Raw genomic sequence first — 57873 nt, 5'->3', positions numbered from 1 at the left:
TCCGAGGTCTGGCTTTATAGCAGGAGGACCACGTCGTACGGCCCCCGGAGGGCGAGGTTTATGGGGATAGAGTTTTCTGCGGTCAGCATTTCCTTCGGGGGTCCGTCGCGTGCCCCCCTTCCCCCCGGGGCAGATCTTATTTTTAGTGGTAATTGACCCCGTGGGAGGGCGCTTCACGCTCGCCTCTCAAGGCCTTCCTCGGAGCTCTCGAGTCGTCACCTGAAGCCACGTCTGGCTCAGCAACCGAAACCCGACCCCTGGCCCGATATAACGACACGGATCCGACCCCACGGCTCACAGACCCCCCGGGGCCACGAGGAGCCCCCCCCGTCCAATCGCCCTCACCAAGCCCATGTTTGGACTTCAGCTAAATATTCCTCGGGGAGCGACGTCCCACCGGAGCTCTGCAGAGACACGGCTCGGACCGTGCAACGACGCCACGTCTGCGTGTATCCGCGGGCAGCCCAGTCCCACGCCCCCCGGCTCTGCTTATTGCCCCCCGGCTATGCTTATTGCCCCCAGCGGCACCACGTTTCACCGTGGCCCTCCCCAGAGACGCACGCCGTCCAGAGGGGGAATCCATCAGCCCGTAGTTTGAGCCATGGCAGCGTCCTCCGAGGGAACGTGGCATCCCGGGAACGTGGCTCAAGCGCCGGGAGTAACGGCCGGAATCCCCGACGCCATCAAACACGAAGAAAGCGTCTGCCGGGCGTCTGATCCCCACGGAAGACGCCACGAAGCATCGCCCACAAACGCCGGGTTTTAGGGCAATTTGTGTGTATCCGAACACAGAGACACATCCTCCACCACACGCCGTCTACCCCCGACCTCCACGCCACGTCCTCCACCACACGCCCTCTACCCCCGACCTCCACACCACGTCCTCCACCACACGCCGTCTACCCCCCGACCTCCACGCCACGTCCTCCACCACACGCCGTCTACCCCCCGACCTCCACGCCACGTCCTCCACCACACGCCGTCTACCCCCCGACCTCCACGCCACGTCCTCCACCACACGCCGTCTACCCCCGACCTCCACGTCCCTTTCCTCTGCTCCTCGACCTCTGAACCCCGACCTCCGTGACAGTCCCACTCAGCCTCTTGGCAGGTAGTGGATACATGGAAGTGCCTCGAGGCCGTGCGGACGTTGTGATGGGGATGGAAGAGCGTTATGTGGCTCTTGACTGGCGACGTATCGGAGGAGCGCAGAGGGGCTTCGATTCCGCCAGCGCCTCGGCGGTGGAATTACCACTGCGGCTGGTCGCAGGATCAGGGAAAGCGACGCGATTCCGGGGGGGGGCGATCTTAACCCTATCCGGAAATATTTATATCGATTCGAAAAAGGTTACCGGGGGCAACCAGGAGAAAAGCATCACACGGTCTCACAAAACAGTTACTGCCCTGACCCATACGTGGACAGGTCGCGCACACGCGTGTACAGATGGGGGGAGGGGCGCTCTTCCTCTGTGCTCGCTTGGTGGGCAATAACCCACGGAGCGCTGGTCCGGGCTACGGGGTGGTGCGGTTAACATGGCGGAGGGGGTTAACGCGGCGGAGGGGGTTAACGCGAGGCGGTTTATAGCGCAGTACAGTGACCGTATAAGTGCCGTGGCTGGAGACCTCGGAAGGCTCCCGGTTATATTTAGCCCCCGGAGCAGTTGTTTGGATTAAATTCCCGATCTTGGCCGGACTCTTAAGAAACGACCCGGAATGGAGGTTTTATTCAGCGTCTTAGATTTCCTCCCCGTGAGTCACGGAATTCTCCGGCCGCCACCGCTTCTAAATGCAGCTTCGTGGCTATATATGTCGGTGCCGAGGGCCGGGGGGCGTTTAATCTCCGGCAAAGGGGGTCGATCTGAAGGCAAACCAGCCTCGTCGGCCTCAGGGGCGGCTGAGAGTGCTGGGAAGTGCAGCGCGATACGATGTGGGGGGGGTGCGTTGGCTGCCGCCCACAAACGGCGCTTTAATCAATTAAGCGAGTCGCCCCCCTTTAAGCCTCGGGGGTGGGGGGGTAACATTGTGTTCGGAGGGGCAGGACCCCTGTATAACATCACGGCAAAAGATAAACGAGGCCGGGGGTCTTCAGGACGCCCTCCGGATATCAGTAACCTCGATCCAAGACAGTTACCCAGGGTAGATTGGATAAGAGATGGTAGATAAATGGAGCGGCCTCCCAGCAGGAGTGGCAGAGGGTAATACAGCGAGGGGATTATACATGCACGGCGCGTGGGATCGGCGTATGGTGGCAGATTCTATGTTTCTTTATACATTAACCGTTCGTTACACGCAGCCAACATACAAAACACACGGCCAAACGTGCAAGAAACACGTCAGTGACACGTCCGCGGCGTCAATAAATAACATTTAGGAGGATTTCTGGGACGCAAATAAACTCAGAATCATAGACCCTGCCGGCAGATCGGCCCCCGGCGGCCCCTGTCTAGTCGCCCGTTTCTCCTGCTGTAAAGACTGAAACCTTAATCAGTCGTTGGTCTCGTCTTAGATTCAGGAGCCGTATGCCTGTCCCATGCATGTTTAATCCCCTCACTGTATTACCCTCTACCACCTCTGCTGGGAAGCAGTTTCATAATCATTGTGGGCAAATCTACCGTGTGTAACTCTGCCTATCTTGGATCTAAGTTACTGATATCTGGAGGGTGTCCTGAAGACCCCCGGCCTCGTAGATCCTGTGATGTTACACAGGGGTCCGAGACCATATGAAACCTACAAGTTACTTTGTTCTGAGGCAGGAAGGGGGGTAAGACACCTCTGCTGGGAGGCTGTTCCATTTATGTAGCACCCTCTCAGTGAAATGGAACTTCCTTACCATCTGCATTTAGATGAACGCAGTTGTTGTTGAAGGTCCCGGGTTTCGGGTTACCCCGCACGGCACGCGGGCGCAGCTTAGGGACCCGCAGCCAGGGACGGCTCAACAGGTGAGTGGAACCCGGCCAGGGACGGCTCCGGGGCTCCCTCCTGTGGCTGAATGTGGGTACAGCAGGTTGCCGGTGATCCGACCGGCCGGCACAATCTAATCTCTGGAACAGAAACGGTTAATTGCCCCGGAATGATGAAGCTCATGGCGTTTGTATCAAATGTAAAAGGGCCCCTAGGAGCTCGGTGCGCGCACGTTCCGGGGCCCAAGGAAAAGAAACACAAAGACTGATCAGAGTCGCGCAGAACGTTTATTTCCTGAGCGCAGAGATCGGCAAAAACAGCTGGAAGGCAGAGTCCCCGAGGGCCCAGGGGTAGTAGTGACAGGGATTGGCTCCGGGAGGTTTCTTTTGGGGATTTCTGAACCTGATCGGCCGCCGGGAATCTAATGTTCCCTCTTTACTGGCACCTACATGGTTAAACATTTGCATCTGGATTCGGACACCGTGCAGCCAATGGGAGATGAGAAGAGATCCTATTTCTCATTGGCTGCATGGAGATCTCCCAGTCAACCTACCCTGACCCTCGTAATAAGCAGACGTCTACCGAACGGCCTCCAAGACGATGCGGAATTCGGCCCGGCCCCTCCATCGCCCCGCCATTAAGTGAATCTGGGCCTAAAGTGGGACCGTGTCTTCCAGCGGATACGCATTCTGGGTACTCCGTTTTACCGCACGCTGCTCGCCCGAAGAGCTACTCCTGAGTGGACATCACCACCTGCAAGACAGAATCACATGGGGGAAACGTTACGATCCGAACAGAAAGAGAGCTCAGAAAGAGCAGTTCTCGTAAAAAAAAAGTAGTGCAATCACCATGGCAACCAATGGAAATTAGCTGCTGAAAGCATTAAGCGCTGCACAAACTCGCTCTCTGGCTCTAGAAACATAAAATGCCGGAGATCCAGATTGCGTCCGTCGCTCCGGGGCAGTCTCCAGGTTGCACGTCTGTCTCTTTTCACTACGTGTATTACATGCACAGGAGCGCCCCCTCTGGTTGGGATAAACGGACCCTCGCGGTTGTCGGACGCCCATTGACCCACCTTGGAGGTGATGGTTTCGCGAGTCCTTATCCTGAGCTTGTTGACCTGACTCTCGGCGATGTCGGCCCGCTCCTCGGCCTCTTCCAGCTCGTGCTGGACCTTGCGGCACTTGGACATCTGGACGTTGGATTGTTCCTCCTGCGAGCAGCGAGAGGTGGAGAGGAGACGTTAGATGATGGCGGCGGCGGAGATCTCGATCCCGCTTTATATCGCACGGCGTTCAGAGGTTAATGATAGAGAAGACACTCACGGCTTCCTCCGTCATCCTCTTGTAGGACTTCACTTTGAGTTGTAGTTTATCGACCAGGTCTTGTAAGCGTAGGATGTTCTTTCTGTCCTCCTCGGACTGCGGAAGATCAGTAATTAAAGGTTACTCTTCCTTCCCCGGGTTTGGCCAATTCCCACCATTCTCCCAACCCACCTGGAACGTCAGCTCCTTGACGCGTCGCTCGTATTTGCGGATTCCTTTGATAACGTCCGCGCTCTTCTTCTGCTCCATATCCACTTCGCCCTCGAGTTCCCGGACCTGCGATGAATGGAGAGCATTAACGAGCGACCCTCAAACACGTCCCGGCGTCCAGCTCAGTACCAGGCCTCTGCAAAGTATATCCGAGCTACGTATGGAGTATATACTGCCAACGTGTCGCTACTCCGCACCCCCCGGCAGAGAACAGCTCATGGGAGTGGGAGTCCAGCGATGGTTGGAAGGCATCATGTAGCCCAGCAGGCGTAGGGGTTTCGCATGATACGGTTTATAACAATAATAATACTTTCTACATCAAAAGAGGTGATTCTGCCAGTTGTATTTTACCCAATATCAGGAAAACCCGATACTCGAGCCCGCTGGCCATGCCCCAGACCATGTCCCCCCAAAGTGTAAAGCGATTTAGAGGATCTCACCCTGGCCTCCAGTTTCTGGATGTGTTTCTTGCCTCCTTTCAGCGCCAGCTGCTCGGCTTCTTCCAGCCGGTTCTGGAGATCCTTCACGGTCTGATCCAGGTTCTTCTTCATCCTCTCGAGGTGAGCGCTGGTGTCCTGCTCCTTCTTCAGCTCCTCGGCCATCATGGCAGCCTAGAAAGACACAAATCGGCCCAGAGAGAACTTATTTTCTTTTATTTAGGGATTATTTCCTTTTTTTTAGTCCCGGCGTTTCAGCAGCAAGACCATCGCTAAAGCTATAATTAATTGTGGGGCTCACATCGGTGATGGCTTTCTTTGCTTTGTCTTCTGCGTTTCTCGCTTCCTTGATGGTATCTTCAATCTCTCCCTGGAGCTGAGAGACGTCGCTCTCCAGCTTCTTTTTGGTGTTAATCAGACTCGTGTTCTGCGGAAAGAAAAGGGCAGCCGGTCACAAAACAAAGTCCCAAAACTACTTCAACTTGGAGACCTTTAAACATGGGCCTGGTCTCCTGGTGAAGGTCTAAAACCTCGTCGATCTTGCTACATCCGGTAACATTTTAAGGAAGGACATGAAGATGGGAGCGAGGGATACTCTATGGATCTAGATGAAGAGCATTGCGTGTTAACGTTGCGGGTACCTGTGTGTGCAGAAGCTGGACACGCTCTGTTGCGTCTAGAAGCTCCTGTTCTGCGATCTTTCTAGATCTTTCTGTCTGTTCCAGAGCAGCCCTCATCTCTTCTATTTCGGAAGCCATCAGGTTGTTCCTACGCTCCACCAGTGCCAGCTGTTCCTTCAAATCCTCTTGTCCCCTGAGGGCATCGTCGAGGTGGATTTGGGTGTCCTGCGGATGAAGGAGATGAAACAAAATGAAGCCGAATGGAACATTTTAATTGGAGGACAAAGGATAATTTCCCTCAGGAAGCGACCCATATCGCATCATAAAACTTCCTACATAAAAACAGCTCGGCCCGCCGGGCGTATACAGCGCTCCCCTGCTACCAAACCGTCCTCGCCCCCTATGCACGTAAGTCAGGAGCGGCCGCTGCATGGATGGAGATCATACCTTCAGCTGGCCTTGGATGTTCCGTAAGTATTTCTGCGCCTCGGCCGCTATACGGTTGGCGTGGCTGAGCTGGATCTCCATCTCGTTCAGGTCACCTTCCATCTTCTTCTTAAGCCTCACCGCTTCGTTCCTGCTCCGCACCTCAGAATCCAAGGCCGTCTGCATGGTTTCCACCGTCCTCAGGTAGTTCCTCTTCATCTGGTCAATTTCCTCATCTTTCTCCGCAATTTTCCGATCGATGTCGGCTTTTACCTGCGTTAACTCCAGCTGAATTCGGAGGATTTTGGCTTCTTCATGTTCCAAAGCTGCCTATAAAATAACGAGAGACAAAAATACTTAATTTCCGATATATTTTTAACATTCCTTCAAAGTATATATTGTTAAACGAATATATATATAGCCTTTCTACGTATTGGAGAGAATGACCTCTGCCTCCTCGAGTGACGCTTGCATCTCGCTCTTCTCCAGCTCCACTTGCTTCTTGGCTTTCTCCAGCTCATGGATGGTTTTAGTGCCTGTAACTATTTGCTCGGTAAGGTCGGCTATTTCTTCTGCGAAAGTAAATACAGAGCATGTTGTTATCCCCGCTGCGGTAATTCCGCGGAGCCTTTTCTATCAGGGACGATACGATGGAACGCTGGCCACGCTTTTGTGACCCATTCGCTGTGGACAATCTTGAGCGTCACTTTGTATCTAACAAGGCACAGGAATCTCAAGAGCTTTCCGGAGAAGATCCTGCGCGACTCGGTTCTTTGTAGCAAACGTTTAGATTCTCCTAATTAGTCCCCGACTCCCAAAGCACTCACGTTGCAGATTCTTGTTCTCTCGTTTAACCGTCTCAAGCTGGTCCAAGGACTCCTCGTAAGCGTTCTTCATTTTGAAGAGCTCCGTGCTTAAAGACCGTGCCTCCTTCAATGAAGATTCCAGTTCAGCCTGAGTTTCTTCGTACTTCTGTCTCCACTCGGCCAGCACCTGTTTTTAAAGAGACATTCATTGTGCGATAAATAATAAGAATTTCATGTTTGCAGCAGAATATTTCAGAAATATTAGTTATTTTTAATATTAATTATTGGAACTTTGAAGTCAGCTCAGGTCCCCGTGAAGGTGCTTGTTGAACGGGGTCCCCATCTGTGGGTCTTCGCTCTTGTTGAACGCCATTACCTTGTCAAAGTTCCTTTGCTTTTTGTCAAGCGCAGCCGCGAAAGAGTTCGCCCGTTCCACTTCTACCATCAGATCTTCCACTTCGCTCTGAAGTCTCTGCTTGGTCTTCTCCAGGGAGGAACACTTGGAGTTTACAGCCTCGATATTCTCCTCGGCCTCTTGAAGACGCTGGGCTAACTTCTTCCTAAAGTACACAGGACCCACGTTAGCCACCAAACAGCACGGGCGCTCTAAATACCTCCATGAAAGCACGAGATCCAACCATGGACATCCCACCACCCCAATGCACTGCACGGTCTACCTGGATAGGTGAGTTTCTGGAGACACAAACCATAGTCACCCCCTCAAGAAAGAAGCACGAGGTAGGGGGCCATAGCGGTGGCAAGAGGCCAGGAGAAGTCATTTAAACGCTTCCCCTTTGACCCCAGCCTCCAGTGCCAACGCCGCACTGAGCATCTTGCCAAACATGTATTTTTTACTTTTTTTAAACTAAAACATTACTTGGCTTCCTCCAGTTCCTCTGTGCGCTGAATAGCGTCCGTCTCGTATTTCGTCCTCCATTGGGCGACTTCTCCGTTGGCTTTGGACAGGGCTCTCTGGAGCTCAGACTTGGCCTCCTGTTCTTCTTCGTACTGTTCCCGGAGCAGATCGCAGTCGTGGCGGGAAGCCTGCAAGCCGTGTGCCAACGCGTTCTTCGCCTGGTAAAGGTGAAGCGTAAGGATATATAACGATTCGTATTGCCTGAAAACCCGTAAAGCTCAGACACGTCAAACCGGTTACCTTGACTTCTTCTTCCATCATCCTCTTGAGCTCCTCAATTTGTTGAGTAAACGCTTGCTTGGACCGCGACAGTTGTGACACCAAAGACTCTCTTTCCTCCAGCTGTCTGGCCAACTCCCCTGCGTTGCAAATGACAAATATGATGTCATAAGTCGTGGCAGTACTTAGATAAAAAGGTGCATTGTCCCGATAAAGACATTTCCCCGTCGGCTGCTACACATAATCGAGCCGGTTTTGGGCTCTTCCATCGCCAGGACGTGTTTGGACCCGTATCTGTGTTCCAGTCATACCTGATTCTGTCTGCAGACGGGCCTTTTGGAGCGTTAGCTCCGCGACGTTTCTCTGGTTCTCTTCGGTTTTCGCCTTGAACTCACTCAGCTGGTCTTCCAGCATCCTGCAGAGCTTTTCGAGTCCAGCCTGAGTATAAAGACATAGCGAGATTTATCACAACGTTCCAATAACGTGATTTATCAACCCTCGCCATATGTCTGGGATAAACGCAGAATATGATCCCGAGAAGCCGTTTTATCGCAGAACCGTCTGTTCCCAGCGACATCTAGTAACGCAGCCTCGTAAATGATTATAATAAGTTAAGATCGTGGAAATCTGGGTTCGTGGGACTGTTAAACCCCGGCGTGGCGGAGCTGCTTTCCCGACAGATTAGCGCCCATGACATGACCGTTTAAATTAGCGGCAGACCTTAGATTTAGTGACAGATTCCAGGTTGCTGTTGATGTCGTCGATCTCCATCCTCATCTCGCTCTTCTCCTTTTCCAGCTTCTGCTTCACGCGCTGGAGGTTGTCTATCTGCTCGGAGTACTCGGCAGCGCTGTCGGCGTGCTTCTTGCGCAGAGTGGCGACCGTGGCCTCGTGCTGCAGAGACGCTTCCTCCAGGTCCCGACGCATTTTCTGGAACTCGGCTTCCCTTTTCTTATTGAGTTCTATCTGAGTCGACGTGACCCCTCCGGCCTCCTCCAGCCTCTCGCTGATCTCCTCCAGCTCCCTGGCCAGATCAGACCTTTGCTTCTCCGCCTTGGCCCGCGTTGCTCTCTCCGACTCAATTTCCTCTTCCAGCTCTTCTACACGAGCCTAGAAAACAAAGCCAGACGTAGCGTATCAACGTACACCGGGCTCAAGAGCAACGCGTAGAGTTATCAAAGACCGGCATTGGCGGCGTGGGGTATCAAGGATATAAGAGCGATGGGATAAGTGATGAAAAGAAAAAAGGAGGGCAGACTAGATGTTACAGGGAATGATGAAGAGGATAGATTGGGAGAAAATGTTTCTGCTGCTTCCGTCTGAATTGTTCTACGCCTGAAACCGACCCTTTTACCTGAAGCTCTTTAATTTTCTTCTGATGCTGGTTGCCGGCTGCTTGTTCATCCTCGATCCTGCCGAGCAGTTGGCTTATCTCAAAGTCCTTCCTGCGACCGGCGCAGAAATCAAATAAGATTAAACAGCTTAACGAGAGTCACGACGAACACAGCCTGGTTACTGTACAGAAAACGCGTGCAAACATTAACAGCACACAGCGCTTTTCCCGCTAAAACCTCCTTTACGTGCCCCTAAATCGAGCGAGGAATAGTTATGCCCCCCCCCCATATCGAGGTATGGTGGAGGTTCACAGATGATACTTTAGTCCTCTTAATTATTCTTCCGCCTCTCTCTAAATGTTACAAACACCAAAAGCTGGTTGCATTTCACGCTTCGTTTTAACATAAGCCTCGTACTTTTTAAGTCTTTCGTCCAGCTGCTGTCTGTCGTTTTCCAAATCCATGATGGAGTCCTGAGCCAACTTCAGGTCCCCCTCAAGTTTCCTCTTGGATCGCTCGAAGTCCAAACGCAGTTTTTTCTCCTGTTCCAGGGATCCTTGCAGCTGCCGGAGGGATCGGAGACGTCGTTGGTCAGTTAGTGTTAACATTTTGTGCTTCTAGTATTGTTTTTTAATTGTGAAGAATAAACCGAGGGCTCTGAGCTGACACGCGGTGCAATTATTTCTCGGTCTTGTGTTTACCAATCCCCAGGTCTGCGTGACATCATCGATGTCCCACGCATTATAAGCTCCATCACCCACCAGTGTATTCTGGCCTCCCGTGGGGTGCAGCTGAACCAGCTGTTTAGGGATAATGGTAATTGACCCATTTACACGACAGACCCCTGTCCTTGGCCGGCAAAGACCTCCGCAGCATCTCCTTCCCAGCTCTGCGTGACCTTCGAGGTGTGACGATATATCTCAACACTACACACAAAGAGGACCGACAGCGCGAGGAAGGGTAGGTCTGGGGGGGTGATTGGTGGGTCAGAGCCCCCATAAACACATCACCGGGTGCGTGACGCGGTCTACAGGTCCTCCTAGGTCCTAATGCAGGGAGAGCTCTGCCCTTAGCGATATCGTACTCACGTCATCAATTTGCTGCTCCAGTTTGATTTTAAGTTTGGTCAGAGAGTTTACTTTGTCTTCTTCTGCCTGGAGATCATCCAAGGTCTGCTGGTGAGCCTCCTGGAGAGCTTTCTTTTCTTTGGTCAGCTTAACGATGGTTTCATCCAGACCGGACATTTCCTCCGTGAGGTTTTTAACCTGTTGAAATCAAACCTGATGAAATCTCTTCAAGTTTTAAAAGCTCTAAAATATATCAAATATCATTTACAATATTAACAAAAAAAACCCACTAAGAGGCATCTCTCTACTTTCATCGTCCCTCTACCGGGGCGAAACTTACAAATCTCTACCACAATAATTATCAAAATCTTAATCACCCGGGAGACGTACTTTGTTCTCTGTGGCGTGTTTCTCTTTCTCAACCTTGGCCAAAGTCAGCTCGAGGTCGTCGATGTCTTTCTTCAGCTCGGAGCATTCGTCCTCCAGCTTTCTCTTCTTGGCCGTCAGCTCGGCGTTCGACTCTTCCTCGTCCTCCAGCCTCTCGTTCTGCTCCTTGATTTTGGCCTCCAGTTGGATTTTGGTTTTAATTAATTGATCGCATCTTTCCTCCGCGTCCGTCAGGTTTTCAGATTCCTTCAGAGAGAATACGGACGTTTGTGACTTTGTAACGAGGAGTATTATAACGGCGCGGGGTCAGGAGGGGACCAGCGAAGGTGCCGTAGATATCTGGAGTTTACAGTTGCCCTTACAGTTAAATACCAGGAACATGGCGGGCGACCCGATATCCCTTTCTCATAATTCAATCCTTTTACCTATCTTTAGAGGTAAGCGGCAGACCACGATGGACACCGGGTCATCACAATGCTTACGGATTGGACTTGCAGCTGGAGGTCGTTCTTCTCTTGGAGAAGTTTCACCATCTTTTCCTCCATTTCTTTTCTTTTGGCTTCGGACTTTGCCAGATCCTCCTTGGTTTTGGCGAATTCCTCTTTCATGGCAGCCATCTCCTTCTCTGTCTCTGCGCTTCTGAGAAGAGGCTTGATCTTGAAGTAGAGCTTCATCCACGGCCAGTGCTTGACGTTCATGAAGGCGCGGATATTGTACTGGATGGAGAAGATGGCTTCCCTAAAAGTAAACGGTAACCGGGAGATTAGATTCCAAGCAATTTACTAAGAAGCCGTGTATAACACTGACTTTTATCTACGGCGAGGGAATTGGAAGGTGTACTAAAATGTGGATTTTTATCACGTGGGCAGGGATATTTTACGTACTTCTCACAGAATCAAACTTTGAAACTGAAAAGGCCTTTCTGAAATTAAGAAACAGACCGAGCTATTCTGACGCGGATATAAAGTACCTTCTCGCCATCATTCTTTGGAATTCAACTCTCATGAGGAACCCTCTGCATACGGCCTGCGTGCGGGTGATGAGAAGGGCGAGGCGGTCGTCTCGCATCTCCTCCAACGTACCCAGCAACCCAGCTTTGAAGAACACCTTAAATATGAAGAAGAGACAGCATGGTAGATAACACGGCGCCGGACAGCCCTCCCTGCTTGCCTCTATCTCCAGTAGTTCCTCGCTTGGCACCGTCCAGGTTCTAAGGGGTCAAACTGCCGGCCCTAAAGTCCACAAATTAAACTGGTTTTCAGGACGATACTCATCGCATTTCTTCCAGGGCTGAATGTTAATAAGCGAATCATTAAAATTCCCCCGCATGGGGGTCCTCTAAGATTAAACCCCCTGACGCCTAAGGATGAATTTCTAAAAACAAATGTAAACTTTAGGTACCTCAATTTAATTCACAGAACTCTGAAATGCCACGGATCCCGTTAAATATAGAAATAAGTATTCAAGGCCACGGATTTGGGGATGAGGAGGGCTCATTATATGCTGCATTTAGAAGAATTGGCCCCTTTACCTTAGTGTGCCCGAACTTATACTGAGTGTGATCGATGTCAATGGATCCCAACAGCTTCTCGCAGGCTTTCTTGCTGTCCATAAACTGTCCCTCTGGGATCGCGCTTGCGTTCAGGATCCGGTACCTGTTAAAAAAGCGAGAGCACAAATCAGGTGCAATCGGGTCACTTTCCTTCATTTTAAAAGTCTCTAATGTTCAGAGCAAAGAATGAACGTATAAAACACAAAGCCCTCACTTCACGCTCTCCCCATCCTCCTGCCGACATTTTTACAATTCGCCCGGTTGTCCGGCGATAGTAACTTTACCTCTGTTTAAAGTCTGCATACGCGATCCTGTTGGGGAAGCCCTTGCGGCAAATTCTGATGCCCTCGAGTACCCCGTTACATCTCAGCTGGTGGAGAACGAGGTGATGGTCCATATCCCCTGGAATATAAAACAATTGCCGGTTTCCGGAGCAAACTCCAGGGCTCGTTACCCGGAAGCTGACGCTCAGCCCATTGCTTACCTGGTGTTTTGGTTTCGTTGGGGATGATGCACCTCACAAAGTGGGGGTGGGTCGTCCTTAAATTGGACATCAGTTTGTTCAAGTTTTCCTGCATTTTTGAAAACGGTGATTATTTAAATAAATAAATAAATAAATAGGGTTTACAGGCACAATCTATCCAACTGCGCTTCCAGAAACTTTAGAAAAATACGGCAGAAGTCTGGAGACCAATCAGACATCTCACAGCTGGGCGGCCAACCGCGCCGCTACTTACTCGTTAGCCCAGAGAGGTTTGTGATCGTTTTTAGATTCATTAAAGTTTGCAAGACCTCAGTGGTCTCTTTTTCTCGGAGTTTTTGGTCCTCTAGAAGTATCGCTATGTACAGATTACTGGTCTTCACGTTAATTGTACCTGTTTGTTGGTAAAGCACTGCCTGTAGGGTGCCGCCGGCGGCTGTGTGCTTACGGCGTTTGGAATAACGTATCATTGTCTCATGGACAATATGCCATTTCTGTTTTTATTAAAAGTTAATTTATTTGCACTAGAAATTGCTTACCCTGAAAAGAGCAGACACGGTCTGAAACGAAGAGCCCTTCTTCTTGGCTCCCTTTTTGCCAGCGGCTTCAGCTAAATCCAAAGGGCAAGATTTAGAAGAACAACACGATTAACATTCATCCGGATCATGATACGATGTAACATTACGCCGAGCTTCCCACCAATCAGGTCCCCTTCACTCCCCTTAGACTAGAAGCTCTTTAATGCCGGACCTACACTACCTTTATCGACTTTAACGAGAACGCCAGGCGCTTACCGTCTGTAGCAGCGTAGGAGGCGTAAAGGTTGGCCAAGATCTTCATGGAAGACTTCTGGTAGAGCCCCACCACGGTTTCATTCAGCGGGTCCTTGTTCTTCTCCAGCCAGCCTTTAATGTTGTAATCCACCGTCCCGGCGTAGTGGATGAGGGAGAAGTGAGCCTCTGCCTTGCCTTTGGCCGGTTTCGGCTTCTGGAAGTTGTTGGATTTGCCGAGATGTTGGTCGTAAAGCTTGTTCTTGAATGAAGTGTCTGTTGCCTTGGGGAACATGCACTCCTCTTCAAGGATGGAGAAGATGCCCATCGGCTGGAGGTAATCACAGGGATGAAAGCAGGTCAGCATCTCTACATTTCAAGGGATCCTATGAATGTTTTAGTGTGAAGAACCCACGTAGATCTTCACCGTATCCAATGAAATAGATACCTTCTCGATAAGCTCGATGCAGGCGGCCAAGTCCATGCCGAAGTCGATGAACGTCCACTCGATCCCTTCCTTCTTATATTCCTCTTGTTCCAAGACGAACATGTGGTGGTTGAAGAACTGCTGCAGCTTCTCGTTGGTGAAGTTGATGCAGAGCTGTTCCAGGCTGTTGAACTACAAAGTTAAATAGAAAAAGGTTATCGCTACCGGGCCGCTGGTTAGTAGAAGGGACCCAAAGGATTTGGGGGAAATAACCCCCATCAAATATCAGCAGCCGTGATTCGAAACGCCACGTAATTATGCAGCGTGGTGCAGAGGCAGCTCCGGCCCCAAGAAATCTTTCAATCGGCGAAGACAAAGGGAGAGCGGACCTCAACCCACCTCAAAGATTTCAAATCCAGCGATATCCAGCACGCCGATAAAATGCTGTCGGGGTAACTTAGTATCCAGCTGATGGTTAATGCGGGTCACCATCCACAGGAACAACTTCTCGTACACTGACTTGGCCAGGGCGTTGACGTTGTGGTGAACCTAAGCGGGACAATAACGCCACATTCAGGGTTTTCTATAAAAATGTTCAGGTGATGAGGGCTTGCAGTGCCGAGTTTCCCCACCTGCTCCACGGTTTGGCCTTTGGTCACGTACTCGTTTCCGACTTTCACCCGGGGGAAGCAGAGACCTTTTAGCAAATCTGCCGAGTTTAGCCCGGTGAGATAAGCCGTTTTATCGGCCACTGTAAGACAAGGCGAAGCGCGTGGGTTAGAATGGAGACTTTGTGACGGCGGGCAAGAATACGTATGGGGGTGCAGACTAAGATTTACTTGAATCAATAACTTTGCCCAAAGGAACCCCTTTAGCACCCGTTCTAAAACTGATGGTAATGCCCCCTGGCGTATACTCCGTGGACTCCTTACCCTCCGTCCCGTCGGGCTCTGCCTGCTCCTCACGGGGTCTCTGCTTGAACTTCATGACGCCGTAGTGCATGACGGCCCCCGTTAGCTTGTAAATACCAATTTTCTCTTCGGGGGTGAAGCCCAGAATATCAATAGCGCTCTGTGCGTAACAAAGAAACAGCATGAAGCGACCCGTCCTGCACGTCGCTCAATGAAGTGCCAGATTTAAGGAACTTACATCTGTGGCTATCAGTTCTTCTGTGTCGTCGATGCTGGCCACCGAGATCTCCCCTTGGCTGATGTACGGGAAGTCATATGGGTTCGTCGTAATTAACAATGTATCTGGGAAGAAAGAGGATTTTATATTAGCTGGAATCCTCGTGTTCCAAGGGCTTGATACAATCTCCCATAATGTTACTTATGTGTCAATGAGGGACCTTTGGACAATGGGGACAATTGTGTTGCATGCATGCGCGGATACAATCATTATGTCCATGCTTGAGTTTATACGGTGATGTAGCGTGCATTGGGGTGTAGTAATGACGTCCGCATCGCGGCGCACAGCTTGGTAGACCCGCCAGCGTAAAGAATACTGACCGATCAGCTCCGGCTTCTTGTTGGAGAGGATTTGGTAGAAGATGTGGTAGCTCCTCTCGGCCTGCAGCTGGAACGTGACTCTGGACTTCTCCAGCAGATCTAAAAAATACATCGCATCGCATCTTAGACAATTCCAGGACCATAAGCACTCAGATGTACGCAACGTGTACAAGCTGTCCAAAACTAAATAATAAGAGAATTGTTCACCTAATAATGCCATTTATGGACCGCAACCTCCAAAAAGAGTGGGTGGTAGACTAGTGGAACAGCCTCCCAGCAGAGGTGGTAGAGGGTAATACAGTGAGGGTATTAAACATGCATGGGATAGACAAACGGCTCCTGAATCTAAGACGAGACCAACGACTGGTTAAGGTTTGACTTTTTACAGCAGGAGAAACGGGCGGCTAGACGGGGGCCGGATGGGGCCAATCTGCCGACAGGGTCGGGGTTTCTATGTAAAAAAAGCCCTGAGATTTTATATGGAGCGGATTTCTCTGTATGTAATGGTGAAGCATGCGTGTTTTTGGTATGTATTATGTACTCACATGTTTCGATATCTGCAGAGGCCAGCTTCCCGGTGGTCCCAAAATGGATGCGGATGAATTTACCCTGCGGATAAGCGAAAGACCCCGTGACTTGGATGCACCGCAGAGCAGATACAGCTGCCTTTCCCTCTCTGAACAGTAGGGGGGTATTTCTGCCACCCGAGCTGGCGTTTAACGAGGGGGTCAGAAGATTTCCAGGCAGGAAATACTAAGCGGTGCTACAAGTCCTCAACAAAGCCGGTAAACGTCTAATGCTTCAAAGCCGAAGCCCGCAGCGCTCCCTGCTTTACCTATCAGAACCGCCGGCTCCTTTATCTCATATAAAACGTTGTATACTCACGAAGCGGGACGAGTTGTCGTTCCTCACGGTCTTGGCGTTACCGAAGGCCTCCAGCAGAGGGTTGGCCTGGATGATTTGATCCTCCAGGGTGCCCTGCGGTGAGAAACGAACCGGTTAACGTCTGGGCTCCACGTAGCGGCCGTACGCTCGCGGCAGACAACGGAACGGCTGCAGGACGGCTGAACCATCTTATCGCAGAAGACGAGTCCCCAGACCCCGGTCTCGTACCTTATTTTTTGAAGCCTCTTCCTTCTTCTTTGTGTCCCCGACGGCTGCGATTGTCGCAAAGTACTGGATGACACGCTTGGTGTTCACGGTCTTCCCGGCCCCGGATTCTCCGCTGCGATAAAACACACGGCCCAATAAATAAGATTATCAGAGGACTCCGAGTGCAGTCCGTAGAACGCGTGAACATAGACGGGCTTCCAAGACATGGTATTAAGGCACTTTACAGGGTTGGTTTAGAACTTTCTTGTCCTTCTCCAGCCTCACTCTGGACCCGTTTCCCATCCTTTCTACTCTTTTTTGGAGAACCCAAACATCTCAATTTTGGGTATTTCTGTAAGTAGTGGATTTTTCATGAATTGTGTCTGAAAATCCACCCTCTCCTCGGGTTCGTCACCAAAGCCGTTTAACTCCACCTGGTGACCTCATTTCTAACCTTCTCAGCTCTTTAGGTGTAAAACCCACACTTTTTGGTTTAAAGACTCATCTATTTGACTGAATAATTCCCCCCGGGGGGTCATAAAGCTCCCCAGCATCATCGGTCTCCCTCCAAGAGAAGTGTCTATTCTTAATTAATCAGGTAAATAATGTACATTTTCGGGGGGGGGGGTGAATCGGTATTTACCGCGACGCGGTTACCTGATCTAGAAAGTACCAATTAGTTAAAGTTTCTACTTACGTGATCAGGATCGACTGATTTTCCCGATCTGCGGAAATAAAAGCGTTTAATATCGTTAAGTGATATCTTTTGATGGATTTGTATTTATTCTTTAGGTGTATTTGCTAGATGTTTGCTGAAGCTCACCCGTTAACATGGCCTGATAGGCGTTATCAGAGATGGAGAAGATGTGTGGTGGAGCCTCCTGGCGCTTCTTGCCCCGGTAAGCGTTCACCACCTCCGGGTTGTAGACGGGAAGCCACTTGTAGGGGTTCACGGTGACGCAGAACAACCCGGAATAGGTCTAAAACAGGGCAGTTACAATTTTTTTTCATCTTGTTTTTTGTGTATATACAGGGTGAGACGATCTATAAAGTGGAATCTTTACCAGGGATCTACTAGGTGGGATCTAAAAAGTGGGATCTGCTCTATGGAATGGATCAGAATACTCTACTGGAGATCTTCCAGGGATCTATAAAGTGGGATCGCTGGCTCTCTGCGTCCTCCGGGGATAGAATTTTCTCCTTCTAACGTTAATCTTTTTGTAAATTGCTATATTAGAATTGCTATATTTTGTGAATGTTGGAGTTGCTTTTTCGCTCCCTGATTGTAACAGCGCCACGGTCTCTGCTGGCGCTCTATAGATAAACGTAACGGCGGGTGGGCCGCGGGACTCACGTAGATCATCCACGCCTTGTAGCGATCCTTGAGGTTGTACAGCACCGCCGGCTCGTGCAGGTGGGTCAGCATCGCCATGTCCTCGATTTTATCAAACTTGGGTGGATTCATCGGGTAGACGTTCTCCGGCTTCACGGTGACCGTCTGAGATTCAACAGACACGGCGGGTGTTAGAGAAGGCGCTCTGCCGAGCGGTACAGCACAGGGCACATCACCGCCAGCGCCTCCAAACACTAAGCGTATGTTGAACCTGTTGAATGTTAACGTCGAGCGCAGGACTGAGTCATCGTAGGGGCGGACGCGGCTCTCTTACCCTCTTGTCCTCCGTCTCCACGGTGGTCTTTCCGCCCTCCGTGCTCTTGACTCTTGCCTTTATGTACTCGGTGGTCGCGTCCGTCACGTAGCAATAGGTTTTGGCATCGAACGGTTGGTTCTGAGCCTCGATCCGCTCCTTCTCGGATTTACGAAGGAACAGCGCGGCCACCCCGAACACCTCCATTTCAGCGTCGCTACTCATGGTGGCTGCAAGATCGCATTGGTGAGTTAGTGGCACTGGAAGCCTTTTCAGGGTATCTACTACTCCTTTTATTAATCTAATTCTCTAGCGTCACTCCTCACGATTCAACCCTCTAACCTTAAATCATTCCTTTTTACTCCCCTACTTTATCCCACCCCTCAACAGATTGCATAGCTTCCACCATGTCTGCCCCTCTCTCTCGTTGCTCTTCTAGGGGCCAGTACAGCACCAGGTACACAGAGCTCAGAGCGTGCGTCTGTACAGCACCAGGTACACAGAGCTCAGAGCGTGCGCCCGTACAGCACCAGGTACACAGAGCTCAGAGAGTGCGCCTGTACAGCACCAGGTACACAAAGCTCAGAGCGTGCGCCTGTACAGCACCAGGTACACAGAGCTCAGAGCGTGCGCCTGTACAGCACCAGGTACACAGAGCTCAGAGCGTGCGCCCGTACAGCAGCAGGTACACAGAGCTCAGAGCGTGCGTCTGTACAGCACCAGGTACACAAAGCTCAGAGCATGCGCCTGTACAGCAGCAGGTACACAAAGCACAGAGCGTGCGCCTGTACAGCACCAGGTACACAGAGCTCAGAGCGCACACCGGGTACCAGTTGTTGCCAATGCTGCTGCCCCACTCACATGTTCAGGATTTAAAATCTACCCCAATTACCTGCCCTTCTTGTACCCCTTTAATCCAGAAACAAAGGACGTCGTGCGAAGCTCCAACCTGTGAATTAGAAACACGTGCGGAGTCACCCGTCTGGGAGAAGAGCGCGTTATAAACATTCGTTATTATATATTAGTAATCAGGAGGGGTACTTACAGTTCCTACACCTGCGAAACCCCCTGGCCAACGCGCGCGGGGCTTTTATAGCGGGGCACAATAATCCCTTCAGTCCGACCCCCTCTATAATTGGAAATAAGATCCAGCCCTCGCCCGTTTTTTTATTAGAATTAAATATAGAAATGATCTCCCATCTTGGGCTTTTTTTTTCATCTTCAGAACTTTGCCAAGGTGGACAATTGCGAGCCATGACCTCTCGGTCTTCAGAATGGGATTATCGCCCCCAGACGGGGCATGAAATATGCTCGCATGTTAATGCCAGGGCAAATCCGCACGCATCGGGAGCATCTCGGATTCCGCAGGAGGGAGGACTTCATCCACGGCATCGTTTAACCCCAAAACGCAGCGTTTGCGCTGAACCCCCCAACGCTACAGCAAGCGAGACAGCTCGAGAAAATCCACCACGGGCGGGCGGCCCAAAGGAGCCACTTTATTGCCCCTAGCGAGACAAGCAAAAGCATTATTAAACGTGGCAACACTGGGGCTATTAGCGCTCGTTACCGATTAGCCACCGACGCCGCGGTGACTTTGTAATCAATTAATTTATACAGGAGCAGCGATCGGATTAGAGCTGGGAAGCACAGCCCAAAAAATGTCTTTTTCACCAGATGTTTGGGCTGTCACTTCTGCAGCAAGGATGCTCCATGCATCCACCACCCCTGTGCTATAACGTAAGTATTATTTTGGCCAAAGTCCAAGCCGGAGGACGCAGGGTCCGAGCTCCGTCCGGGGGAGATGTTTTATTAGGCAGGCGGCTGTTACCCCGCTCTGGGCTAGCCGAGACACTCGGCAGATCGCTGCGTATCTTTAATCAGAACTCAATCGGCAAAATGATGCCAGACAATAAAATTCTGATATCAAATGTTTGACCATCAAAGACTTATCCCCAGAACCTGAGCTGATAACGGTTCATTCGGTTATCCAGATACAGCCAAGGGGTAGGGTCATCGATATACTATATCACGCACATCGTATATATATATATATATAACGGTTCATTCGGTTATCCAGATACAGCCAAGGGGTAAGGTTATCGATATACTATATCACGCACATCGTATATATATATATATATATATAACGGTTCATTCGGTTATCCAGATACAGCCAAGGGGTAGGGTTATCGATATACTATATCACGCACATCGTATATATATATATATATAACGGTTCATTCGGTTATCCAGATACAGCCAAGGGGTAGGGTTATCGATATATTATATCACGCACATCGTATATATATATATAACGGTTCATTCTGTTATCCAGATACAGCCAAGGGGTAGGGTTATCGATATACTATATCACGCACATCGTATATATATATATATAACGGTTCATTCTGTTATCCAGATACAGCCAAGGGGTAGGGTCATCGATATACTATATCACGCACATCGTATATATATATATATATATATATAACGGTTCATTCTGTTATCCAGATACAGCCAAGGGGTAGGGTCATCGATATACTATATCACGCACATCGTATATATATATATATATATATAACGGTTCATTCTGTTATCCAGATACAGCCAAGGGGTAGGGTTATCGATATACTATATCACGCACATCGTATATATATATATATAACGGTTCATTCTGTTATCCAGATACAGCCAAGGGGTAGGGTCATCGATATATTATATCACGCACATCGTATATATATATATATATAACGGTTCATTCGGTTATCCAGATACAGCCAAGGGGTAGGGTTATCGATATATTATATCACGCACATCGTATATATATATATATAACGGTTCATTCGGTTATCCAGATACAGCCAAGGGGTAGGGTTATCGATATATTATATCACGCACATCGTGTATATATATATATAACGGTTCATTCGGTTATCAAGATACAGCCAAGGGGTAGCGTTATCGATATACTATATCACACACATCGTATATATATATATATAACGGTTCATTCTGTTCTCCAGATACAGCCAAGGGGTAGGGTCATCAATATATTATATCACACACATCGTATATATATATATATATATATAACGGTTCATTCTGTTATCCAGATACAGCCAAGGGGTAGGGTTATCGATATACTATATCACGCACATCGTATATATATATATAACGGTTCATTCTGTTATCCAGATACAGCCAAGGGGTAGCGTTATCGATATACTATATCACGCACATCGTATACGTAACACTTCACTCTGTTATCCAGATACCACCAAGGGGTAGGTTATCGTTACATTGTATCTCACGCACATCGTATATATATATATATATATATATATATATTTTGATATATAAATATATATATATTGCTATATATGTTTCATTCTGTTATCCAGATACAGTAGGTTATCGTTACGTTGTATCGCACACATCAGAGTTTTTACCCCAGAACAGTTCGGTTTTTAATTCTAAAATCAGTTCAGCTCTCTCTCTCATTGTTATAGCTTTCATATTCATTTTGAGTGAAAGCTCTTGAGTCCACTTTGCTCGTGTTCTTATTATCCGCGTTAATATTTGGAAAGGTACCAAGATTTTCATACCCTGCAATTCTAGTTTATTGCCGGTTATAAAAGATGGAAACTCAGCACGTTAACCCAGCTTATCACTCGTCTTCGTGAATTAATGACAACTCGTCTGCGGGAGAGGAGCGCGCGTATCGGATGTTGGCCCCGAGGATTACCCTCCAGGCGGCTAAATCTGGGCTAAAAAAATAATTAAGGACTGAATATGTTAAAGAGCGAGCTTAATGGTAGATGCAACCTTTGCAGCTGTGAGCTGACAGGGGTATTCTAGGGGTATAGATGAATGGCGACATTGGTTACTGGGGCATCTTGGAGAAATATTAGAATTTAAAGGAATTCCATAAATAGATTTTAAGGTTCGAATGCTGGGGGAAGATGTTTCCCTTCGCACCATTCACTTCCTGCTCTTAGAGACGCACAGGAACAATACCCTCTGTTCTCACAGAGATTCTGCGCCTTTTAGGCTTCCGGCACTCCGAAGGTTAAGCGTGTGAAGTAAATGAATTACGTCTTGGTGAAATGCATCTTGACATTTAGTTAAATCTCTTCCACCTGGTCTAAATACCACATGCCTTCTCTATAAATGTTTAATACATCTCCAGAAAAAGGCATCTATGAAAAGATAAGGAGCAAACTGATCTGTCTTGTCAGACGCCAGACAAAGCCGTATGCCAGATGGAATGGGCCGGGGGTTTGGGAAAGCGGGTATGCTTTAATCCGGACTCTTTTAACTGTACGTGCCCATTAAAATAACTGAGCAGCCTTCCAGTAGAAGTGGTAGACGTTAATACAGTGAGGAGATTTAAACATGCATGGGATAGGCATACAGCTCCTGAATCTAAGACAAGATCTGGTAAAGTTTGAGCTCTTACAGCTGCTGAGAAAAATGGGGCAGATTAGCCGAGACCAACGGCTCTCATCTGCCGGCAGAATCTCTACAATGCCAATGTATACAGCAAGTAGCGGTGCCAATAAATAGTTCTCCGCTGCCATGTTTCTACTGATTAAAATTACAGTTTATTCACTGAAGGTTTTCTTTTCATTCACAGAACAAATGCAGTTGGGGTCTTTCCCAAAAAAAAAAATGTGTCCAAATGAAGAAGCCTGGCATTAAAAAAAAAAATTACCGACTCTGCCTGCTACCTCGCCTCGTGTCATGTCTATGGAATACCTCTGGAGGAACATATGAAACCTCAGAATTGACAAATTACAAACTATTTGTAGGCAGCAGATCCGCGTGTTCATCGGGGCTGAGTGTCCTGTCCCTTCTGGCTGTCAGCACATTAAGGATGAGCCCCCGGCCCGGCTCTCGTGTCATAAAGCGAGGGGTGAAGGCGCTGTGCCCATTTCCAGCTAATAAATAGCTCGGGATTAACAAATCAATTGGTAGCTAATAAGCTGCTGGCAGATACCTGCGGGACACATATAAATGTTCAGCTGCACCACGAACGTCACGCGGAATAAAATAATTATACCAAAAAACAGGAAAATATAGAATATATAATAGAAATTTATTTTAAAAAAAAATCTCTTCCAGTTGATGCGCAAGAAAGTTCATAATCTGACGGGTAATTTAAAAATTGGGGCCGAGCATTCTTTTGTCAGAAGAAAAGGAAGATTGCGGCGTTCCGACTAATCCATCATTCATACACAACTTCATCCCATTTTATAAACAACATTCCGGGGCAAAGTTCTAAACGTGGAGCAATCGCCATGGAAACCGCAGCATGCATGGTTTCCGACCGCGGGATTTGATTAACGTGATAATTTCTTTGAAACGGCCACTTGCAGTTTAAGTGCTATAATTAGGCGGCTATTAACGCCCAGACGCTAAGTGGGTCAATTAACGCTCCAGCAGCCGAATAATCGAATCATCTTTATCCGTTAATGAAAAAAATATATACTTTGGGGGATTTACTGCGCGCTCGGCTTCTCACTTTCAGCAGATAAAAGCATGAGATCTTTATTATACCATTACGGAACTGGAAAAGGTCCAATTGTGTTTTCATCGTTGGGATCAGTTCTTGTATCCACTTGTTCTAATGTTACTAGGACCTTGTGACCCGGAGGTCAGAATTAGACACCGTCTAAGCCCCGCGTAAAGCCTCCAAAAATGGGCTCGGACCTTTCTAATGACGTTATTCTGGACCCCACACAAGTAGAAGCGGGGGGGGGGGGACAAGCTCTGCGTAGGAAAACCAATCAAGATTCGTAAAAATAAAAACATCAAAACTGTAAGGGCTTCCCCTTCGTTGCGGAGCTTGGGGCTTTTTAAGCACAGATCGTCGCAGACCCTGCGATATCCGTCGACGTGGCTTCTTATGAACACAAATAAGATCGCACCTTGGATGGGCTATTAGCAGCTGCTGCTGCTAACTGTCTTAAGGCAGCTCCTCCCGGGCCGCGCAGGCTCTGACTCATCGAGCAAAGAAAAGAAATGTCTCCTTCAGCTTGACTTTGACACCGTGATTATTTGTGAACCTTTTATAGAAAGAATAATGATTGCCAAGAGAATTGGTCTCCCTCTGGAGAATGTAGCAGATGTCTCAGGGGTAACCAGATCTCAGGCTCCACAGAAGAAGAGCTTCAAAGGGCAAATAATACGGGAAGACGGCACAGTACATGCGCAGGACCGAACCGGCGTGTTCTTAGAATGTGGGTCACTGCATCCCAAATGCAACTCTCAGTGTATCTTATAACTGCCACGGGGGCATCAAGAAGCCGTCGCCTGGGCAACAACAATGCTGCCGATACACGAAGTAAGATGGTGGGCAAAGCAGCTTGGATTCGAGAGGATTCAGAGACGTCTGTGATGCCGTTATACAGCCCAATGAGTAAGATGTAGAATCACCCCTTGTTCATACAAGAAGAGACTTTTGAGGTCTTCAAAGCTGATGTGATTCTAAATCTTACTCCGCGATCGCTGGTCAACAAAGGGAATCTCAAGCTTCTCTGGATCAGCTCGGCAACTTTCTTAAAAACCAAAGCCGCCCTGCGGGATGCATCCGTTCGAACGGACTCTAGACAAAGAAGCTTTGGTAGTAAATACGTCGTGTTTCTCTTGGCCAACACAACCAAGAAGAACACGCCGTATAAACCATCAACATAGGCAACACTGGTAATGCCGGTAATCGATAGGAAAATTGTGTTTAAATGTATTAAAAAGAAAAGACCTTTATAAATCAGATCATGTCCTGTATTTTTCACGGCAAAGAACCCCGTCCCCCATAATCTTTTTCATGGACCCTTGTAAACCAGTCACAGTAACGATCAGTGCATTTGAGTAAGCTTCCCGGACCATGCGCAGACCGACTCAGCAGTCACCTCATCTAACAACAATTTACTTGTAAAAAAATAATAATAAATCCACCACATTTCTGCGTTCCCGGAAGAGGCGCGGATACCAGCGCTTTGTGGCGGCTGTGGCAGCCTGCATGCGGCTAGCTCTTCTGTTTGTATTTCCTCATGTGAGCTCCGATAGAAAGCGAAATCTCTGCGTTGTTTTTGTTTTGTCCATAGTAATCGACGAAGGATCCATCGGGTCCTATCAGATACATAATGATCGTGTGATCCACCTGGAAAAAGAGAAAACACGGTGAAAACGACGGTTTTAACTGGAAATCGCCTGCTCTGCGTCTAGCAGTCAGGGGCGCGGGCAGCCGCCTCATTCATCGAGTCAGAACCTCGTAATGTCGCAGCTCCCAAATATCCAGAAGCAAGACACGACATAGAGATGTAAACAATGCCATGCTGTCTATTCTTGTGACAAAGTCACAGTATGGAGCCAGACTATGTGTCTCACTCCGGACCCCTTTCCAGGATGTTTTGGGGAGCATCTTTAAAAGGCAGAGGCAGGAGGGAGAGCCTAGATAAGTATCATCAAAGTTTATCTTAGAGGCAAGATCAGCTAAAGTTACCGAGCGGTATCACGCTAAAGACACCGGCGCCGACAAACACGACCGGCAGCACTTACTATGTAATCCTTATCTTCATCCTTTGGTCCCGGGCTGAAATACACTCTGTAGGCTTTGGCCACGGCTTCAACCTGCTCCGTGCTCCCAGTCAACCCAATCAGTTTAGGGGAAAATTCTAGAAGAGAAGACGGATGTTATTCGCTGTACAGACAAGACGGCAAACAGTCTCCCAAAATCCTGGGCTGATTCCCGGTTAAACGGGTAACACATTTTTAACATTTGTGGAGTATCTGCACGCAGCCCACTTAAAAAGTTAAGGTACAAGTATTTATATATAAAAAACATCTGTACCTTTGACGTATCTGCCGACTGCCTCCTTGTCATCCCGTTCGGGATCAATGGTAATAAAAATCGGGGTTATATCCGGGAGGGATCGCATTTTATCTGTAAGGTAAACGGATCTTTATTGGAGAAGCTGGTTAATCAATCGTCGCTGCGTCTTTTTCAGCAGTCTGAGAAGTAATTACCAATTTCATCCACCACCAGAATCATCTTCTCAATTTCCTCAGGACAGATATCAGGGCAATGCGTGAACCCAAAGTACAGAAGAACCCATTGACCCAGGAAGTCTTTGTCTGTTTTCGGCTGCCCATTGTGGTCAATCAAAGAGAAAGGTCCGCCAAGTAATGGCTTCCCCACTGAACGGTGTCTTTCCTGTTCAATCTCTGTGGCAGAAAAAGATTTATATAGATTTATATTACATAGTGATATTCATCAGGGATTCATCAGACCGTCCGCCTTCTTCCATCGCTCCGTGGTCCAGTTCTTGTGCTCACATGCCCATTGTGTCTCTGTCGCTGGTTCACCGATTTTCCTTCCTCTGACCGCTCTATACCGGGAACCCCCCCACACACACAGGAGCTGCGGGTTTGGAGACAATCTGACCCAGTCGTCTGGCCGTCACAATTTTTCCCTCAGATCCTTACACTGCCCATTTTTTCCTGCTTCGCTGCCTGATATACCCCCCCCCCATCGGCAGGCACCATAACAACAACATCATAAGCCGTGTTATTCCCTTCACCTGTCAGCGCGCAGAAAGTTATGTCTGATCGGTGTACAGAACCAGGTGTACTGGTGATGCTCGTTATAATATATATATATACATATGTATTTATATATATATATATATATATATATATATACACATATACATATATATATACACACACACACATATATGTAATATAAAGCAAAGCTCCCGTCAATAAATCCTACTCAAGTCCGGGGATCTTTATCACATAGGCTCTTCAAAACAGTGTTAATGTGACAAGATGAAACATGATATGATGTCATCACATAGCAAATATTAGGAATATATACGAGAGGAGATTTTGGAAACCTACGTTCTTCTTTCTCCTTCTTCAAATATTTCATTCCACCCATTAACGCTCCTCCCAGGGCGACGGTGGCCGCGAGAGATTTCCAGGAGACCGGCTACTAGGAAAGAGATTGATACAGCTTACAAAACAGCAAAAGTATTTTTAAAACCTTGTATTTCTTACGTATATCCGGCACACGCCGTCTACATGACGCTGGTTTAGTCGGCATGTCGTAGACTGAAAGCTAAAAGATATTGTAGCGCTCCAAAAACTATGAAAGCTGCCAGGAAGCTGGGAGAATCCCATATATTTATATTCTGACGTTTCATCGCTTTGTTTTTATTTGAAAGTTTGTTTTTTCCCTCTTACCCCAGGTTTCGAAGGCTTTCCTTTTGGCCCGGGAGGGGGCAGCGTACTCAGCGGCCGCAGGGTTCTCATGCACTTCTGCAATGATTGAACGGACGCGTCTGCGATCTACAAAAGAATTGTTTTAATAAGGTTTTTATTATAAATATGAAACACGGTATACAGGTGCGGGGGGACGGGGGTCACCAAGCAGACACAGAAAAATTTTTATTGGGCCTTTTGTACGTTTTAAAACATATTTTATCACTGTTGATGGAACAAAAATGACTATAAAGAGACATTATAATAATAAGGAACATTATTAATAATAAGAAAACAAGTAGTGGTCAGTCTGGGTGGCAGTAATCTGGGCCAGGGGCAGCTGGTGGGGTAATTACAGGGCAGCCGGAGTGACAAGGGCCTGGGCTAAGGGTAGGTAGCCAGAGGTCTGAGGCACAGCGACCCGGGAAGCCCAAGGTGCCCTCCCAGCAGAGGACAGAGGTAACTGCTAGGCTAGCTGACAGACAGCTAGCCGGGGTCCTGCAACATCTAAGCCACCCTCAGAGGGGCACATTCCTTCTACCCCTGGGTTATTCAAACAGCCACTTCCCGCCCCTACTTGGCCTCACCCGGATGTGGCCCCCTGGGGACCAGAGTACAGTTCCCAGCACAAGCCGGGCTCCTGACCGACCACACAGCATCGCCGCCATAGCATTCATTGACGGTGACACGCATGTAACGCACTTCCTATGCGCGCTCTATTCCCCCGTACAGGAAACAGACAGACGCGGTATTTGGTTCCGACTTGAGCTGTGAGCAGCACTCTGACCTCAAAGGAATGCGATATAGACGAATACCTGAGGAATGGGGTATTATTGTGCCCCTCAGCCTCTGAGGAATGGGGTATTGATGAGCCCCTCAGCCTCTGAGGAATGGGGTATTGATAAGCCCCTCAGCCTCTGAGGAATGGGGTATTAATGAGCCCCTCAGCCTCTGAGGAATGGGTTATTATTGTGCCCCTCAGCCTCTGAGGAATGGGGTATTATTGTGCCCCTCAGCCTCTGAGGAATGGGGTATTGATGAGCCCCTCAGCCTCTGAGGAATGGGGTATTGATGAGCCCCTCAGCCCCTGAGAAAAAGGGTATTATTGAGCCCCCTCAGCCCCTGAGGAATGGGGTATCAATGAGCCCCTCAGCCTCTGAGGAATGGGGTATTGATGAGCCCCTCAGCCCCTGAGAAAAAGGGTATTATTGAGCCCCCTCAGCCCCTGAGGAATGGGGTATCAATGAGCCCCTCAGCCCCTGAGGAATGGGGTATTAATGAGCCCCTCAGCCCCTGAGGAATGGGGTATCAATGAGCCCCTCAGCCCCTGAGGAATGGGGTATTAATGCGCCCCTTAGCCCCTGAGGAATGGGGTATCAATGAGCCCCTCAGCACCTGAGGAATGGGGTATCAATCAGCCTCCTCGCCTGTGGTTTCTGGATGTCATCTTATGTGCTGTGTACCCTTCGTACAGCTCTGCCCAATCTGATGGCGCTATATAAAACAATAATAATAATAAATATTAGAACTTGTGTCTTGCCCCAAAGAGCTTACAATCCACTAGCAGGTCCCATTTCTTGCGTTCATCGTATCTTTGTTGTTCCGGCTAGTAAATACCCACATTTCTTTCCTATCTGCTGGCGCATATGCTGCTTGTGGCCCCCGGGATTGGAATTGGACACAATATCCCCCTTCATTCCTTCGCAGCTGCGGCCGTGCCAGCGTTTCTCGTTGTTGCGAGTCTGCGTCGCAGCTGTCCTCGGCGCCTTCCAGATGTTGGCGAAAATAAAGCGCTCCAATGGTTTCGGGTTTCAGAGTAACTCCTGATATTGTGGAGCGGGACGGAGAAGCAGAGGCCACCTATAGAGAGAGCTTTTTTTCCTCCCCAGGAATACAAATAAGTTGCTTTTGTTTTATTGTACAGCGCTGCAGAGTATCACGCCACTGAATGAATATTTCTTATCTGTGATTATATAACGCTGGCGGAATCTCCAGTATTCAATAGGTAAAGAGGGCCGACGGATCACTTTTTAGGGGTTTACTCACTAAACGGTTTATTTCACCCCAGGGTCTACGGCTGAGCTGCCCCCGTATGATGTAACAGGAGAAGCCCCCGGCGAGTGAAGTCAGGGAGAAGAAGTATTTACTCTGCAGACGCAAAGTTTAATTGACTAACCCCAGAGAAAAGCCCGTATCGCGTATGGCTGGCTGGCTTTCGACGAGCTGCAACACCCATTATCCTGAGGCAGCACGTCCAGCCCAATGTGGTGTCTGCGCCCATGGTTTTATCCCAGGTGGGAAAATATATTTGGTTCTTCTTCGCTCTCCTCGACCCAACGACCCAAAAGTTTCTTTATTGTCGTGTTTATTGGAATGTTTCGTTTAGCCAAAACGGAATGTTCTAGATATTCGGAAATGGGGATATGTCTAAAGGGGGGCCCCGTGAGACAATCTCCACTCGCCATAGTGAGAGCTTTCATACGGCGCATGCGCAGGAAAAGAGCCCTTTAAGGACTGCATTGATTTCTTGGACATTTCTTTGTAAATTGGCTTCTCTCCGCAGGATTTCACAATATATTCTAACAAAATAACCACAAACGCTGCATTTTCATTAAAAAAAAACAGCTTCCTGAAGGCGGATGTCACACAAAAAGTCATTTGGAAGAAGCTGAACGCCCTCGACAAATGAAGTTATCTATTAACCCATTAAAAACAATGCATTGTGAGCCCGTACATGTACAGGCTTTGTCATGAAGGGGTTAAAATGTTGCGTAGGTCCGTTCAGCGGAACCAGACATTAAAAAAGGACAATTATTTCAAATACCAGATATTGTGTTCTAAACGCAGGATGCATATAATCTATAATGGGATGAAAAACCAACTGCAGGGCCGGTTACTAAATATTTTTAAAGCTTCAGTTCCAATACGTCATCCTCTTTAACTCACATTTGCAAGGTTTAAGATCTTACTTTTTTCCATCAATCACCTTTTCACAGGATCTTAGTGAGTTTTTTGCCTTATTTTAATCTTCCGCAAACCACTCTTGTTTTTTATGACGGCCGATGATAAAACCCGAATCGTATCGCTCCCGAGAGATGCAGCGAGAGGGGTGTTTGACAAGAGCAATCATGTAATTCCAGGAACTGTAACAAGTTTATACAACGTTACAGAGATTTAAAGCGATACAAAGCGAGCGACCCGTTTCCGTCTTAGACTTTCATTAGTCAGTGAGTCCGACGGGGTGACTAAGACCGAGCCGTTCTATTCTTCCCCACTACTTGTATGATAAGGAGTTTGGGGGTTCGTTTAGTAGATTGGGGGTTAGATAACAAAGCGAGAACTCGTCGTACATACGGCTGATATGCAGCTGCCTGAAAATATTATATTATGGGGCAAAAACTACAACTGGGGTAAAAATAAAAGAGCAAACAATGCTAATATTTCAGAATGGAATAAAGCAGGAGGTGGGAGATTAAAACGATTCATTCTTTTGTTTTTTTAAGGTTAATTTGCCGCTTTTTGAATGAGGTTTAGGCTTCTGCAAAGCATGTTATTGATGTTGGTGAGCTGCCTGGACCCTCTGGACGGTTCTGTGTCGGGTTCACTAGGTCCTAAGTCCTTATTTGCCTGTTTTTACAAGATAAATCGTGATGTAAATATGTCTGGAAAGTAGCGGCTTTGTTTGGCGCGTTGCGTGTTCGGACGCCCGGTGCCTGGAGCTTCGGGATGTATAGAATGTCTCGATTCTGCTTTTCTCTTTCAGGTCCGCACGCCGGATGCCGTTATTCTCCCAAACCCCTCCTTTCTCCCCGGGGCTGCCCCTTTTTTTTGGAGATTGAGATGAAAACAACGTATTGAGAAAGAATCCCTGCTTCAGCACAGAGCCTGGGAACAGCTCCAGGAACAAACAATATTTTTACAACTCGACCCGCCGCCCATCGCAGAAGGTCCCGGCGCAGACGGGCGACACATGTAACTCCGCACACTCGCTGCTCGTCCTCCGACTCAATCGAGGGTACGTAAATACCCCATCCGCGCTTGGGTCCGGTATTCCGCAGTGGCCCTGGTCGCCTAAATCTGGCCCCCGGCGTGTGGAGAGATACCGAGGGGTTTAATGGTTACATCGCGGTCCTCGGTTTTATTCATAGACGTATCCGTCAGGCTGAGACATAAATAAAAGTGTACATCGGATGGGCACGGATACGACCCACAGCGGAGGCACCAGCAGAATAAAATATGATGAATATCTGTGCTTGCTTGCTTAATATACACGAGCGCTCAATAAAACAGCAGCTTTAACACCTTTTATCTGCCTTACCGGCCCTTGTGGGGGTTTGTGAGAGAGCCGCTGCACTTAGTTCTCTAATCCCTCTTTTGTTTTGCAGATGGCTGGACGGGGGACGGGAGAGACCAGTCTGTGTCAGCAAACGCTGGCTCTCTTCTGGAAAAACCTGCTTCTGAAATGGAGGAGAAAGTGGCACAGCTTCCTGGCAAGTGAAAAATTACAGGGGGCCGGCTGCCGTGGCCTACAACTCTCATGACTTTCAGCCAGAAGAGCACCTCTTGGATCGCAGTGAGAGTTGTAGTCTGCGGCCGGTAATTTATTTACGCACTCGGCGAACCCCCTGGCAACGTTCCACGTTACTCTTCCCGTGACCTTCATCCGCTTCCAATCCTGATATAATAGAGCACATTTATTTAATTTGTATTATTATTATTATTATTATTATTATTATTTATTGGATGAACTGTTCTAGAGGGACACTGTTGGCTGGCGGAAGGTTTTATACTAGAGTCTAACCTATGATCTCAAACACGAAATTGTAGTTACTCATTAACTGATTCCGGTTAATCAAAAGGACTTTTTTGGGGTGTTCAAATTAATTCTCATTAATATCAATAATCAATAGTGTTTTACCCGTATATTTAACCCCCCCTCTTTCCCCACCTCAAGGAATGGATACAACATCTGGCTTTTGTGTTCCTATTTTTCATTATCGTGGCCATTGGGAAGAATTTCCCCAGCGACGGCTTTGTGCCTGTGGAGGTCCTCGGCCGTCTGGATGAGTTTGACAGTAATAATTTCACGATTGGGTATGTGTCCGGACACCCCTGGGGGAAGGAAGTCATGCAGAAGGTGGCCACTAGCATCATCATTCCAGGTAAAGTCACGTGCATGCGCGTAGTATGTAAAGCCCATCAGCTCTTGTGCCAGTGAGATGGGTTCACAAAGACATGGGATGTCGGTAATCATCCTGTGTATGCCTCAGGCTGGCAGAGCGGCCATTAAACCGGTTTAGTGTCCGGGTCTTGGGAGTCGGGGTCCGGACTGTCATGTAACACGTACACGCTTTCTCCTCCCAGGGGTGACCGTCAAGGAATATTCCAGCGAGGAGGACCTCGAGAACGACGTTCTGACCCTCTCAACCATCGGCGTCGTATTTGAAGATCAGTTTAAATACCACATCAGAAACAGCTATGCAAGAGTCTCCACTCCAAATGACTACCTCGCGTACATGGGTAACGGCGACATCGCGTCCAACGCGTTTCTCTTTTTAGATATGGCTTTGGGGCTCTTTGCACCATTTGATCCGCCGGCTGCGTTGCTGAGATTTAGTAACCTGGGAGGTGGTCTTTGGGGCAGAAATCGTTTCTAATCCCTCAAACGTTGGAGTTAATTCAGCGGCGTCCTCGCAGGAGTTATTTACACATCTCTGGCCTTTTCAGGTTACTGCAAGAACAATTCCGACACGTGCTTCCCGACCCATTACTGGAGTAACGGGTTTCTCTCCCTGCAGGCCAGCATCGACGCCGCTATTATAGAAGTAAGAAGGCTAAGAACGGGATTCCAACTGGATAAGGGGCTTAGGGGGCTGCAGACCATTAACAGTCTTTCTATGTAGACTAAGGGCAGATGAGGACGGGGTGAGGGGCAATGATCCGGCGTGTCATATTACTACCTAAGCCATAGGTCACCCCATCTAGTGAGCCTGTTTAGCCATTCGGCCCCGTCTAGTCGCCAGTTTCTCCCGCTGTAAAGACCTCGGTCTCGTCTTAGATTCAGGAGCCGTATGCCTATCCCATGCATGTTTAATCCCCTCGCTGTATCACCCTCTACCACTCCTACTGGGAGGCTGTTTCGCTGTATCTACTACCCTCAAATTTAGAAGCCAATTTCTGATATCCCTACAGCTGACCACCAAGCATTCTGTCTGGGAGAACATGGCTTCCATCGTGGCCATGAAAATGAAATGGCCCATGTTCACCCAGAGGCAGATCCTCCACCGAGGCACGTTCGTCTTCGCCATCTGCATGTGTTACGTTTCCCTGACTTACCTCCTGTCGCTGTACGTTACCAGAGAGAGGGGCGAAATGCGCGAGATCATGAAAACCATGAGGCTGAGAGATCTGGCGTTTTGGTGAGTCCTGCCGACGACCCTGCGCAACGCAGACCTGATACCGCGAGAATCATTCAAGAGAAAAAATCTGCATTTAAGACCGTTTGCTCTGCCCTGTATGCAAATAACTTTTATAGAAATCTACATATCGGGCTTCATAGAACGTGGGCTAGAACCTCATGTTTTCTCTCGCTCTTGTGACCCTGTCGGCAGCGGCTGAGGGTGATAGTCTCACGCGTAATATCTTTGCTGATATCTCTTCACGTGTCCGCAGGTTGTCGTGGCTTTTACTGTACGCCATCTTTGTTTTCGTTATTGCAAATCTAATGACGCTCGTTGCCACGTTTGCCCTTCTCGAGGAGAGTTCGTATGGAGTGATTCTTCTGCTCCTCTTCCTTTATGGGATATCGCTGGTAAGGATTTACTTCATCCCGATAACGGTTAACGGAGTTTAATGTTCAGCGTTCTCTGCCAGCAAAACAAACATTTTCTCAAATAATAATAATAAAGGCTTTTTTTATTATTATTATTATTTATTATTTTAAAGCCGTTCCGCTCGTAACGCGCTACGTTTTTTAAAAGAAAGAGATTTCCACTAAATCTGACCCTTTTAATTCTCCAGTCAGAAGAGCTTTTATGAGAATGTTAAACGTGCAGTCCGGAAGGGCCGTGAGTTATAGGGATTTTAGGTTAATAGCTCTAGTGCTACAGTGTTTTATTTATCTGATGACTGAAATTCTGATACCCCGGCCGCGTTGTGGTTCTCGAGGTGTGATACCCCTGCTCCTTTCTCTTCTCTCAGGTCTGCTTCACCTTCATGTTGAGCGCCCTCTGCCGGAGTCCCAGGGTAACGGCCATCGTCGGGTTCTTCAGCGTCCTCTTCCTTTCGGCCCTGAGCCTCCTGCTCTTAATGACCAAACCCCCTCAAGCTGCCGAGGTCCTCTTGAGTATCTTCCCGCCGTTTGCCTTCACTGTCGGAATCGCAGAGGTCTGTAGCAAACACCGGCCCTGTAGATGTCCCTCTCGCGGCACACGTGTCCATGTGGCTAAGAAGGGGTTAACGTCCATCTTCCCTCTATTTCAGTACGGCTCATGCTGGAGGGGAGGAAAAAATGATGTGAACGTTTTTGTTCCAGAGTTTGGTGTCTCGCTAATGTCACAAATAATCTCTCCGGCTCAGTCTGCGCAAAGCGTGGGGTATTTAGGTCCTTGCCGTATTCGGAAAAAATAATGTAAAAAGACCCAATTTACATTTCAAATCCACGCATGTTGGGTGGGCATATCGGCAGAGACGGGGTACAGAGTTAACCCCGTAGAGACTGAGCTTCTGTGCCAAGATTGGCAGGAAATCTCATTAATCTGTTGTTTTTTTTGTCAGTTTCAGTAAACTCTAAATTGGATGCTATTGCAGTATTTGCCATTCTATTTACTGCGCCTACGTCTAGCAGTACTGAGTATAACGCTGCTGCGGTTCGTTTGCTTTCAGACCGTGCACATGGAAAGCGACTGGGAGGGGGTGTATTTTTCGGATTTTTTTGGCGAGTCCAGCCATGTCCTCTCCAGCTGCGTTTATCTCATTTTGGATTCTGTGTTTTATATGCTGTTGACCATTTATCTTGAAAAAGTCTTGGCAGGTAAAGTAGCAGCTTTCAGAGAGTCATTTTACTTCTTCTTCATGTCTTGCCGGCAGTGTACGCCGAGGGTGGTGGTTGTGGGATGCCGAGGGTGGTGGTTGTGGGATGCCGGCAGTGTATGCCGAGGGTGGTGGTTGTGGGATGCCGGCAGTGGATGCCGAGGGTGGTGGTTGTGGGATGCCGGCAGTGTATGCCGAGGGTGGTGGTTGTGGGATGCCGGCAGTGGATGCCGAGGGTGGTGGTTGTGGGATGCCGGCAGTGGATGCCGAGGGTGGTGGTTGTGGGATGCCAAGGGTGGTGGTTGTGGGATGCCGAGGGTGGTGGTTGTGGGATGCCGGCAGTGGATGCCGGGGGCGGTTGTGGGATGCCAGCAGTGGATGCCGAGGGTGGTGGTTGTGGGATGCTGAGGGTGGTGGTTGTGGGATGCCGGCAGTGTATGCCGAGGGTGGTGGTTGTGGGATGCCGGCAGTGTATGCCGAGGGTGGTGGTTGTGGGATGCCGGCAGTGGATGCCGAGGGTGGTGGTTGTGGGATGCCGGCAGTGGATGCCGAGGGTGGTGGTTGTGGGATGCCGGCAGTGGATGCCGAGGGTGGTGGTTGTGGGATGTCGGCAGTGGATGCCGAGGGTGGTGGTTGTGGGATGCCGGCAGTGGATGCCGAGGGTGGTGGTTGTGGGATGCCGGCAGTGGATGCCGGGGGCGGTTGTGGGATGCCGGCAGTGGATGCCGAGGGTGGTGGTTGTGGGATGCCGGCAGCGTATGTTAATTTCCTGGGGTGATAACTCTTATTAGGCGAGTATCTCGGGGGCCATTTGTGACAGGAAGCACCAGGTTCCAGTCGGCTTACTTTTTACCAACAGATAAAAATGGCATGAAATACGAGCCTTTGTACTTTCTCAAGTCTTCGTACTGGTCGAGAGAGAAAAGGATTCCGAGCCGCCTGGAGAAGGAAAGGGATGGAGAGTCCGTCTGGGGAGAGTTTGTTGAAAAAGTCCCTCAGGAGCTCCACGGAAAAGAAGCCATTAGGTATTTAGTGTCGCCTTCAAACGATTTATTACCAAACATACGTTAAGATACCATAACGGCAAAGAGCGGCATCGCGGGGGAGACATAGAACGCGCACTGTGACGCATCTACTGCGCTTTATAGGTGACTGACGGCACTTTGAGCTGTCTCTGTGCTTTTGCTCGTCTGTCTCATTCTGTGGGGCACTCGTTAAAATGATTAAATGTGTATTGGGACCGCCCTCTTTGTGACATCAACGCGTGTCTCCATATGCAAATGAGTTATTCGATATAATTGTCAGCCTTTCGCTTGTCCATCGTGGAGAACTTGGCTTCTCTTAACTTGTCCCTCTACAGGATGATCAAAGTTAGGAAAACCTACAGCAACCGAGATAAGACGGTGGAAGCTTTGAGAGGTGAGATTTATTTCTATGTTTTTTGGAGGAGTTTGATTTTTATTAAATTGAGATAAAGATAACGCGTCGGCGTTGATTCTCAGACCCGAGGCCGCTTGATTAGATTTTGCTAAAAAAATAGCTCTAAAGAAACATTTTTACAATGGATCCATTTAAAGCACCTTCGTATAAAATGAAGTGTCTGATTTCTTTTATATTGCAGGTTTCGATTTGGATGTCTACGAGGGGCAAATTACTGCCCTGCTTGGCCACAGTGGTGCAGGAAAATCCACGTTGTTGAATATTCTCAGTGGAACGTGCGCTCCTTCGGGGGGTAAGATTGCGAAGCCGCTATACTAAGTGCCGTCAGACGTCCCCTGTTCTAAGGGTTGATGCCGTCACCTCATCTCCTTGGCTCCAGATTTCTTTCTTTTAATTCCCCAAAAGGTTTGGTCTCTGTTTGTGGCTACAACCTGTCGGACATGTACCGTTTGGAGGAGATAAAGAAGAGGCTTGGGTTTTGCCCGCAGTATGATGTCAAGTTTGATCTTTTGACGGTGAAAGAGAATCTGAAAGTTTTTGCTCATATCAAAGGGATCCCCTTAAGGAACGTCGAGCAGGAGGTATGATTAATTCCCATTGGCACAGGTACATAGAATGTCAGACAGCAGCGAGCTGCCCCCCTCCCCGACGACCCTAAGTGATCATTTTTTCCCTGTGTGCCTATGTTAAACGTTGCCTTTTTTTATAATTTTTTTTAGGTGCGAAAAGTGATTTCTGACCTGCAGATGGAAGGCATGGAAAACGTGGAAGCCAGTAAACTGAGTGGCGGACAGAAAAGGAAGCTAACTCTCGGAATTGCTATTTTAGGAGACCCTCAGGTGGCTGCTCTCTAGTAGATAGGAACTTTTACGATAGTCCTATTTTTTTTTTTCTTGATTATCCATTTAATTGTCTTTGGTCAAATGTATTTTGATGTGAACAGGAGCCCTTGGTGGACCTACCTGCAAATTACTGTCCGTGGTCAGACCATTTAGCATCTCCGACAGTGACAGGTTCTGGAGCAGGTCCAGCTTGTTTTGTCACCACAGTGTTCTTGTCACCTGTGGAGGGACTATATCTCCGTACACGAGACAGTATAGCTTCATTAGACTATATCTGAGATTCGGAATGAAATTATTCTAGAGTAAAAGATGGGCTTCCAACTGTCCGTTCCTCCGTACAGGTCCTGCTCCTCGATGAGCCCACAGCCGGACTCGACCCGTGTTCCAGACACCATGTGTGGGCCATGCTGAAAGAAAACAAGTCGGACCGGGTCACGTTGTTCAGCACGCAGTTCATGGACGAGGCGGACATCCTTGCAGGTAAGATCTCGGATGCCATAGAGGTCCAATTTTTTCCAAGATCATAAATCCTACGATTTCTGATAAAATTCCCTGACTTGCAGATCTCATAAGATCGTCTCGTTAACTCAAGTTCTATAAAAAAAAAAAAAGAAAGTCAAACCCCAGTAGAACTGTATAAAACGAGGATTTTTCTCCAGATTGGAAAGCTGTCCTGTCCGGCGGGCGGTTAAAGTGTGTGGGGACATCGTTGTTTCTGAAGAGGAAATGGGGAATTGGGTATCGCTTAAGGTGAGTGCTAAGAAATCCTCACAAAATGTAATTTATGTGGATCCTCAAGGATGTCCGTTTCCTTCAGATAACATCGCATCGGTGGCTAAGATGGACCTGATGTATTCGGTGGCAGAACTTATCTCGTTGGCCCAAAATATCTGCTATGGTTCTTGCTGAAGCTGGCGTGGTTGTGGGGGGAAACAAGCCATTTAGCTCTTATGTGATCATTGGGGGGTGATTGTCTTGCTTTTCTCCGTGTTCTTAGGATGCAGATATCTCCATCCTGCGACCCGGAGGTCATCACCTCGGTTATCAAGCTTCACATCTCCAGCGCCAAGCCTACGGCACAGAGCGAGGAAGAACTCTCTTTCACCTTGCCCTTTGAAAACATGGATTTATTTCCAGGTACGTGACATGTTGATGACGTCCTCGGACCTCATAGCATGTTTAGCAAGATACATTTAGCAGGATACTGTCGCTAGATCCCTACCAGGATTTATCTGCACGTTTGCCGCGTGTTCGTTGTGTCCGTGTCTACGCGAACCATGGTCACCATAAGCCAAGATGTATGGGTCAGGTTACAATGTCCTTTCTTGCTCCATGTCTAGACCTGTTTTTGCATTTGGATGGACTCGTGGGGCGGGATATTGTCAGTTACGGAGTCTCAATGACTACGCTGGATGATGTCTTCTTGAAGCTGGAAGGAGAAGCCGAGATTGAACAAGGAGGTACAGTCATCGCAACTTGAGGTCTCTAATATTGTGTAACCTGTTCCCACCTTGCTAGACCCCCTTCACCAGTCAGCCATGTGTCTGTAGACCTTAATGAATCCGATCTATAGACAAGATGGACAGACCCCCCCCTGTTTCCTATTCCTCAAAGCATGTTCCGTGTTACCTTAACGTGTCAGTGATTGTTACAGTGTGTCCATACCATTTAATAAAGTGTGTCTCTGATACCGTGAAGATTATGGCGTTTTTAGCCGGGAACAAGGTCGGGATGAGGAGCATGATTACTTTTCATCTGAGATGGAGGACTCTGTGCTGTTGATGTCGGACTCCGGCAGCGTTTCGCTGAGTGGATTTGCGCTTTGGAGACAGCAGGTGGTGGCCGTGGCCAGGATTCGCTTCCTTAAACTGAAACATGAGCCTAAAAGCTTGCGAGCGATGTGAGTGGAGTCCTTTTTCTATCTCGATGTGAGGGACCGGGGTGGTCGGAGGAGCAGCAGCTTCCTCGGTGTCCATATAGAATAAGGAAGGATACGTTCACTATTTGTTCTGTTGCTTTAAGGGGTTAATAACTCTTTCCATCACATTTCCCTCTGATTATTCACTGATTTCCTTCGCAGATTGCTTCTGCTGGTCCTTTTCATTACGCCTCTAATTATGATCGCCGCACTGATGAGTAGTTTTAGACAGATCCATACTTGGGAAATGTCGGCCGGCCATTACTTTCAGAGCCCCAGGAGCAGGTTCCATAAATATTACACGAATCTTCTAGTGAATAACGACACGGGGTCGCCCATCGAAGACTTTCTTGATGCGCTGAAAGCCCAAGACATTGTGGTGGACGTCGCTGATGGCAAATACGATGCAAACACAACTGAATACCGCGGGGCGATAGAGGTCACACAGGGGGAGAAGGTAAGCACACTTTTCTGGGTGATATGTACTAATGTGTGTGTTTTTTCTGAAAGAGTATTCCACTTGGATTTGATTTTCAAATTGACATTAATGGGTATAGTAGTTATTATTATTAATATTATTCATCTCTAGAGTCTGTCCAGTGTCTCCCCCGATAACCGTTCAGCAGAGGCCCTCCTATGACGTCTCTCATAGGATTTTGCCTAATTTTACCCCTAGAGGTGCAGCGGTCCTCCTTTCACACGTAAAGACAGCGTAACGTTGTTGCTGTGTTGCTCCACGTTGCGTATCTCACGCAGGGCTTTACGTTACAGTTTAAAGGTTATAGTTACACCATCGTAGGGAACCCAACAGCGCATAACGCTTTGCCGGTCCTTGAAAACATCATCAGCAACGCCTACCTGAAGACTTTCAAGTCGACGGAGCAAATCCGAGTCTGGAACAACCCGGTGGTGCATGTAAGTGCCGGGGGCCAGTGGACGTGGCAGATGAATCCAGCCGCGGCTCAGCTTGATGTAAATCCCGTTTCTTTTTCTTCTGCAGAAGCTGCCCTGGGATTTCCACTACGCCGTATTCTTCACGTGTGTATTTTTCATGATGTTTGCTTCCGGTCTTGCCCCTCACTTCGCAATGAGCAGCAATGAAGACAAGAGGGTGAGCTGCCGGCCGGCACGTGAATAGGACGTGGAGGAACCATTACTGTCCTCATCTATGTTATGTAGTGTTTGTATTAATTAAAGGGACAGTGTCACCAAAATGCAGCCTAAACTGTTAGTTTTTATAATCCAGCGGGTTCGCAGTATAAAACATATCATTAAAGCTGGGACCGGCACCCAGGATGGGCTACAGCTCAGAGAAGTGGCTGCCCAGGCATCATGGGAGTTGTAATTTGCATCTCCTGAAGGATTGCCCTTTCCCCTGTTCCAGGGGGTTCTTTTATCTCTGTCACCCCTGTTATTCTTGATATGTGTACCATGTTGTGAGATATAACACCCGTATCTCCTCCTATCTGATTATTTAGATGAAGGCGTATTCCCAGCTGCACGTCTCGGGTCTCTTTCCCTCTGCGTATTGGTTTGGGCAAGCGCTGGTGGACATCGCTCTTCACTGGCTTCTGCTTGTTGTAATGGTCACCATACTGTTTCTGTTTAATCACAAGGTGTTTCTGCGCTTCACTCCAGCCATAATAATGGTAAGGATCTTGCAAAGAACTGCCTATCACCCCCCAGTCTTCTCTCTCTCTCTGTATACTCACATACGCACGCACACGCTATATGGGACGCCTGGCCGTTACACCAACAGGCGTCCCAATACTTTTGGCCATATAGTCTGGATATTGAAATAGCTGGAAAACAGGACTAACAGAATATATTTGTTTCAGTTATTTGGCCTCATAGGTTACGGAGCATCCATGGTCCTCTACGTCTACATCATCACGTTTATCTTTGGAAAGGGAAAGAGGCACCCCGACCGATGGTCCTTCTTCTTTGTACTGGTACGTGGTTTGTGAGAAATCTCTTTAGATGGAGGGGGTAAGGAAAGGCCAAGCGTATGCAGGCCGAGTTCTCGTTGGTGCCGCTTTACTACTCATACGCAGCCGGGCATCCGACGTCGACTGGTAAGCCGCCACTGGTAATCACAACGTGAGCAAGTGAATGCAGTAACATTTACAGTGAAAATAACGAAATCCTGAGTTTAATATTTGCCGCAATTTATGGCGCTAACCTGCGGTGCTGTGTCTTGCAGACAACGATGATTCCCTCGCTCGCCACTGAATTTGTTTTCCTGTTTGACTACCACTTGCCGGTGCTGCTGCCTTACGTTTTCTTCTTTCCGCCCAGCAGCCTCAACATCCTCCTCCTTTGCTTGGTAAGCTCGCCATTTACCCACATTTTATTTGGTAATGTTGCTATTTTAACGATTCCTTTTTAGTGATTTTTTTTCTTGTACTTTTGCAAAGTAAACATCGGCTTTTTCCGGGTTTCCCTTTAAAAAAAATACTTCCTAGAATATCCTTTATAAGTTGCCTATTAAAGTAAATTAAACGATAGGTTTGACTCAGTTTGTTAACCATAAATACGCTCGTTCAGGCTTTTGGGTGTTTTTTTCTTCTCCCTGCAGGAAAGTATTATTGAAGTAGAATATTTTGAGCCCAGAATTTGGACGCTTCAGCATGTTGTCGGAGCCTCGCTGACACTTATGGTAAGGGGCCTTAAACGCTTTGATGGTGGCTGGTGAACTGAAGCCTATGGGACTGCGATCTTCAAGGTGGGCCATGGAAGGAGCTTAATGAGCCGATGATTTTCAGATTGCACTCAGTTGCATTGGTCTGTCTCCGCCATTAGGCACCATGATATCCGGAAGGTTAAACCTCTATTTTCTAGCTGTGGTTTGAAACCTTACTTTCCTTTTAAACACATGGGGAAGGCAGAGGCAGGCACTGCTTGCTGGACCTGTTGGTGTTTGTATAGAGACAGTCCTGGGAGATGAATGTCTGGAACGGACGGCTAACATTCTTCTCCCCCTTTAGCCATACATACATGCCATCCTTTTCATGGGGATCCTCTGGTGTCTGGAATGGAGATTTGGGGTGAGGAGCGTGAAACAAGACCCGGTTTTCAGGTAGGTAAAATGACTGCAGCACTGTGTGGCTCCTGGTCTGTCCTCCGGTTCATGACTTGAGGCTCGTTAAACAATATATATATATATATATATAGATATATATGAGAGCCCAAGGGATACAGGGAGAACCACATGCAATGGAGTCCAGTGTCCAGCTAAGGAACCTCATAGGTTCGGGGATCCCTGGTTTAGCAGGTAGATCAATGATCCCAAACTAGATTCACGTTCTGAAGGTTATCCAGCAACCAGAAAGCTGAGACCTTCACCCGACGTCGTCCGCTAACATCCGTTGTCTTTCTGCGCTGCTTTTTCAGAACTGTGAAGAAGAAAATCAAAAGCAAACCAAACCCGGAGGATGTGGGGGAAGCCGACGAGGAGGTCCTGGCTGAGAAAGAACGGGTGAAAAATGCCGTAACGGCCAAACACCAGGAAGAGGTGATTACGTCTCCGATCTCTCACCAACACTGACGGACATGTCTTTCCCGCCGTCGGTATTCATTTAATGTCTCAGCAGCGAAACAAACCCAACTAGTAAAATGTCACCCTTTTAGATGCTCGCTTTGCCTGTCGGTGTCCATTCTGGCTGCCAATTCACGCGAAACAATATCAATTCAGGAAATTGCATTTTTGTTTTTCACAGAAGTCGCACGCTTGAGTATCTTTTGGGTCGTGGGTGGCCACGTTGAGCGTTTATGAAAGTAGAGCATTATGGCCACTGATGGGTTTTTAAGAACCCGTTCTCCAACCCGTTTTTATTTTTGAATTTAGAAACCCGTCATCATCGTTGACAGCTTGCGCAAAGAATTCAAGATCAAAAAAGGGAATTTTCTTTTTAAGAAAAAGCGGAAGGCGGCCACCAAAAATATCTCATTTTGCGTCAAAAAAGGTTTGTTTTCTGGATATTTCATTTATATGGAGCTTGTTCCCCTGCGACCTGTACGTTACAGCTGTACAGACGTAAATGACAATGCGATTTTTATTTTTCTGAGAAACAAGCTGTTTCTGGTACAGATCCTCTTGAAAGCAGAAGTTCTGGTTAAATGTTGCTTTGCGGCAGTATTGGAAAAGTTGATGCCTTTTGTGGTGTAGTAGATGCTGTTTCTGCCCAGCGAGGAGGGCACTTTGGTTCAACCAGTTAACGCTGCTTCAGAGTTAGACTGGCCTGATGTCTCGGTAACCCCAGCACTGGTTATAACCAATCCTTGCCGTCTATAGGAGAGGTCCTGGGGTTACTGGGGCCCAACGGAGCTGGGAAGACCACATCCATTTGCATGCTTGCCGGAGAAGTCAAACCTACAGCAGGAGAGGTAGGAAGATCTCCCCGTCTGTCATACTTCCTACAGAGATGGACCACCAGCCCAAGGCTCCTGATCTCAGGCGTGGGGCTTTTTTTTTAACCTCACTACCTTCTGCAGGTGGTGCTCTGTTCCCCGGCCTCGGGTGGCCCTCAGCGCCTAGACGATTCCTCGGCTTTCCTGGGCTACTGTCCCCAGGAGAGCCCCCTGTGGCCCAATCTGACCGTGAAGGAACATCTAGAGATCTATGCTGCTGTGAAGGGTATGAAGAAGGACGACGCCGACATCGCTATCAGGCGGTATTGTATAAGGACTCATATAAACACAATGTTATACGCTAGCATGCTGGGAGCTCGGCGCTCCCCGGTGTACAGAAAACACACCTGGTAAATGTTAAAAAGAGCATGCCTTAACCGCAGGTATGTTATCACCGTGTACAGGCGTGTAATCTCCCCGCATTGTGTGTGCGCCACATATAGAATACGTCCTACGGGAGCAGCCCCGTTCCTTAGCAGCAGCAGGTAAATGGCCACCGCTTTATGATTTCAGGTTGGGAGAAGCTTTAGAGCTGAAAGAACATCTAGAAAAACCGGCCAGAAAGCTGTCGGCAGGTGTATCCAGAAAGGTGAGCGCTCTCTGCTACACTCTGTCTCTGGCTATCTGACTTTTCTGTTCCCAACTAGGTTTTTTTTTATTAAACTCTGCCCCTCTGATTGACAGGTGTGTTTTGCCATCAGTATGCTGGGAAACCCGACCATTGTGCTTCTAGATGAACCATCGACAGGTTTGGACCCCAAAGGCCAGCAACGAATGTGGTATGTATGGGAGACCTTGGCCTTGGGGTGCTCCGTCTGCCAACGGCGTGTGATTTAATGTAAAGGGGCAGCTACACAATAGGAAGGTGTCCGGTGATAACAATGGATGAGTGATTCCTGTTACAGGAGAGCGATACGGGCAGCTTTTAAAAACAAAGACAGAGGAGCGATTCTGACCACTCATTACATGGAGGAGGCGGAAGCCGTGTGCGACCGCGTGGCCATCATGGTGTCCGGAAAGCTGAGGTGAGGAGGTTGCGTTCGGATTTGTGATGGAATGGTTTTTGGGATTTGTAGTCTCCAAAGATATAGTCTGGGGCTCTCGTAATATCTAGATTGTTTTGGCAGACGGCCTTCCTGTAATGTTGTGTTTCCAGTCGATGTTCTCTCTAATGCCGGACACTTTTCTGTCCGAGATGGGTCCAGAAGGAGGTTCATGAAGCAGAATTCGATGGACTTTGTGTTTCTTTTCCAGATGCATCGGTTCCATCCAGCAGCTCAAGAGCAAGTTTGGGAAAGGCTACCTCCTTGAGATAAAGGTGAAGGATTCCCAGCAAGTGGAGATGATTCACAATGAGATCGTCCGACTGTTCCCGCAAGCCGCGAGACAGGACAGGTATCATCCTCGGTGGTTGCCACGTCCCATCTTATCGCGATATCCCAGATTTATACTCCTGTCTGCTTTGCTTTTGGTTCCCTCCTCAGTCTGAACGTGAACCGATACTCTGAAGCGGCGTGTTGTTTCTGTGGCCGGCTACAGGGCTGACATGTTCCCGAGAAACCTCTTTATTAAATGCTTGTTACAATCCGCAGATTCTCCTCTTTGCTGGTCTACAAGGTCCCTATGGAAAACGTGCAGTCCCTGTCTCAGGCGTTCTTACTGCTGGAGGAGGGTAAGCACACGGCCCCTTAGCCCGCCATGAAGGACACACTTAATGTCTTTTTAACCTACACATTTCAGTTTGTTTGAATTGCCTTCACTTACACTTTATTACGTCTGTGCGCAAATAGTACTTTCTGTAGAATCCAACGATAGACTGGTCTCTAACGGCGCATGTCCTCAGCAGACCATGAGATGATTCTCTCGCAGCACTTCTCTCACTGTCTTCTCCGCTCTCTTCGCAGCAAAGCGCGCCTTTAGCATCGAGGAGTACAGCTTCTCGCAGTCCACCCTGGAACAGGTAGTCCTTTCGTTTCACACGTCCGCAGTTTGTATACGATTAGGGAGGGTATATCAGAGAACTCCTGTGAGTAGCAGCGGGAGAGTCGGGAGGCACCGGATATCTATGTTTTGGCAGACGGTGGAGACTCTGCTTATAGCAGATCTTATGAGGAAGGCATCATGGAGCCGGTCTTTATCCTCTACAGGATCAGATGGTGTTATAACACCCATACACTAATAACCCAACCTCTTACGGAAGTGTCTTGGTCTGTGCCAACAGATCCACAGGCCGCACTCAGACCAATCTGTAGGAGATAAAGCCCGGCTCCAGCACTTTGTGATTAATTGCGGGACGAGAGAAGGTGAGTTGGTCGGACCACCAACAGAACTGAGGTCTCGACATTGTTTGCTTCCCGTCAGAAGCCATTCTTCATTATCGGAGGAAAACATTTTTTTTTTAAAGTCTTATATAATTGTGATCAACGCCTGACAAACATCTTTGACGATCCTCCTTCTCTCTTCCTGCCCCAGGTATTTCTTGAGTTGGCCAAAGAACAGGAGAAAGAGGACTTTGACCTGGACAACACGTTCCAGTGGAAACATCTTCGAACAGAGAGCATCTGAAGCAGTGGTCAGTTGGACGTAAACATGGGGACGGTCGTTTGGACGATGAAGGGTTAAGATACTTGGTCAGTTGGCTAAAGAACATTATACATGGACCTGACCAGGAGCCAAGTAGGGCGACATTTTCTCAGCTCCCATGAGCCCCCTGTTTTGTTTTTTTTTGTTATTATTTTGTTATCGTTATTTTTTCTGAATCCTGTCCTTAAGGCATCAAAGTTCGGCTACCTACAAAATGGGTAAAGCCGTCACATATTCTTAATGATAAATGCACGCTGGGAACAAACTTTTGATGGCAGGTACAGTGTGGACGTTCGGTGTGTGAGCGGGGAATGTGGGGTATAGATTTTCACGGCCAATCTTATTAATTAACTTTACTTCAAATGTCCAGAAACTCCCCCTGCAGTGTGGCGAGATATGTTTACATCTGTATCCGAAATACCGGTTTATAATACACAGAGTCCGCCTAAACCTATTGCCACGGCCCAGCGGCTGATAAAACTCAGCTCCCCGGAGCCTTGTGGCTTGCGTTTCTTGTTAAAAGTTGGAGCGCTGCGGGGGGGGGGTTAGACCGTTGCGTTTCGCAATAACTCCCCCGCATGCTGCGCTCCACCGCACCCAATGCGGCCCCATTTGGAATCAAAGCCATATTCTAACATGTGTTTTCACGGTCCGGCAATGCATCTGTTCTGTACATATTTATACATTTATATATTTTTAAATCATAGTATCCATGAGATCTACTAATCGGCATGTGGCGCATAAGGATGTTCCTTTTTTGCTTTGTTTTTATTACATCACAAGCAGAATCTATATTAAAGTTTTATAAACTGGTTAAAACAACAGGAATTTCTTACTAAAGCTCACGTTTCCAGTTAGAATAAAAGTTTAGGAGCAGAGGAATGGCTGAACCGAGCCGAAGGGTGACAAAAGCAACCATTTCAATAAAAATAGAAGACAATAAATGGATGATATCCTCAACGTCACGCAAAATGCCAATAATAAGAATGATCCGGTAGATTTCTAGCATAAGTGTTACTCTGCGCAGCGCGGGAGCTAACGGGTTAAATGAGGAGACGTAGAGAGTTAAAACGGGATTCTATCAAGAATGAATCTAAACAAAAAGATAAAAGATCTTTGTGTTCGATAGAATCCGGGGGATTGTTTGGTATAATTATTGTACAAAGATGGGGAAAAAAGAAAGTTTTTGGGAACATAAAGTCTATCTGTTCCCAGGAATGTGGATTTTAAGGACATGAACTCAAAATTGGATACAATAGCAGGGATTGTGCGGAATGAACGAGTGTCCAAATATCAGCGCTGAGTCCCCAGGAGAGTCGGGGTCTTGGCCCAAGTCCCAGAGAAGTTTGGCCTTTGGTGTCTTAAAGGGAAAGCGTTGGTAGAAGCAGCGAGCCCCTCGCTACGGAGCGCGGCATTCAGAAAACGGAGGGGTCAGCGGTGGTTCCAGGTCAAAGTCTGAACTGTGCCGCTGCTGAGAGGCTACTTCATGAAACCACTACTCCTATCAAGCCTCGTGATTGACTGCTTTGTGATTGTCGCCATCTTTTGCATCAACGCAGCAGGGATGGGTTATTCGTCTAGATCCCAACATGTTCACGCATTAAAAAAGCCGCCGTAGCTGTAGTGAATAATATGAATATTATGTAATATTTCCAGAGGGGCAACTTTTGTCAGAGAAAAAAAAAAGGCAGCTAATGCTCTAGAAAGAGCTGCTGTAGATACAGGGGCTCTCTTCCCAGCAGAGGTGGTGGGTTAATTCAGTATTGGAAAGAGACAGAAAATCAGTTCTTATCTGCCCTGAAATAGTAATTCTGAATATCTGCTTCAATGTTCCGAACAGATTCAGTTTAACGCCTGAACCAACGCCGTGTGCGGTGAAACGATTCGCCAGGCGTGGGTTAAACCTTTACAATATATTGAATAAATTACTTATTCCCGTCTCGTTCATTTTCTGGGGGCTGATCGGGGAGAAGCGATTGTTCCGCCTCGGCGTGCCGTGTCCGTACAGTCCGGCCGACCGGCGCTTCTTAACCTTGTAATGGTTTATCTGAGACGAGCCCGTGAGGGGGTCGCATGCAGCGTCGGACTCCGTGGAGTTCCGTGGTAAGAATCCATTGCGTGGCCTGCATCCCCCTCTTGTGCCCGCGTGGAAGAACTGCTTCTCCCGTGAGTTGTGTTTCTGGAGGCAGGGCTTTGATCTGCGTTAAAGGTATCGAGATGTTTGACCGGGGCCGTTGGGTATAATGTTGTGTTTTGTGGCGACGTCCGCCCCTCGCCGGGCAGGAGATCTGAACCTCGCATCTCGGGAAGACTTGCCGTGTCCCCCGAGTGCCGGAGCCTCCAGGGCCGTGGGCTCTTTCTATGAGCAAAGTTGTCGCTTAAAGTCAGATGGCAAATATTAAAATGGTGATACAACGAGGCACCAAGCCATAGCCTGCCGGAGACCTTTCCTCCACCGGCCGAGGAACGACTCGTGTTTCTTCTATCCAGAGAAGCCAAATATCCTTCCCTGTCTGAGATATAAAGGAACTAACCTGAACGCTCAAGGTTTAAACAAATAAACCTAAACTCCGCGTTCCATCATAAAGATCATTCCATACAATAGAGTTAAGCTTCACCGCTCCGATATTTGCTCATTAAACAAAGCTGTAATAATGGCGGTCGCTTGGTGGCTCTTTGATAGATTACCGAGGACAACTGAAGTATAATCGGGGAGAACCACTTTTTCCGTGTCAGCAGCCAAACACAAAAGATTGTTGTAGAGTTACAACATGTGTATTAAACATTACACGGTATCCAGCGAGGCGTGCCGCCGCAACACGGCTGAGATGGAGCCAAAGTATTGAGACCGGGTCCGGTGACTCTTCAGGAGCTGGTCCAGAGACGCGCGATAAGCCCAAGAGCGGACCTCGTGTCGTTCGTCTCCTCGTGGTCCTGCGCTCTCCTGGGAGATTGGCTTTCACTATTTGCCCCGACCACCCGCATGAATTAGAAACGTGACGTTCTCTAGAAGAACCGAGGAGACGTGATCCAGAGAGGATTTGGGGGTCTGTACCTGAAGAACCTTTAGAAGACATTTTCTTGACGTTGACTTCTTTCAGGGATTTGACGAAGATCTCCATGTTCCGTTTCGGTAAACGTTTTCCTTCTTCAGCCGGCGATGGTCGTCTCTGAGTAATTCTCCGGGCCGGTCCTCTTGGGTTGAAGATGCCTCTTCCTCCTCTTCTCCAGAAACGGGCTCACGCTCTGCAGAGGCAACTGCTGTCCGCGTCTCTTCTTCAGGAGCTGGAGATCTTCCTCAAGAGACAGGTAACTTATAAGGGCCCCGAGGTCTCGGAGTCTGGGAAAAATCGTCATCAAACGTTTGACATCCTCGGTCCAAGAAGCGGGTAAACGGTCGCTCGGCTGTGTGACCTTGGTGGATTTGGAGGCTTTTTGAAGGTTATTCCAAATCCATGTCTTTCAGGGAACCCAGAAAGCAGAGAAGAGACGCCCCAGTTTCACCAACGAGGAGAATATTTTAAGGTGGGTGATTTGGGGTCACGTTGCAAAATTAGAGCGCTAATCTGGTAAAGATGATGCCTTTATTGGCTAACGGACGTATAACGGATTGCAAGCTTTTGAGACTATGTAGAGCACTTGACATGGCCACCGGCCCTCACTGTGACACCGAGGACCACGTTACTTTAACCACCAGAGTTTTATTAGACGCGGCACCATAATACTAGCGCAAACCGTGGGCTCTTCAGACAGACCATCGTACTTCTCACCGGATATCTATTCGCAATGCGGCTTCATTGTGTTGGTTACGTGGGAGCCGGGGGCTTTTAAGTAAAATGGAATAACCCCAGAGGGGGCATCGTAGCTTTTATTATACTTTAACCAGAGAGCAGAGCCGTGTCGGCCTCTCGTTTCGTTGTTATGGAAACCCGAGCTGCGTAGTCGCGACCCATCCCAATCTGCCATTCATTATTACGTAAAAGTCGCCACCTCTGTTACCATGGCGCAGAGCCAAGCGTGGACAAATACCCCTTGGTTTTATTGCCCTGGTCCGGGGGTTTATTTTTTTTGAGGCTTGATATTTTACGTCGGCTGATAAATAGTTAACGTTTAGGGGTTTAAACTTTCTGCACCGTTTTGTGATCCGTCTACTTAATGCGTGCATTCTTTTCTATAAACGGACATATCTTTATTCACCGGCGGCAAATATTCTTAATATCCGACTACGAATAAACTCTCGTTCGTCAGTTTTTATTTTTGCAACAATGTTTTAACGTTTTATTTCAAATACCAGCCCCGCGGCTCTCGTTACCGGCCTTTCCCCTCCGAGATACGGGGTGGTTTGGGATTGATCCATTCTGTATGAACAAAATACAACTTTTAATCCTCACGTTGGGCTTTTTGTGGGGAGGAGCAAATAACCCCAGCGGAGGGTCCATTATTATGCCACTTATCGCACTTCTTCATATAGAACAACGCCAAAGACTCCAATATTCCAATCATTCTGAGAATGTCGGTGAATCTGTTTGTTGCCCACCGAGCGGATCATCCGTGTGCCGGCGGGTTAATCATAAACGGACTCTTCGTTCCTGTTCATCTGCGGCTCATCGAAACGTTCCTTTCGGCCCTGTCCGGACCCGCAGCCGCCGAGCGATTGACGGTGTATCCGACGTCGCCGTCACTTGGCTTTCGGTTCTTCGCCTGGCTCGTTGGGTTATCGCTGCGTCGTTTCACTCGGAAGCGATTAGCGCGGCCGCCCCGCTGGCTACATCGTATCATTTTAAAGTAAAGTTGGGAGTTTTTAGCCGGGGTCCGGCTTCGCTCGGCCGGCTCGGAATCGGGACTCTTTCAAGGTTACTCCTGGTTTTGGGGTGAGCGGCACCGATGGACGGGGGTCACAAAAAAGACGGGTGGAAGGTTTACGAAGGCGAAACTCCTGCGAGCGTCAAACGGTAAATGCTGCCACCCGGAAGGGCAAATTAACCCAGTAGCCGTGGCTTTTGGGGTAGTCTAGGGGCTCCTCAACGAGGATGATTGTAAAATAACTTTGTCATCTCATTTGTTGAAATATTGTAAGTTTTTTGTTTGTTTTTTTTACAGAAAAGAGCTATATTGTTAAAAATAGTAGAAACGTCATCGATGTATCCTTAACCGCATCGCTTCCGTTTTTTAGACTTCTCTTTGTAATTTATCATTTTCATTCAAAGTTATAAACTGACTCTTATGAAATAAAATGAAATTATCAGAACTGGCGATTCACAGGATGGGGAAGGCATGTGAATTTTTTAGATTTGATATTTGTAATAAATTGTTCTCTGTCATGAAAGGGTACTAGAAGGTTCTCGAAATGTGGCAGCCGTGCCATATGTCTTTATTACACCCCCCCCCGGGAGGACCCGTTGCTGGTTCTTTAGGGCTTTGTCTGCTCAGCGCAGCTCATGACGTCTTCCTGTATGAATCGTCGTTGCAGCTTCGACCAGAATGAAAGCCTCCACCTGGAGGAGAAGTTTCGCTTGGACGACTTGTACGCCTTGGAAGAAGTTTTTGCCAGGCACAGCGTACTGGCAGAGGAGGTACAGGACGCCGAACGGCCTCAGAAACCTCCTTTTGCTAAGAAACTCAAGCCAAAGAAGACTGCGCGGCGGGAAGGGAATCTCACCCTGCGCGAGTTCCAGAATGTTCTGTCTCACCTGTTCGGGTCCGAGTACTTGGATGAAAACATGGAGCTGCTTTTCAACAAAGTAATAATATATATATACTGTATGTGTGTGTGTATTTATACCGTATATGTGTATGTATGTGTATATCTATCTATCTATGTTTGTATGGATGTGTGTGTGTGTGTATATATATGTATATGTGTGTATGTATATATTTATATATATACACCGTTAGTGTGTGTATATACATATATGCGTATATGTATGTGTGTGTATATATTCATATACACATTTTCTTTATAGGATAATATTCCTTTAAACGCAGTCTTTTTTCCCGTTTTTAGTCCTTTTCAGTTTATCCGGGGCGTCTTTTCTTGCAGGTGGACACGTCGTGCGACGGCTTTGTGGACTGGAGCGAGTTCTGCACATACATGCTGCTTCAGTACAAGGAGAGAGACTACGTGATAACGCGGAAAATGACCTTCCTGGGGTCCCCTGTAATGCGTCTCTGCACCCGGAATAAGGTTTGCGATGACACCCCGCAACCCGGCAGCCCCTCCGCCAGCCCTGGAACCCACAAGTATAAATCCCTAATGGTCTCATTATTAGTATTACTGCACCTATTTACTTAGAGTTTTTGGGTTAAATCCATTTAAATGAGAGGCCACGCTTTCTGTCTGATACTTGATTTCATAACCGCGAGAGTACGTGAAGACCCCGCATCACTGCTGTCCTGGCGCACGTTTTTCCTCTTCTGTGTCTTCAGCAAGAGCCGACGAGCCGGATGCTGGCGATCTCCTCTCCTCCTCCGCTTTGGTTCATCAGCGTCAGTAAAGGAGGGGTACTGACGACCTGGAACACCGCCCTGAACCCCCAAAAGTCTTATGAGGTACGAATCCTGATCAGCCGGCCGTGGCTCCGGGAGGCTGATCCCTGACCGTTGGAACAGGTCCTCTCACGATACTTCCAGAGTAGACGTGGCCTGATCTCAAACCCCCGCTGAAATCCCACCGGGACGGTGCGGAAAGTATTTCACCTGCAATAACGTGTTGGGGTGTTTAGAATGTTTTTAATCATTTGCTTATACGACGATTCTGTCTGTTAGATCACATTCGATTCCAAGGAGACACAGTCTGGGAAGAGGAGGTTTAAATATTGGACCACGGACGCCGTGTATTTGCCTAACGTCCACAAGATTGCCATGGCGACCACCTGCCGAGACATTCACTTTTTTGACGTGTCCACGATGAATATGTTTGAAGAGTTTCACCTTTTTGGTATAAATCACCATTCATGACGTCTCTGCTTCTCGTTAATTTGAGATATTTGTCTTTTGAGTAAAAGAAAATAAAAGTTTGGGGTTTTTTCCCCCTCTTCTTTTTCAGCTTTAAACCATGTTCCGACCTGCTTTTATTACTGGTATAATGTGAAGGTACTGTGGAGTCTCTAAGCCCGATACATCTGATACATGGTCATGGATATGTTGTATCTCCATCTTCTCCTGCCTTTCCAGGCCCCGGGGGATCGGTCTCTGCTCCTCTGGGGAGATGACAGCGGTGGCGTGAACCTCCTCTGGCTCCTGAAACCCAATTCTGGGGTGTTTGAGAAACCCTTTACCCGGCAGCCAGGCCCCCATAGAATATACATGCAGGTGACTATACCCAGGGGCAGGGGTGGTTTTCAACGCAAATTTGCCATCTTAAGTCATTTAAAACGCACCCCGCTGCCTCTTACATGGGGCAAAGCACAAGCCCAGTAGAGCTCCCCCAGCGATATATATCCACCGATGAGATCCTGGGGTTCAAACGACGCGTGACTATATCAGGTCTGAGGTATTAAAGCCATGGCTTCTTTCTGCTAACCAGGAATTAAGGGAGCACAGCAGCCTTCTGGCGTACCAAGCCATGCTCAACATCCACCCAGAAGCCATCACCAAGCTCATGTTTATCCCCGAGCAGGAGCTCATCGTCTCGTCATCGGGCAGCTCCACCACCTCGGTGGTCATCATGGATATCCATCAGAAGGGAAAGGTCTACACCTGGAACATCAGCAAGGTAGGAAACGTCCTCGGGCATTTTAATAAAACAGTCATAACTTCACTTTTTCGACCGCGAGTTCTGTTCTGCGCAGGGCGTCCGCTGCTTCGACTACTCCAAGAGCATGAACTTGCTCGTTACCGGCGGGTTGGACCACAAGGTTAGACTCTGGAACCAGTACGTCCCAAGCCGGCCAGTCGCTGTCCTATCTGAACATACCATGGCCGTCCTGGATGTGGTCATATACGAGCCTCTGAGGCAAATATTCAGTTACTCCAAAGACTCGGTGAGTAGTAACGGGGGACGATCATCCTGTTCTAACCTCGTACCCACCGCTGCGGGGAGAACCCATCATTACAGGGTGACGTCCCTGTCCTCGCATCGCTACCCCTAACCTTCCACAACCTGGGGGTTCTGTAAATATTTAGGGGATTTCGGTTGGAGAATGTCTGTCTGTGTCGCAGGGAAAGGTCTGTGCGTCTGTCCAGATGGTGTTGGGTGTCCGTATGTCCTTGTACATGCTGTGGTAGTAGCTGTGGTAGTAGCTGTCCGGCCTCTCTTAGGTCCTGAAGGTGTGGGACATCTCCTCGCACAGCTGCCTGCAGACGCTGGTGTTAAAGTTCCCGTGTGTCCAGCCCGGTCGGATTCACGAACAGGGGAACTTCTCTTTCCTGCTGGCGTCGCAGAATCCTCGCCACCTCCTCGTCTCCTATTCCGATTACATTGGGATGCTGAGGCTGGCGCGGGCCGACCGAGGCGAGGACGCCCTGGTTACTCACGACGCTCCTCTGTCTGGGGTCCTTTACAACAGCTTCTTCCATCAGGTGAGTGAGACCCCACGGACTTTAGGGTCTCCAAACCCCCCGCTCCACCAGCTTCATGTTTTTCGGTGCTCTCCACCCGGTGAATGGCTGATAATCCATCCAGACTGATATTCCCACCGAGGGACTGCAGAGGAAGCGTATAGAGGGAGCACAAAAAGGACCCCCCGGTCTGCACAAGGCCCGGGGTCCATCTAGAACCTTTTGTCTGTCTATGTCCTCCCTGGGGCCCAATTTCCAAACCTCAGCCCAACATATTCGGGGCTGATTATCAGAAGGGTCACTCCAGTTCACTGAGCAAGCAGGGCTCTGGGACATGTATGTTCTAGGACATGTATGTGCTGGGGCTCAGAGCAGCTCCGGATAATAAAGCGCGATCAGCTGCCGTCTCGCAACCTCATAAAAACGGGGCAATTTAACAGCAATTTGGAAACAGGAATCTGCATTTCATTTCAGTAAAGCTGTGGGGGGGGGGCCCTGAAAATTCCCGTCGGCTGATTGAGCCGCAGAGTAACGGAAATTCATTATCCGGATATTCCATCCGGACAGAGAGAGGCGTCTGGTTCACCAGCGCGATTTATTTAACCCTTTAGGTGCCCAGTTGCATGGTTTACGGGTTTAATCCTTTTCGCGCTGGGTCATCAGGTGCTGCTGCCGGGGGTCCGAGGGCAGTGACCGAGGGGCAGATCAGGTCTGGTTTAGCTACAAATCATCTCGTTTTTTTGAATGACACCCGTGCCTCTCCCCTGCGCCCCCTCCTGCACCCGTCCCCTGCTGCCCCTCGCCTGTCTGGTGCCCCTAAAAAGTTGGCATCCGGATCCCAGCCAAGGATTCCACTTTGACTGTAAGCCTTTGGTGACCCGAGCGCACCCAGCTCCATGCCCCGCACAGACGTTGCCACGGACCGCAGTCCGCCTCGCAGGGCAGGTAGCCTCGAGTTGTGACCGGTGCAGCAGGGTCTGATTTACTCCCCAAAACAATCGGGGCAGATAGCATGCGCCGTAACGTGTGTCGTGGCCCCGTCTCGTTTCAGGTGGTGACAGCGAGCGAGGACTCGACCGTCGTGGTTTGGGACGTGGAAACCGGCACCAAAAGCCTTCTGCTCAACAACGTCCACGGATCAGAGGAGATCACATGCGTGGCTTTCGACAGATCGCAGAGGAAGCTGATAACAGGAGCCAGGAACGGGGGTCTGAAGGTACAGACAGCGTTCCTTTATTAATGTGTATCTCCCAAGTGTCCCTGCTTAGTTTGTCCAGTCTGGCTCCAGGTCCCCCATGCCCCTGATGCCCCTCTTTTCTTGGAGGTCAGAATGTTTGCTGGGTATGAGGGGATCGCAGGGTTCTACGGCCCTAAAAGCCCCGATAATGTGTATAGAAACAGCAGGAAACGGCTTTATAAACTAAACGGGGTAAATAAACCCCATCATTCCTCTAAATACCCCCTCAGTTGCGTAAAGTGCCCCCTCTGGCCATGTGACGTGTTGGGGGTATGTTTAGTGTATTTATTGTGTGTTTTACTCTCCGTTGTTAGATCTGGAACATACAGAACGGGCACAATCTGCACCGCCTGCAGCCCGTGGATGAAGCCGAGGTCACTTGCGTTCTGCCGCTCGGGGATCAGAGGCTACTCAGCGTGGGCTGGAACCGAAAAATTATCCTTTATGACACAACAAATACGGAAGTGAGTGTGCTTAATGCCACCGAGTCCGTCCTCACCGGCGGGATTCCGTGTTGTTAGCGTGCGCTCACAGGTGGGATTCCGTGTCGTTAGCGTGCGCTCACAGGCGGGATTCCGTGTCGTTAGCGTGCGCTCACAGGCGGGATTCCGTGTCGTTAGCGTGCGCTCACAGGCGGGATTCCGTGTCGTTAGCGTGCGCTCACAGGCGGCATTCCGTGTCGTTAGCGTGCGCTCACAGGCGGCATTCCGTGTCGTTAGCGTGCGCTCACAGACGGGATCAGACGGCTGGTGGTTTGCGCTCGTCTTCCCGCACTCGCTGACATGTAAACCTTGTGTACATTGAGATCCAGTTCTTGACAAGCTGCCAATAAAACCCGTCCCTCTGTACCCCCAGAACATGTATGTTACGGCTAACGCGTCATGGAAAGGGGGGCATCAGCATAAAGAGGACATCCTGACCGCCGACTTCTGCCCCTCGCTGGGGCTTCTGGTCACAGCCAGCTTCGATGGGGAAATAATAGTGTGGAACACGGAGACTCAGAGAGTGTACGTCTACCTGCGGGAGCGCCCCCGGTACGTGCTGATACCACCTTACTGCCAGCCTTCTGCTACACAGTAACCATGCCAACGCGACCACGGGGTCCGTGCTGCCTCCATCCTCATGGTTCTGGTGGTCTTTGGGGTAGATTAAGACTTTCTTTCCCACCCTGTGAGATGGGGGGGTCACCATGTGAGACGGGGGGAGGGTCACCCTGTAAGACGGGGGTCACGTGGCCTATGATGTCACCCGTATCGGGGATTTTCCCGTGATGAAAGGTTTGCTTCTTTGTCCTGTAGAGAAGCCGCTAAACGGTCTCGAGGCAGCCCTGGGGTCGGCAGTCGGGCCGCTCAGCGCCCGTTCAGTAAATACAGAGCAAGCAGACGGAGCGGAGACCTCCAGTGAGTAAACCGAGGCTACCGTGAGTCTTGAGAGCTTATTTACTAATATATCCCTGGGCTTCGTATCCGCGGCTCCCCGGCGGAATTCCGTGTTGCTCAGTTCTTGATATCTGCCTTTTTGG

General features: G+C 48.5%; 4 protein-coding genes across 4 annotated transcripts in view; 2 read left to right on the top strand and 2 right to left on the bottom strand.

The window, feature by feature from the left end:
- Window positions 1–3169: 3169 nt before the first annotated feature.
- Window positions 3170–19127, bottom strand: LOC128471199 (myosin-3). Its single transcript, XM_053453076.1, has 40 exons — window positions 19017–19127; window positions 18146–18354; window positions 17833–17976; window positions 17302–17458; window positions 17176–17203; window positions 16500–16611; window positions 16272–16364; window positions 15932–15995; window positions 15387–15485; window positions 15028–15131; window positions 14811–14949; window positions 14511–14629; window positions 14278–14427; window positions 13900–14070; window positions 13476–13782; window positions 13221–13291; window positions 12685–12772; window positions 12485–12602; window positions 12180–12303; window positions 11619–11755; window positions 11131–11386; window positions 10652–10894; window positions 10283–10459; window positions 9612–9757; window positions 9215–9305; window positions 8581–8970; window positions 8172–8298; window positions 7882–8000; window positions 7603–7799; window positions 7102–7285; window positions 6747–6912; window positions 6367–6491; window positions 5941–6249; window positions 5515–5718; window positions 5175–5300; window positions 4877–5047; window positions 4398–4502; window positions 4227–4322; window positions 3977–4114; window positions 3170–3654 (listed from the first exon to the last, which is right to left on the bottom strand). The coding sequence occupies exons 2-40, from the start codon at window positions 18347–18349 to the stop codon at window positions 3631–3633; spliced, it is 5823 nt and encodes a 1940-aa protein (XP_053309051.1). The 5' UTR covers window positions 18350–18354; window positions 19017–19127; the 3' UTR covers window positions 3170–3630.
- A 5758-nt stretch (window positions 19128–24885) lies between these two features.
- On the bottom strand, window positions 24886–28123 carry LOC128471270 (protein SCO1 homolog, mitochondrial). The gene is made up of 7 exons (XM_053453173.1): window positions 27979–28123; window positions 27374–27478; window positions 27029–27119; window positions 26153–26350; window positions 25977–26069; window positions 25685–25800; window positions 24886–25286 (listed from the first exon to the last, which is right to left on the bottom strand). The coding sequence occupies exons 1-7, from the start codon at window positions 28066–28068 to the stop codon at window positions 25152–25154; spliced, it is 828 nt and encodes a 275-aa protein (XP_053309148.1). The 5' UTR covers window positions 28069–28123; the 3' UTR covers window positions 24886–25151.
- A 3115-nt stretch (window positions 28124–31238) lies between these two features.
- Window positions 31239–46765, top strand: LOC128471612 (ATP-binding cassette sub-family A member 9-like). Its single transcript, XM_053453576.1, has 38 exons — window positions 31239–31406; window positions 31777–31881; window positions 32346–32553; window positions 32756–32911; window positions 33119–33216; window positions 33584–33810; window positions 34064–34202; window positions 34592–34777; window positions 35276–35423; window positions 36282–36447; window positions 36783–36841; window positions 37044–37154; window positions 37268–37443; window positions 37582–37701; window positions 38046–38184; window positions 38364–38454; window positions 38702–38841; window positions 39045–39164; window positions 39403–39604; window positions 39785–40079; window positions 40394–40537; window positions 40623–40733; window positions 41101–41271; window positions 41461–41574; window positions 41826–41948; window positions 42201–42281; window positions 42610–42701; window positions 43016–43136; window positions 43470–43587; window positions 43917–44008; window positions 44117–44295; window positions 44546–44621; window positions 44717–44811; window positions 44938–45057; window positions 45287–45427; window positions 45625–45704; window positions 45937–45992; window positions 46505–46765. The coding sequence occupies exons 2-38, from the start codon at window positions 31777–31779 to the stop codon at window positions 46595–46597; spliced, it is 4893 nt and encodes a 1630-aa protein (XP_053309551.1). The 5' UTR covers window positions 31239–31406; the 3' UTR covers window positions 46598–46765.
- A 3055-nt stretch (window positions 46766–49820) lies between these two features.
- Window positions 49821–57873, top strand: part of LOC128470947 (WD repeat-containing protein on Y chromosome-like) — a 15801-nt gene continuing 7748 nt past the window's right edge. The window contains exons 1-14 of the mRNA XM_053452796.1: window positions 49821–49924; window positions 50082–50140; window positions 52086–52356; window positions 52656–52799; window positions 53042–53164; window positions 53381–53552; window positions 53661–53707; window positions 53789–53926; window positions 54141–54329; window positions 54406–54597; window positions 54875–55135; window positions 56166–56330; window positions 56666–56815; window positions 57207–57385. Coding sequence (XP_053308771.1) covers window positions 49823–49924; window positions 50082–50140; window positions 52086–52356; window positions 52656–52799; window positions 53042–53164; window positions 53381–53552; window positions 53661–53707; window positions 53789–53926; window positions 54141–54329; window positions 54406–54597; window positions 54875–55135; window positions 56166–56330; window positions 56666–56815; window positions 57207–57385 — 2192 coding nt within the window. The 5' untranslated portion in view covers window positions 49821–49822. The remainder of the gene's footprint in view (window positions 49925–50081; window positions 50141–52085; window positions 52357–52655; window positions 52800–53041; window positions 53165–53380; window positions 53553–53660; window positions 53708–53788; window positions 53927–54140; window positions 54330–54405; window positions 54598–54874; window positions 55136–56165; window positions 56331–56665; window positions 56816–57206; window positions 57386–57873) is intronic.

This window comes from Spea bombifrons, chromosome 13 (genome assembly GCF_027358695.1).
Source record: "Spea bombifrons isolate aSpeBom1 chromosome 13, aSpeBom1.2.pri, whole genome shotgun sequence".
Taxonomy (NCBI): domain Eukaryota; kingdom Metazoa; phylum Chordata; class Amphibia; order Anura; family Pelobatidae; genus Spea; species Spea bombifrons.
Note: the sequence above shows the minus strand (reverse complement) of the source record. Positions and strands in the feature narration are given on the sequence as shown.

Excerpts from the sequence above, each read along its gene's own strand:
- LOC128471199 (XM_053453076.1), bottom strand. The coding sequence starts at position 18,349 with ATGAGTAGCGACGCTGAAATGGAGGTGTTCGGGGTGGCCGCGCTGTTC. Across the intron at positions 16,365-16,499 it reads AAGAGGCTTCAAAAAATAAG|GGCACCCTGGAGGATCAAAT; the intron begins GTACGAGACCGG and ends TTCTCACCGCAG. Across the intron at positions 5,719-5,940 it reads ACATCCAAGGCCAGCTGAAG|GACACCCAAATCCACCTCGA; the intron begins GTATGATCTCCA and ends CTTCATCCGCAG.
- LOC128471612 (XM_053453576.1), top strand. The coding sequence starts at position 31,777 with ATGGCTGGACGGGGGACGGGAGAGACCAGTCTGTGTCAGCAAACGCTG. Across the intron at positions 33,217-33,583 it reads TCGACGCCGCTATTATAGAA|CTGACCACCAAGCATTCTGT; the intron begins GTAAGAAGGCTA and ends ATATCCCTACAG. Across the intron at positions 45,058-45,286 it reads ATGGTGTCCGGAAAGCTGAG|ATGCATCGGTTCCATCCAGC; the intron begins GTGAGGAGGTTG and ends TTTCTTTTCCAG.
- LOC128471270 (XM_053453173.1), bottom strand. The coding sequence starts at position 28,068 with ATGAATGCTATGGCGGCGATGCTGTGTGGTCGGTCAGGAGCCCGGCTT. Across the intron at positions 27,120-27,373 it reads GAAAGCCTTCGAAACCTGGG|CCGGTCTCCTGGAAATCTCT; the intron begins GTAAGAGGGAAA and ends CTTTCCTAGTAG. Across the intron at positions 25,287-25,684 it reads ATGAAGATAAGGATTACATA|GTGGATCACACGATCATTAT; the intron begins GTAAGTGCTGCC and ends CTCTTTTTCCAG.